We start from the raw sequence: 58,382 nt of genomic DNA, 5'->3' as shown, positions 1-58,382 counted from the left end.
AGTTGCATAAGGGAAGGAAAGAAAAGATGACTGGCGTTAGAGCCGGATGCAAGCGTTATATTTCAGGAGCAGGAAGAAATGGCAGAACTTTTGCCCTGGGAGCTCTTACAGACCTCCAGTCCAATCGCTGCATCGCCCCTGCTCACCTTTAGGTGGGTCCCCCTTTACCGGTCCTGGTTGGAGGGGAGGGCCTTTCCCAGTACCGCATGGCCAGAGACAGGTGTGCGGGCGGGCTGGCGGGGCGGGACCAACCCGGGAGGCCACACCCTGAAACTACCTGCGCGGAAAGGAAGAATGAGAGCGAGAGCCGCGGCCGCCAGCTGGGCGCGCTGGGCCTGCCCCGGAACTCGGCCCGCCCCTTGCCCCGCGCCCCGCGTCCCCTGCACCCCTCGCGCCCCCGGGGCCATGGGAGCCAGCTGCCCGCCGGGACCACACCTTTGAGACCCACGATCGGGTCACCGAGACCATGAGGAACGATCGGACCCGCACGGCCGGAGGGGGCCCGCAGGACTTCGGCGCGGGACTCAAGTACAGCTCGCGGCTGGAGGTGGGCGAGGGGCTGCGGGCCGCTGGGCGGGCGCGGGCGCGGGGGACGCGGTCCGTGCGCGCTCGGGCTCGGCTCCGCGCTGGCCCGTGGCCCGTCGGTGGCCCGGGGCCGGGCGCACAGGTGAACTTTCCTGTTTGGCGGGTGCCTGGCCTCTGGCGGCCAGAGCTTCGGTGCCAGGTCCCGCCTCCAGCCCGCGCGGTTTCTTCCCTGGCTGAGAAGAGGGCTTCGGTGGGGGCGCGCCATTACTTCGGGTGGTTACTGTTCAGAGAGGGGCCATTTGGGCGGCGGAGAGGAGGTGGCCGGTGATGGGGACCTATCTGTCCTTTGTCTCTTCTTCCTCCTCAAAAAGGAACCTTTGGCGGGCCAACGGAGAGCAGAGCCTTGACTACACCGAGCGTGGGGCCAAGGGTCTCCAGGGTGGGTTTTGCCTGGACTTATCCAAGGCAGTGATGGTCCTTGGCAAGGTGACTGGGCAGGGGTGTGGGAGCCTGTGTCCTGAGCCTTTTTGGAAGACATGAAGCAAGAAGCTTTTCCTTGGCGGAAGAACCAGGAGAGATCTCTTGCAAGATCTCAAAAGCGTTATTACACTTTACTGGACGGAGTGGGGGAGGGTGTGTTAGTCACTTAGTGAAGGACACACCTGCATGGGCAGTGCCCAGATGGGACAAGCAGTTAAGCTCTACCCTCTGTCCAGCGAGACTGCAGGTTCCTCAACGACAGTCAAGGGGAGGGTTCCTGGAGTCTGGCTCTCGGTCTGGTCTGATTTTCAAGCAGTCTCTACTTAAGGAACTTGCGGAAGCCCAGATTCTGGGGCAGTGGTGGGCGCCCCTGCCGCACACAGTCGCAGAGCCTAGGCGCCGCTTTCTTTCCACTCCCAAATGCTGGAGCTACTGGCTGCGTTTCTTTATGTCCTGCTGCTATCCACCCTTCTCTTTCTGTAATTGGGGTGTTTGTGAGTTCCTTATAATTGCCTGCTTGAAGTACTTGCTCCTGCCTCCTCAGCAGACACTGGTGTTTGTTTTTTGTGTGTCTGTTTTTCTTCCCTCCATCGAGTTTGCCCTTTCTGGAATTCCAGCTGACACTGGCACGTGGGTCCTCGGAGCCCAGTTTTCTGTCAGGGTCACCTCTGTCATGGGAGCCAGGCTGGGGCACACCACTATCTGGCTCCTGGGCTCCTGCTAACTCTCTTACCCTTCCCTTTCTTTCCTCCTTGGTCCACTCCTCTTTTCTCCTCTTCTGTGACACACGCTCATTCTCCACAGCATTGGTTGCTCCCTTCCACTTCACTTCAGCCCATGTGTGGCACACTCTCTCTGGCCAACTGCTGTGAACCAATTCTTTATGAGTCCTTGGCCTGGCACTGCTGAAGGGGGATCTGAGAGACAACATGATGTGGTAGATTCCTGTCAGTCTTGGGGTCTTGCAAAGAAATGGGCACAAAGTTTGACATGGAGCAGTGTGCCCACAGCTTACTTCAGGGATGTCTTTGTATATTCCTCTCACCCCAGGCCAGAGTGATGCTCCCTGGCATCGCCCAGCAGGGTCGTGCTTGGCCCCAGGAGGACCATTGCTTTGCACTTCTTTCCTCACTGTTTCCGTTCCTGCACTCCTGTGGGGGCACTTGAGAACTGGGAAGCCTGCCTCACTGTGCGGCTACATGCCTGCCGTGTATTCGGTGGTGACTATGAAGCACTTTGACATATATGCTCAGTCATAATTTCCTTAGGCAAGATTCAGTGTCCCTTTGCCATAGTGAGGCATGATGGGAATTCACATGCTGTGGGTTAAAATTGGGTGTCTGAGAGCTAGGGTGTACAACCCTGACTAGTTAGAGTCACCTGTTAATTGGTCAAATATTAACCCATTCATTCTCTCATTTGCAAAACAGGTATTGACTAAGTACTCCCTGACTGAGCACGTGCTGGTACTAGGAAATCACAGTGAGAAAGATCTGAGTCACAGTACCTATCTTCAAGGCCCCCCTGTGTAGTATGGGATACATGGAGTTACATTTGGTGGTGTGAATTTGGAATTCTAGAGTAGCCTAGTTTGGGCACTTAGGGCATCTGTTTAACCATGGCAAGAAGTGCCAGGGCAGGCAAATTGAACTGACCACGGTCGTGTCAGCTGATCTGTTACCCAATCTGTGAGCCTCAGTTTTTCAGTTATAAAAAGGGAGCATCTGGAGATTCATAGCTTCATTTAGGAGTCTGGTAAACAGTCTGAGGAAACACCACCACCTGACTGCTGCATCTGAGCCATAAGATTAGCCAGTGGGGATCATCACTCGCTGGGTATGCTCATGGACTGTAGGAGGAGGAGGCCCCCCGCCCCCCACATCTGCCTCTGATTCTCAGAATGCTGTGGTCTTCCACTTTCCTTGAAATCTCTTCCTTCTCTGGTCTGTGGTTCTGTTCACAGTGTGCTCTGGGAACAGTAAGGACAACGAGACAGGGTTCCAAGGGAGCTTGGCTCTCAAAGATGTGGCTCCTGGTGTTGTGCTCAGGACTGCTGAAGCATCCAGAGCACTAACAGTCATTGCTAGTACTTAGAGCACAGCTCTGTATACCCTCCTAGAGGTCAGCGCAGTAAGTACTCCCCACATGTGAGGAGAATTGCTTCCATCCTACAGCCACACACTGCTTCACAGTAGAAATAGGTTCTGAGAACGTTGCTATTAGGTGATCTAGTCAATGTGGGAACATATCAGAGTATACTTCCACAGACATGGTGTAGCCCATCACATTTGGGCTGTGGTATATACTGTTGTGTGTGGGGCTCCTTGTTGACTAAAGTGTTTTGTTGTGCATGACTATTGACTATATTATATAACCTGTGTACATCCTCCTGTGTACTTTTAAGTTATCTCTGGAATACTTATATCTAATGCAATGTAAATGTTTTGGATTGTTTAGGGAATAATGATAAAACATCTTGTATCTGTTTACAGTTTTTTTTGTTTGTTTTGGCATTTTAAGGTAGGGTCTCACTGTAGTGCAGGCTTACCTAAAATTCACTTGGTAGTCCTAGGCTGGCTTTGAACTCATGGCGATCCTTCTACCTCTGCTTCCCAAGTGCTGGGATTAAAAACAGGTACCACCATACTCAGCCACAGATAGAATTTAAGGTGCTTGCCTGCAAAGCCTAAGTACCCCAGTTTGATTCCCCAGTTCCCACATAAGCCAGATGCATAAGGTGATGCATGCATTTTGGGTTCATTTGCAGTGGCTGGAGACCCTGGTGTGGCTATTCCCTCTTAGTCTATCTGCCTCTTTCTGTCTCTCAAATAAATAAAAATAGGCCTGGAGAGATGGCTTAGTGGTTAAGCACTTGCCTGTGAAGCCTAAGGACCCTGGTTCAAGGCTTTATTCTCTAGGACCTATGTAAGCCAGATGCACAAGGGGGCACATGCGTCTGGAGTTTGTTTGCAGTGGCTGGAGGCCCTGGCGCACCCATTCTCTCTCTTTCTCTTTCTCTTTCTCTTTCTCTTTCTCTTTCTCTTTCTCTTTCTCTTTCTCTTTCTCTTTCTCTTTCTCTTTCTCTTTCTCTTTCTCTTTCTCTTTCTCTTTCTCTTTCTCTCCCTCTCTCTCTCTCTCTCTCTCTCTCTCTCTCTCTCTCTCTCTCTCTCTCTCTCTCTCCCTCCCTCTCCCTCTCCCTCTCCCTCTCCCTTTTCCTCTCTCTCTCTCTCTCTCTCTCTCTCTGCCTTTTCCCTTCTCTGTCTGTCTTTCTCTAATAAATAAATGAAAATAAACAAAATTTTAAAAATAGGGCTGGAGAGATGGCTTAGCGGTTAAGTGCTTGCCTGTGAAGCCTAAGGATCCTGGTTCGAGGCTCTATTCTCCAGGACCCACATCAGCCAGATGCACAAGGGGGCACACGCGTCTGGAGTTCATTTGCAGAGGCTGGAAGCCCTGGCTCGCCCATTCTCTCTCTCTCTCTCTCTCTGTCTGTCACTCTCAAATAAATAAAGAAAAAAAAATAAATAAAAATAAAAAATAAGCCGGGCGTGGTAGTGCACGCCTTTAATTCCAGCACTATCTTACCTCTGCTCATGCCACTGTTTCCCCTGCCATCATGGAGCTTCCCCTCAAGTCTGTAAGTCAAAGTAAACTTTTTTTTTCCCCCACAAGCTGCTCTTGGTTGGGTGTTTTCTGCCAGCAATGCAAACCTGACTGCCATAGGGACCATTGCAGAATAGGTGGCAAAAAGAATGTAAGACAAGTCAGGTGTGGTGGCACTTGCCTTTAATCCCAGCACTTGGGAGGCAGAGGTAGGAGGATCTCCTTGAGTTCGACGCCACCCTGAGACTACATAATGAATTCCAGGTCAGCCTGGACTAGAGTGAAACCCTACCTTGAAAAACCAAAATAAAATAAAATAAGCCAGGTGTAGTGGCACTGTGGGAGGCAGATGTAGGAGGGTTGATGTGAGTTCGAGGCCAGCCTGTGGCTAGATAGTGAATTCCAGGTCAGTCTGGCATAGTGTGAGGCCCTACCTCAAAAACATAACAAAATTAAATTAAATTAAATTAAAATATATTTATTTATTTGAAAGAGATTGAGAAAGAATATGGGTGTTCCAGGTTCTCTTGAAGCTGCAAAGGAGCTTCAGACACATGTGCCACTTTGTGCATCTTTAGAAACAAACCCTGGGCTACCAGGATTTGCAAGCAATTGCCTTTAAGAACTCAGCCATCTCTCTAGCCCCAGATGCAGGTTTTTAAATTTTTTATTTTTTTAATTTTTACTTATTTATTTGAGAGAGAGAAAAGAGGTAGATGAGAGAGAGAGAGAACGAGAATGGGCATGCCAGGGCCTCTAGCCACTGCAAACAAACTTCAGATGCATATGCCACCTTATGTATTTGGCTTATGTGGGTTCTGGGGAATCAAAATGGGGTACTTAGGCTTTGCAGACAAGCACCTTAACCACTAAACCATATCTCCAGCCCTTTTTTTTTTTTTCTTTTTAAAGGTTTAGCGGCTCTTTTTTTTTTTTTTTTTTTTTTTTTTAGATTTAGATAAGAAAGTGCAGAGAGCTCTTGCCATGTGGAGGGCAGGAGGGGGGGTCTGAGATAGGGGAGCTTACCAGACCCTGGCAGTTCAAGAGATAGCCCTTTATTTATTTAGTTAGTATTTTGAAATAGGGTCTCACTCCAACCCAGGCTGGCCTGGAACTCACAGTGCTCCTCCTACCTCTGCCTCCCAAGCGCTGGTACTAAAAGCTTATACCACCATGCCTGGCTGCAGTTTTTATAATTCTTTACTCCTATTTGTTACTATTTTTGCAGGACTGAAGATCAAATGTAAGACCTCCTGCATCCTAGGCAACTGCTGTGCCGCTGAGCAGTACCTCAGTCCATTTTATCCACTTTATAAAAAAAAAAAACAAAACACATTATTTATTTGAGAGGCAGAGAGAGAAAGGAGAAACAGAGAATGGATATGCCAGGGCCTCCTGCTGCTGCAAACGAACTTCACTTAGTCCATCTGGCCTTACACGGGTACTGGGAAATTGAACCTGTGCTACTAGGCCTTACAAGCACGCACCTTTAACCACTGAATCATCTCTCCAGCCTTGTTAACTACTTTTCTAGAAGCAAGTTCCTACTAAAAATTCTGTTCTATTTGCTTATACTTCTTAATTCAACTATTCTATGTGGGCTTTCTGATATATCAGGATTTTCTCCAGAATTTTAATGATTGTTATCTAAGTATCCAATACCTCAGATCCCTTGTCTCTGTGTGCTCCTCACTGAGCATGCTGATGTGGTGGTGGTCATGATGGTGATAGAGAGAAGGTGGAGAAGAGCATAAGAATCAGTTCTGTCCTTCACTAAATATGCATGCCTTAGTCTACTATCTCTCCCCCGCCCTTTTTTGGTTTTGTAATCATAAAGGCTTTTGTTTTAAGAGAATGTATATAATTAATAGCAAATTGTTTCAATACCTGTACAGGGATACTTTCACCCATTTTTTAAATTCCAGTTAGTTATCTGAGCTGGCCAAATTTTCTCTGCATATATATTATCCTAGCTCACACTGACCTGGAATTCATTATGTAGTGTCAGGGTGGCCTTGAACTCACAGCGTTCCTCCTACCTCTGCCTTCCAAGTGCTGGACTTAAAGGCATGTGCCACTATGCCCGGCTTAGTCTATCTCACTCCCCACGCATCAACATGGAATAAAAAATGGTTAGTTTACAGATGAAAACTGTGAGGTTCAAAGGCCTTGTATAAACTGCCGAAAGGCCCTAAGAGTTAGAGCATGACTCTAAACCTTGATCTGTGTGACTTCAAAGCTGACAAGCTTAACCACAATGCCCTTTTAAATTTGTATTCCAAAGATGGTTGTGATTGACGCATATCCCCAGCAAATCCCAGAACACATCATTAGAGAATTGTGAGCACATAAAAAAAGAAATAGTGATCACCAGGCGCCAACACAAGTGCACCCAAGTCACCTGCCTGCAAACTGGTCTGGTTTTCCTTTTGATGAGCTGACTTAGCTCGAGACCAGGAGCACAGCAGGAGAAATGACAGCAGCAGATCTGTCCACAAAATATACTTATTGGGCATATAATTCAAAATCATGGTGCACATTTTAAACTGACCCCACCCACTCAAGCTGACAGATCAGATTGTTTCCATTTCTTATGCTCCATTCCACCCTCCCCTCTATGTGTGCATTGTCTAGTGTGTTGTACACGAGCCATTTGTCTTCTGGAGAGAACATACTGGCCTCTTGTCTGCTGGGCACCATAGAGGACCTGGGGCTGGGGGTGCTGAGATCTGGAAGGTCTGTCAGTGACTGACGGTCTGTGTTTTAGTGGATCTCTGTGGGTGGTAGCGCCATGGCTGCCCTCACTTCCTCTCATTTTGGTGGCATTTTCTGTATTTATTTTATTTTATTTTCTTGAGACAGGGTCTCACTCTTTAGATCAGGCTGTTCTGAACTATTCTCACTATATAACCCAGGCTTGGCTTTCCACCTTATGGAGATCCATCTTCCTCAGCCTCCCAAGTGCAACCACGCCTGGCCATTTCTTTAGTGACAGTTCAGATGGGGACTTGGAACATTTGCCTGTTGGCTTTGTGGATGGCACTGAGCTGGTAGGGAAAGGCTGATACCTCGGGAGCTCCAATTATGAGTCAGAAGGAGCTGGACAGCCGGCTTGATAGGCTGCTGCACCAGAACGTGTCCAGCCAGGTTCCGAGGAAAAGCTGCCCCCACACACCATGCTCAGAGGCGGCAACAGAAACCAGCTGCTCCAGTGCTCACGGTGAGGAACTCAGCCGAGCGCAGCCGGGACTTTCAGCGATTTGACCAAAGGCCAGGTGTGTCATGTGGCTACTCCAAACTAAAGTAAGTGTTTTTCTTTTTCCCCCACTAGATGTTTATTTGCATATACTCTTAAAAATTATTAATGAAGCTGGGTGTGGTGGTGCACGCCTTTAATACCAGCACTCAGGAAGCAGAGGTAGGAGGATCACCATGAGTTCGAGGCCACCCTGAGACTATAGAGTGAATTCCAGGCCAGCCTGGGCTAGAGCAAGACCCTACCTCAAAAGAAACAAAAAATATTAATAAAAGGCTAATGTATATACGCAGAGAAACTTTGGCCAGCCCAGATAACCAGCTAGAATTTTAAAATTGGGTGAAAGTACCCATGTAGAGGTATTGAAATAATTTGCTATTGTTTACACACGCCCTCTTAAAAAAAAAGGCTTTATGATTACAAAAGTGAGGGGGAATTGTTTGACAAGTTAGATGGAGAAAGATGCAGATTAGAGGTTCACCTGTGGCTCCAGGAGGTGATGGAAGCTGGAAGATGGAAGATGGAAGTGGGGTTTAGAGGGCAGTCTTTTGGTCACCTCAAAGAGGAATTTGTGGTGATAGCCTCTTTCATTTTTTGTTTTCTTGTGGACTTGCCATGGACTGAGTGGTTTTGCCATATGCTACTACCATGAGGTCCCAGTACAAGCCTAAACCAATGGGACCAAAACTGTGAGTCACAGTAAAACTTTCCTCTATATAAGTTGATTATCCAACAGAAAGCTGACTAACACAAAGAGTTGGATATTCATTGGCCCCCAGGTTTTTTATGCAGATACTATTGTCTATATAGATAGTAACTTATCTGGATACACACATTCTTCCCCAAATGGAATCATAATGTAATTCCATTCTGCTGGCAAAGATATGATTGTCATAAATTACTTGAACCATTACGTATTTTTTTTGTTAATTTTTTTCCATTTATTTTTATTTATTTATTTATTTATTTATTGTTTTTTTTTTTTGATATTTTGAGGTAGGGTCTCACTCTAGCTCAGGCTGACCTGGAATTCACTATATAGTCTCAGGGTAGCCTCGAACTCATGGCAGTCCTCTTACCTCTGCCTCCCAAGTGCTGGGATTAAAGGCATGCACCACCATGCCTGGCTTTCACCACTTTTTGTTTCTGGCTTATGTGTTATCTTGGGAGTTGAACCCAGGCTAGCAGGCTTTACAAGTGCTTTTAACCTCTGAGCCATCTTCCTAGCCTCCAGATATTACAAACATTACATCCACCTTAATTCCTGCTGGGGTTGTAGAGCCCCTCTTCCCTCCTGCATCATGTTGAGAAACTGGGAATAGTTTTGTCCTGGTGAGGTCTCTGAAGGAGACACCTGATGGATTGCAAAGAGTCAGGAGTAGCCTTATGCATTTGACTCTCCATATCTGTTCTGTGCCTGTGGGTCCAACCAACCACAGATTGAAAATATTTGGAAAAAATAGGTATGGTGGCACACGCCTTTAACCCCAGCACTTGGGGGGCAGAGGTAGGAGGATCGCTGTGAGTTCGAGGCCACCCTGAGACTACATAGTGAATTCCAGGTCAGCCTGGGCTAGAGTGAGACCCTACTTTGAAAAACCAAAAAACAAACAAACAAAAAAAACCCAGGACTTTGCATGGGTACTATGTAAAATATATGTTTATATAAAACTACTCCATTTCATGTAAATTACCTGACTTGAGTACCCACAGGTTTTGGCATCCAGAAGCATTCTGAACCAGTTTTCTATGGATATGGATGCATTACTATACTTCTTGTCTTTTGTTTCAGTGGGTCTTAGATTTTTCCACGTTTATTACCTTCTCTTTGAAAAAACATTGTACTGCTACCTAAGCTTCACCAAGTGGCTATGCCAAGCTGCTTGATTACTTGTGTGTGCTACTTGAGTGCGCTATTGGAGGAGTAATGGAAAGGCAGCAATCAGGATGAAGTTGTAACTGACTGGTGGCCCTGTGGAAGCCACTGGGTCAGGCCTTTTATGGGTCATGCTTTTGAGTTTAGATCATGTTCACCAGAATGTGAGTAATGGCGAAGTTGAGCCAGATGACCCAGGGTTTAAGAAACAATTCTGTTAGAGTGATCAGAGGAATTGAGCATGGTTAGCCAGAGAAAATTGCAAGAGGGCTAATGAGCACCAACAGGTATTTCCAGCATTGTCCTTGAGCAGGAGAAATTAGACTGGTTCTGTTGCAGTGCTCATTAGTGCAGGGGCCACTGCAAAGCCCATCACATGTGGAGGAAGAACTTGCTGATCTGGGTGCTTGATGAGAACACTCTGTCCTCTTGAAAGGATGGAAGGGAGATGCTCACTCCAATCTGTCCAGCTCTAAGAATGAGGCTCCAGTGGTTTGGTCTTGTCTTAGGACATTTACCACCTGAGATTCTGGTCTGCAATTGTGGACCCAGAGGCAGGGGCCTGCTTTCCTGCTTGTGAATTTAGGAAGCCACAGAACCGGCATTTCAGAATCTAGTTAATTCTTGTAGGTGGTTTTTTTTGTTGTTGTTATTTGTGAAGATCCTTAGGTCACCCACGGCAGAAAGAAAAAATTATGATGTTCCTAAATCATTAGAAAACAATGTGATTGTTCTATTGATAAATGCAATGCTTCAAGTGATTCCCTAGGGAGCTTACTGTAAGGAAAAACAGATTCTAAATTCAACCTATTATATGATATGTTTATATACTGTTATTTTTTTCATTTATTAGTTTTTGTATGAGTGTGTGGTGTGTGCACACATCTTTTTTTTTTCTTCGAGGCAGAGTTTCACTCTAGCCTAGGCTGACCTGGAATTTACTATGTAGTCTCAGGGTGGCCTTGAACTCATGGCGATCCTCCTACCTCTGCCTCCCAAGTTCTGGCTATTAAAGGTGTATGCCACCACAGCCAGTGCCACTGTAGATTTTGAGCCTGTGGCTTGCTTGTTTTCTTTCCAAGCGCAGAAGGGTAGTATTGGGAACAAAATGAAAAACAACAAACATTTCAGTTGATTGACCTAGGAAGATAGAAATGACTAGTCCAGGCCTGGAGAGATGGGTTAGCTGGGATCTGAACTCGGGTCCTCACACTTGCTCTGCAGACACTTTATCTACTGAGCCATCTTAGCCTCTTAGCAAAGGTTTTGAAACTATTCAGTATTAGAGCTGGAACACATTAGTGGTGGTATGGTGGAGGCAGGAGGGATGAGGGTGGAGGGAAATAGGAGGAAGGTTACAAAAGGCAATGGAAGGACTCTTGGTGGAACTGTTCACAATCCTGACCATGAACAGTGGATACACAGACCAACACCAGTAATTGACCTCCTGGAAACTTATATACACACTAGCACAACTCAGATGAGAAGTCTTTTTTTCCTCAATTTTTTTTTTTTTTTTTTTTGGTTTTTCGAGGTAGGGTCTCACTCTGGCCCAGACTGACCTGGAATTCACTATGGAGTCTCAGGGTGGCCTTGAACTCATGGCGATCCTCCTACCTCTGCCTCCCGAGTGCTGGGATTAAAGGCGTGCGCCACCACGCCCGGCTCTCCTCAATTTTTATTAACATTTTCCATGATTATAAAAAGCATCCCACGGTAATACCCTCCATCCCCACTCTCCCCTTTGAAATTCCATTCTCCATCATATCCCCTCCCCATCTCAATCAGTCTCTCTTTTGTTTTGATGTCATGGTCTTTTCCTCCTCTTATGATGGTCTTGTGTAGGTAGTGTCAGGCACTATGAGGTCATGGATATCCAGGCCATTTTATGTCTGGAGGGAGCACGTTGTAAGGAGTCCTACCCTTCCTTTGGCTCTTACATTCTTTCCGCCACTTCTTCTGCATTAGACCCTGAGTCTTGTAAGGTGTGATCGAGATGTTACTCAGTACTCCAGTCACTTCTTTCCAGCACTATGATACCTTCTGAGTCCAGATGAGAAATCTTAATAAGATGTGTGGTTGTATCAGCATGATGGTATGCTAACACAGCTTTATGAGGTACTACCTTTGGAAAGTGGGCAAAGTATTCTTTCTTACTGTTATTTATTTGAGAGAGAGAGAGAGATATACAGAAATGGGCAGGTAGAAAGACAGAGGGAGAGAGAGAATGGGTGCACCAGGACCTCTAGCTACTGCAAACGAACTCCATATGTGTGTGCCCTCTTGTGCATTTGGTTTATGTTGGTCCTGGGGAGTCAAACCGGGATCCTTTGACTTTGCAGGCAAGCACCTTAATCAGCTAAGCCATTTCTCCAGCTCCCTTCCTTTTTTAAAAAATATATTTATAAGCCAGGTGTGGTGGCACACATCTTTAATCCCAGCACTCAGGAGGCAGAGGTAGGAGGATTGACATGAGATCAAGGCCACCCTGAAACTACATAGTGAATTCCAGGTCAGCCTGAGCTAGAGTGAGACCCTACCTCGGAAAAAAAAAAAAAATATATATATATATATATATATATATATGTGTGTGTGTGTGTGTGTATGTGTATACGTACATACATACATACACATATATATATCGTGGTTTGGTTTTTCTCCTACATAAAATTATAACTTTGTGTTCATTCTTTTGTATAGGTACATACAATATATGGTTGTGTTCTTTTTCTTCGTCTCTATTTTTTTTCCAGGTAGGGTCTTACTTTAACCCTGACTGATTTGGAACTCTCTGTAGCCCCAGGCAATCCACCTAACTCACCCTCTTGAGTGCTGGGTTTAAAGGTAGGCACCAAGCTGGGTGTGGTAGTATAAATCTTTAATCCCAGCACTCAGGAGGAGGTGGAGGTAGGAAGATCACTGAGTTTGAGGCTAGCCTGGGACTGCAGAGTGAGGTCAGCCTGGGCTAGAGCAAAACCCTATTTCAAAGAGTCAAAAAAAAAAAAAAGAAAAAAAAAGAAAAGAAAAGAAAAGGGTAGGTACCACCACACTTGGCTTTTTTTTCTTTTTATTATTTTGACATTTTTTTTTAAAAACCTTTATATAGCACACATAAGAAGCCAAGTTTACTTAATGGCAACAAGTCAGTATATCTTAATCAGTGACAGGAAGTGAAAGTGCCTTTATCCAAAAGAGGGAAAAGAAAAAACATACCATTACTTTTCACACTTGAATAGTTGCACTGATGAACACTACACTCTTGAAAGATAGTCTCAAAAAAAAAAAAGCATATCACATTTTGTCTTTTAAAATGCTCCAAAGCAGGCTGATAATTTCCATGATCAGCTATCTTCTAATACTTTGTACCTAGGTAACCAATCATGGGTAACGAGTTCTGTAAGGTTACCAACCCTAGACTGAGCTTCGAGGACAGGGATTTGCATTCATATCTCATGCCTGACCTTCAGCACAGCGCCTGATCACAGACATGCATGCTGATTGAACAGTTATTTTGACATTTTTTATACATGTATATAATGTGTTTTGATAGGATCACCCTCCACTAGCTTTGCTTGTCTGCATTCCCCTTCTGCTGAATCCCTTCTTCCCAACTAGTCCCACTTCTACCTTGATGCTGCTTAGAATTATTTCTTGCAAGTATGTGAGAATCTATAATTATCTTAATAAAATTTCAATAGAAAATACACTAGCCCATGAAATGAGAATATGGGTTTGGTGAAAAGTCAAGAAAATGTATGAAAAGAAGTTAGGAGATGCTAGCCATCCTTTTCATTTCTCCATTTTAGTTTTGGGAGGATGTGCCAGGTTGTGCTGCTGTGTGTGCTGGGTAGGTGGGATGGTTAGACTGAGAAGAGGGTCTTTGGCAAATAAAAGAGGACATATGTGTATGCATAGTGGCTCAGAAAGCTGGAGATAGAGCTCTCTGGCTGGAATTAGCAAAACGGGTTGTTTTTGGTGTGGGCTTGCTGAACCATGGGCTAAGAGGGGAAGAGACCAGACAGGCCATGTCCAAATTTGAATTGTGGTTAGGAAGGGCTGACACAGGAACCTTGGAGTACTGCTGCAGAGTCCCCCTGGTGTGGACAGAACATTCTTTTTCCATCCTGGATGAAGAGGGCACCTTGGGTCACAGGCCTAGAAACCACCTGGGTCCCTAGTACCTGTAGGATAATGCCAGCCTACCCTGGGAAGTTGCTTACATTGGAATATGCAGAGAAGTCAACTCTTCAAGCATCCAGTCAGTAATTAATCAATCAATTGTCAGACTTGGGGGTTTGGTTTTAATCTCCAGTACATACTCATCTCCCCTTAAAAAAACTGGAAGAGGGCTGGAAGGATGGCTCAGTAGTTAAGGCACTTGCTTGCAAATTCCAATGATCTAGGGTTCGATTCCACAGTACCCATGTAAAGCCAGATGCACAAAGGGGTCCCTGTGTCTAGAGTTTATTTGCAAGAGCAAGAGGCCCTGGTGTACCCGTTCTTTCTCTCCTTGCAAATAAATAAAAATATTTTTAAAAATTGCCAGAATCAAGTGCTAAGTCTGGGCAAGAGTGATGATTGCTCCATGGGGAAGGAGGCAGGAGGAGGCCTGCTTTGTGCTTTGGCTCCGGCGGAGGCATTGGGCTGGCTGTGACTCAGCCTTGGACCCAGGATGCCTGGACTTCTGTTCCATCCTGGTCTCTGAGGTCCTCATGGCCTTGTGTTGTGAGGGTTTTTGTCTATTGTGATGCTTGTACTCTCGCTGTTCCCACCAGATTGGAGGGAGGGTTGGGGTGGGCTAGCTTTGGACAAATGGATGGATGGTGGGTGGGGAAGTCAAAATCAAAGGGACACGGTAGGGAGGGCCCTGTCATTAGCAGGAATCAGCTAATTATGTTCTATAACTCCTCCATTTGGAAAGCCATAAAAAGTCATTAACCCAGTTTTAAGAGAGAGAGACTGAGGCCTGTGACAAGTATTTGCCCCAAGGGCTGAGGGGGCTTAGCTGGTGTGTATGTGGGGGGTGCTCATCTAGGTCAGACCAGCACCCCATAAACAAGGTATTTGTGTCTGGCAGCTCTTCATGCAGTGTGTTCTTTGTCTCCTGGGAGAGGGCAGGGAAGCACTACTGTGTGGTTCCTGTCAGGCTGTGTGTGCTCCTTGCTGGCAAAGCTTTGTGTGTTGACAGTGTGCCCATAGGCCCCTGGGAACTTTCCCTTATGATCTGATAGGTGTAGAAACCCTGGAGTTCACCGTCCTTCAGTGAGGGCTCCTGGCCTTTAGACAGCTTTCGATAGACTACAGATTGCACATCTGCAAAAAATTGTGCTTCCTCCTTGGGCTTCACAGCCCCACCCATTTACCAGCAGCTTTGTCTGGTATGGCAGCTGGGTTTTAGTGACAGTCAGAAAGTAAAGGTGAGAGAGCTGGGTGGCAAAATGGGAAAAGGGTTTGGAGAGGTCCCCACCCCCAGTGTTCTTGGGGAGGAGGAGCAGGAAATGTATGTCTCTGAGGAACCTGGTGACAGCCTTAGGGAACTCTGGGAAGATGTAACTATTGGAGGATTTTCAAGGCAGGAAGTAAAGCCCAACCCCACGTCACCCAGTCACCCACCAGCCCCTTGTGTCCCAGGTGATGGCCTAGAATAGACTGGCGGGGGCCACCTCTGCTGGTCATGGGTGGGAAGTGGATGAGCCCGCTGCCCGGAGCTGTAACGGGTAGGGGAAGTTTCTGCATTCTCAGCTTCTTGAGAGTGACCTTGTGCCTATAAAAAACCTTCCGGGCCCAGGCCCTTCCCCTGCCTAATATACCAGAGCTGGCCACCTGGGAGAGGGGCTTGGGAATCTGGAGACTGAACAAGCACTGTTGGTTTTTACTTCCCCACCAGACAAGTCTGGGTAGCGTTAGTGTGCTTAACAGGAACCGAACTAGAGCTTCCCATGGGCTACTCAGAGTGTGGCTTTTCAGCTGATGAGGTGCTATGGCTGGTGAAAAAGCAAAGGTCCTTTGTGTTAGAGCCTTGGTTAGGTCCTGTACTATGGTGGTGGCAGGTGGGGTGAAGTCTCCGCCCTCAGGAGCCAGTGGGTGGGCTAGCTGCTCCCTGTGCACAGTGACATCCGTTTACCTCTGGCTCCAGGCTTTGCTGGAGACAACTCATCTAAGCAGGGCCCTCCTGGCAGGGACCATGCCTTTACACAGGTAAGCCCTAGGAAGATTATAGGTCCAGTCCGGACTCCTGTGAAGCCCAGAATATGCCAGTAGAGGGTCATATGAATATCCAGGTTTCCCAGTGCATAAAAAGTTCAACCCCCCCCCCATATTGTGTTCTTTTGAGTATGATATAGCATTATGTCCTTGAACAGGTAGACATCTTCAAAGTGTTGCAGAATGCCTTCTCCGTCTGTACTTTCTTGCTTGAATAATCACTGGGGTATTTCACAGTTCTCATGTCCATGCTGGTAGTGGTGACATCATGGAATTGAAAGGTATCCTACCTGGTGGGTAGATATGCTGAGTCACTGATCGTGCAAGTAAAGAGCATCTGCTACACACCAGTGACACTCGGTGATGGCTCATGCATACAACCACCCTTGTCCTAGTCTCAGGGCTGAGCCACACACCTGTGTCCCAAGCTGCTGATATCACTTCTGCCCCTTGACCTTGATCTCTTACAGCAGAATTAGGTTTCTACTTATCTTATAACTACCCTTTGTGGTCCCTCCCTGGAAGCCCAAGTGATGTCAGGTTCCCATGGTCACTCCCTGCCTTCCCAGCAAGTCACATCCAATTTAGTTATGTGGCGAATGCATTTAGAAAAATGAGTCTGGAGTAAAAGTTTATTTTTTACTCCCATCTGCTTTGGTGGGCAGCTTGTGTGGATTTTGAACAGTATGATGGAAAATTGACAGGTGGTGAAAGAATTCACCCGAGTCAGACTACAGTAGAAAAAGGCAGGTTTATCGAGCATACTGTAAGGAAGCAGTAAGTTAACGACAGTTACAGATAATCCTCTACATTAGACAGCAAGCTTTCTGGTTAGGGTTCCCACCATGCAAATGAGGGCAGTTCTAATTGGCTGGCTTTACATGACAACAGCTCTGAGGTACCATGTCTTGGTTGGTTTGAATGGCCATGTTGTCATGTCAGTCCTAACTCCCTCCTTCATGGGCTTTTTTGTTGCGTGTGTTCCCTTTTTTTTGTGGTGTATGTGTGAGTGTAAGATGTATGTGTGTGATTGGGGTGGGCATATAGATGCCACAACACATGTGTAAGGGGTCAGAGGACAAATTTCAAATTGGTCTTCACCTTCCATGAATCTCATTTGAGGAAGGGTCCTTATTCATAGCTCTGTTTGCCTGGCTAGCTGGTCCATGAGCTTCCAGGAAATTCTCCTGTCTGCCTCGCATCTTGCTGTAGGCATGCTGGGCTTACAGTAGCCCATCACAGAATCTGGCTTAAAAATATTTTACTTATTTATTTATGTAATTTATTAGAGAATGGGCATATCCGGTCTCTTGCTGCTGCAAGCAAACTCCAGACATGTGTGCCTGGCTTGATGTAGGTAATTGAACCTGTGCCAGTACGCTTTACAAAGCAAGTGCCTTTAACCACTGAGCCATCTTCCCAGCCTCAGATTCTGTCTTTTACATGGGGTCTGGGCATCTGAACACAGGTATTCAATTCTTGTGCTACAAGTGCCTTACGCACTATCTACTCTCCAGCTCTAGTTTTGTTTCCTTTAAAAAAAAAAACAAAAAAAAAAAAAAACAAGGCCTGGAGGGATGGCTTAGCCATTGAGGCATTTGCCTGCAAAGCCAAAGAACGCAGGTCCGATACCCCAGGACCCACAGTAGCCAGATGCACAAGAGGGTGCACGCATCTGGAGTTCGTTTGCAGTGGCTGGAGGCCCTGGCGCGCCCATTCTCTTATCTTCCTCTTTCTTTGTCAAATAAATAAATAAAAATAAATTAATAAGTATTAAAACAAAACAAAACTTTTGATTTATTAGATAGATAGGGAAACAGAGAGAGAAAGAGAGAGAGAGAGAAACAGAGGGAGAGAAAGTATGGGAATGCCAGGGTCTCTTGCCTCTGTACATGAACCCCAAATGCATGCTCCTGTTTTTGAATCTCACTTATGTGGGTACTGGGGAATAGAACCCCGGGCCAGGAAGTTTTGCAAGCAAGCACCTTTAACTGATGAGCCATCTCGCCACCCCCTATTACCTTTTATGGTGTTATTAGTGATGCTTTCTGGACCAGGTTTGAAGTATAGAAATTTCCTGATAGGGACCTCTTCTCATTTTGGTCTCTCAATTGTGATCTTCCCTCCATAGTTAGTAGTGTTTTTTTAAAATGTTTTATTATTTATTTATTTATTTGAATGGGAGAGAGAGAGAAAAAGAGAGAGAGAGAATGAACCAGGGCCTCTAGCCACTGCAAATGAACTCTAGATGCATGCACCACCTTGTACATCTGGCTTATGTGGGTACTGGGGAATTGAACTTGGGTCCTTAGACTTCACAGACAAGTGCCTTAACTATTAGGGCATCTCTCCAGCCCCATGTTTTTGGTGTTTATAAATGTTGAGTCATTTAGTAGTTGCTTTTCTCTAACAAGGACTATGCTTTGAGCTACCAATGACAAATCATTGCTTTGGATTTGCTGATCTTGGACCCAGAGGTGCCATCAATGTGGAAACCAGGAAAGAGAGTCTCTCAGTGGGAGGGCCCTTTAGTTAATTTGAACAGTTTTGTTGGTTCAGCATTTAGCTTTCAGCCATGGTTAGTTTCTACCTACTGAGAGTAGGGTGACTGCAAGGCTGTACCTTTTTCTTCTTTTTTTTTTTAATTTTTATTAACATTTTCCATGATTATAAAATATATCCCATGGTAATTCCCTCCCACCTTTTCTTCTTTACACACACACACACACACACACACACACACACACACACACACGATCCTCTTGTCCCTGCAGCTTTCTTCAGTGGGGTTATGGTAGTCACTGTGGGACAAGGCTGGTTCTTTTTCTTTTCTTTCTTTCTTTTTTTTTGAGGCAGGGTCTTGCTCTGGCCCAAGCTGACCTGGATTCACTCTGTGGTCTCAGGGTGGCCTTGAACTCTCTGCAGTGCTTCTACCACTGCCTCCTGAGTGCTGGGATTAAAGGCGTGCACCACCATACCCGGAAGGCTGTTTCTTATCCCAGCAAATAAAATATACCTTTGATTCCTCCTTATATCAAGTTTTTATTGTTATTTTTCTTTTATGGATGTGGAGGTCTGTGGTTGACTTTGGGTATCTTTCTCAATCACTCTCCACCTTTTATTAAGACAGGGCTATTCACTGAACCCAGGGCTCACAGATTCCGCTAGGCTAACTAGTCACTGAGCCCTAGGAATCAGGCACACACCACTCCTCTGGGCTTTTACTTGGCTGCCGGGATCCCTACTCAGGCCCTCATGCTTGTATGGCAACCACTAAACCAACTGAGCTGTTGCTCATTTGGCAAGTATTGGTCACAGGAGCAGACGCAGCACTTGTACGAGTGAGCCTAAATAACTGAAAATGAGTCTGTTCCTGGGTGTCTGCTTGCTACATTTGTTTTTCCTCCTGGCTTTCTGGACCCTGCTCCCAGGAAGTTGAGTGGGAATGGCAGTAATCTGGTGTCATCTGCCTCACCAGGCTCTCTCCTGTTCCAGGGTCTGTACTGGGTACACATTCCAAGCCCTTCATTCCAAATATCCTTCTAGAAGTCATTCCATGCTCTTTTGTCCCAGAGGCCTAGAGCAGCGGTGTGTTTCTGGCTACACTGCCAACGTCCAGCTGGAGCCAGTGGGTACCGGCCTCTGTGGTGAACGCGTACCTGCTTTCCCAGCGCTGTTTGGCATCTGCTGCTGATGTGTTTACTTTAAAGGAAGAGAACCAGAGGCGGAAGCAGGCACAGGTGTACCTTCTCTTTTGTGCACTCTGACTGTAGAAATGATGTGTGCAGTGAAAACAGAGTGGACAGGGCTACCTTTACCATCCTCTCCTCCCTGCCTGCACCCTACAGTGGGCTCCAGGGCCAAGCACACATATACCCGACACCCTGCCTTGGCTTTTTCCCCAACTTTGCTATATCAGCTAACTACCTGTGACCTTGGGCAGGATCCTCCCTTTTGCTCAGCCTCAGTTTCCTTATCAATAAAATGGTGGGGTTAGGTAAAATGATCTCTTGCACACCCAAAATAAAACGGAGCTGAGCACTAGGGTTGTAAAAGGGAGTGGGCAAGTTACTGATTAAGCAGTTATTTCTGGGTTGAGTAGAGCCCTAGAATTATACTTGCTTCCTATGTTCTGGAAAGTGGCCACACTGGGAGGCAGAAAACCACATCAGCCTTGAATCTGCTGCCACGTGCAGTATGTCTTTGCAGAAGCGTCATTCCTCTCTGCCTTCACTGTAAGTTGGGGTGGTAGTGTGATAGTCTTGAATGATTCCTAGTGTTATTGTGAGGGTCAAGGGAAAACATAGTTGGGAGATAACTCTGCAAAATAAAAGTACATATCAATACAATAAAGTACTATTTAATAATTTTTTTTTTTTTGAGAGACAGAGAAAGAGAGTGAGTTTGGGCACACCGAGGCCTCCTGCCATTGCAAATGAACTCCAGATGCATGAGCCACTTTGCACATCTGGCTTTACATGGGTACTGGGGAATCCAACCTGGGCTGTCAGGCTTTGCAAGCAAGTGCCTTTAACCGTTGAGCCATATCTCCAGTCCTCATAACAGTTTAGTTAAACACAGTCCGTTCAGATTGTGAAGCTGACATCTTTGTGGTTTTCATTCCTAAATGTGATGGGATAACAAAAGCCTAAAGAAAACTTGTAGTCTGAAAAAAAATCACAAACTAAAACAAAACTGTCACAGCTTTAAAAAAAGAGCAAGAAGGTAGTGCATTTAGATAGTAAGCAAGAATCATTCAAATGGGTGCCCTTCAAGCAATAAAAACATTCTCCTCTTTCTAGGTTTTCTTTTTCACCATACCAGGTCCTCTAGCTACTGCAAACAAACTCCAGACACATACACCACCATGTGTATCTGGCTTACAGGGTTCTAGGGAATCAAAACTAGGTCCTTAGGCTTCGCAGGCAAGTGCCTTAACTGATAAGCCATCTCTCTAGCCCTCTGTTTTCTTTTTTGAGGTAGGGTCTCACTGTAGCCCAGGCTGACCTAGAACTCGCTCTGTCACCCAGACTGGCCTTGAACTTATAGAAATCCTCTTACCTCAGCCTCCCCAGTGCTGAGGTTAAAGACATGAACCACCAAACATGGTTAACATCATTCTTAAACATGAAATATAGGACTTCTGAAATTATAAAAAAAAATCATTGCTTTTATAATTAGCCTTGAAGTCATGTCATGTGAGTCAGCAGATTTTGTTCTTTTTCCAGGACATTTCCATTTCCATGTGAGTTTCAGTCAGCCAATTAGTGATTATAAAAAGCCTGCTAAAATTTTTGGTCAAGATTGCATTGAATCATGTATAAATTTGAGGATACTTAATAGTATTGGATCTTCCAAGTCCATGCCCTTGATTCATTCATTACTCAATTTATGTCTTCTAAAATTTCTCTCCCACAGTGTTTGGTCAGTGTTCATCTTCCAGCAAGTTTGCTCCTCAGAAGACCTGCTTGGCGCTATCATAAGTAGTAATTCTTTTCATTGCCAAAATACAGAAATACAATTGATTTCTGTATATTGATCTTGAGTTCTGCAACCTTACTAAACTCACTATTTCAATAACTTTTTTTTTTGATATACAAAGCTACAAAAATGCTGACTATAGATGGTAACATAAAGATTGACAAACAGATTAATGGAACAGATTAAATATAGGCCTACAATGATATGAATAGCTGTTATTTGACAAGGCTGCAAAGGTAATTCAGTGGAGCATGGGCAGTATTGTTAACATGTCATAGAACTATGTATGACTAGAAAGAATACTTACCATGCCATTCCATCAGCATAACGTTCTAGAAGAAGCAATATAATCTTTAGTGAGCAACAAATGGGTAAGTGACTGCTTGGGAATAGGAAAGGGAATCAAGGTCAAACAAGAGGGAGGGCCCAGGAGGAAACCTTTGAAGATGGTGGCATATTCATTATTTTGACTGTGATGGTCATTTCATGGATACATAGGTTTTTGCTTGTATTAGTTAGCTTTGTATTGCTGTGATTAAAATATTTGGCAGAAATAATTTAAGGGAGGAAAGGTGTATATTGACTCAGGAATGTTTAACTTTCTTAATTTAAAAAAATATTTATTTTTGAGAGAGAGAATATGGGTGTGCCAGGGCCTCTAGCCACTTCAAACAAACTCCATATGCTGTGCCACCTTGTACATCTGGCTTATATGGGTACTGGGGAATCAAATTTGGGTCCTTAGGCTTCACAGGCAAGTGCCTTAGCACTAAAACATCTCCCTAGCCCTTAATCGTTATTTATGACAGAGAGAAAGAGTGGGAGGGAATGGGTGTGCTAGGCCTCCTGCCCCTGCAAACAGACTTCAGATGCATGAACCACACCACTTAGTGCATCTTGGCTCAGGATTTTCCCTCCCTCCCTTCCTCTGCAAGCAGACAGAGATACAGAGAAGAGAGAGAGAGAGAGAGAGAGAGAGAGAGAGAGAGAGAGAGAGAGAGAGAGAGAGAGAGAGAGAGAGAAAGAGAAAGAATAGGCATGGCAGGGCTCCCAGCCCCTGCAAACGAACTCCAGATGAACATTCCACTGTCTTTATGTGGGTACTGGGGAATTGAACTTGTTAGGCTTTGCAGGCAAACACCTTAACTGCTAAGGCATCTCTCCAGCCCTTGGTTCAGGATTTTTAGTGTGTTTCTGTCCATCATGATAGGGAATGTTTTGTGAAACAGTTTATGGTGGTAGGACTTTGAGGCAGATGCTGTTCATGTCATGGTGAACCAGGAAGCAGAAAGCAAAACGAAAACCAGGGTCCAGGCTATAATTTTCAAAGGCCCACCCCTAATGACCCACTTTCACTAACTAGGACCCACCTATCAGTGGTTCTTTGGCCTTTCTATACTGGAAAACAAGTGTTGAAAGCCCATGGGAACATTTCAGATTCAAACTATAACAGTGCATGATTCTGTATACTTTAGATATGCACAGTTTATGTTGTGTCAGTTAAACCTCAGTTAATCAATTTTTAAAAATTCAAAGGAAGGTCTACAAGAGTAAGTTTAAAACATTTCCAGAAAAGAACTAAATGGTGGGACTGGAGAGGTGACTCAGTGTTAAGAGAAATCCCAATGCCAAGTGTTAGGACCTGAGGGAGCTCAAGACTGCCCAAGCTTGATGCCTTCACCGGCACCCACATAAGCAGCTGGGCATGGCCACTCATGCCTGTAACCCAAGTCCTGTAAGGACCAGAAACAGGAAGTGATGGAGGGGGAACACCAGTGTTCTCCTGTGGCTTCTGCACACATGCTCATGGGGTGCCACATCTGCACATACATGTGTATATACCACACACATCATACTACATACATATAACTACACATATGCAAAAACACTAAATGGTGACAAAAGTATAATGGAGTGTGTGAGAGGATGGAGCATGTACTCTTTATTTTTAGTGTTCTAGGATTTCATCATAATATTTTAGTTATTTATACTATCTAAAAAATATACATTTTTAAAATTTTTATTTATTTATTTGACAGAGAGAAAGAGAATGGGCACGCCAGGGCCTCCAGCCACTATAAATGAACTCCCGAGGTATGTGCTACCTTGTGCATCTGGCTAACGTGGGTCTTGGGGAATAGAACCTGGGTCCTTTGGCTTTGCAGGCAAATGCCTTAACCACTTCAGCCCTATTTATACTTTTTCATTTATCTTTCTCTGTAGTTCAAGAATTGGGCTGTGGAATTATGTGTTTGTTTGTAAGGACTCATGAGTGCTAGGCAAGCACTTTGTCACTAAACCACATCTCCAGCCCTTGAAAGCTTAGGTCTTATAGATAAGATGGGGAAATGTGTAGTTTAAAATCTTTAAAACCTCACTTCCACCCAAGCACAAAGACATCTACCCCTGCAGACCCCACAGTAGATGGGAAGAATAATAGTTGGGAGAAAGCTAAGTGCAGTGGCACATGCCTTTCATCCCAGCACTTGGAAGGCAGTGGTAGGAGGATCACTATGAGTCTGAGGCCACCCTGAGACTACATAGTGAATTCCAAGTCAGCCTGGGCTAGAGTGAGACCTACCTCAGAACCCCCCTCCTCTCCCCTCCCCCCATAAAAAAAAGTTGGGAGAAACTGAATGAGAACATCTACCCTTGAGGACACTAGGTCCGAGGAATGAAGGCTGTAGTAAAGAGTAGAATGAAGGGCAATGAATTTTATTCTTCTACCTGTTCTAGAATGCTAATGGCTGAATTTAAATCATTTCAGCCAGAAGATTGGTCAAAGCATATCACAGAAAGATCTAAATAGCCCAACTGTTGGGAGAGCCCAATAAAAGGAGAAATGGCTTAGCAGTTAAGCGCTTGCCTGTGAAGCCTAAGGACCCTGGTTCAAGGCTTGATTCCCCAGGACCCATGTTAGCCAGATGCACAAGGGGACGCATGCATCTGGAGTTTGTTCACAGTGGCTGGAGGCCCTGGCACGCCCATTCTCTTTCTCTCTCTCTCTCTGTCTGCCTCTTTCTCTCTCTGTCTGTTGCTCTCAAATAAATAAAGAAATAAACAAAAAAATTTAAAAAAAGAAAATGAAACATAATAATTAACAATATTTCTACAGTCTAATAATAAAAATAATGAAAAGCCAAGTGTTGCAGTCAGGTTCGCATTGCTGGTAGAAATCAGCCAACCAAAAGCAGCTTGTGGGAACAAGAGATTTATTTTGGCTTACAGACTCGAGGGGAAGCTCCACAATGGCTGGGAAAACGATGGCATGAGCAGAGAGTGGGCATCACCCCCTGGCCAACATAGGAATACCATAGCAGCAAGAAAGTGTGCCAAACACTGGCAAGGGGACACTGGCTATAATACCCATAAGCCCACTCCCAACAAAACACTCCCTATAGGTGGCGTTAATTCCCAAATCTCCATCAGCTGGGAACCTAATCTGTTAACACCTAAATTAATGGGGGACACCTGAATCAAACCACCACACTGAGCATATTAGCTCACTTCTTTAATCCTAGCACTTTGGAGGCTGAGGCATAAAGATTGCTGTGCATTCCAGGTCAGCCTGTGCCGAAACCTTGCCTCAAAAAAACTAAACAAATAGGGCTGAAGAGATGGTTCAGTGGTTAAGACACTTGCCTACAAAGCCGAATGAGCCCGATTTAGTTCTCTAGTACCACATAAAGCAGATACACAAGGTGGTGCATGCATGTGGAGTTTGTTTATAGCGGCTAGATGCCCTGGTATGTGCTCCCTCCTCCTTCTCTCTCTCTCTCTCTGCTTGCAAATACATAAAAATATTTTAAAAACCCAAACAAATAAAAAAATGAAAGCATTTATGGCTGTACTTTTGGTTTGTTTATTTATTTAGAGATAGGGTTGGTTACATAGCTCAGGCTAGCTATTTGCTATGTAACCCAGGCCAGCTTCAAACTAGTGATCTCTTGCTTCTGCCTGATGAGTGCTGGGATTACATAGTGCTACCACCCTCAGCAGGATATAATTTTGTTTTTTATTTTTTTAAACTCGATGCTACCACTTTTCAACTTTTGGGAAAATAAGGGAGAGAAAAGGAAGGACTGATGTTAAAATCCTCATTATCTGGCTGGAGAGATTGCTTAGTGGTTAAAGCACTTGCCTATAAAGGCAAAGGACCCAGGTTTGAATTCTCATGACCCATGTAGGCCAGATGCACAAAGTGGCGCATGAGTCAAGTTCATTTGCAGCTGCTAGAGGCCCTGACATGCTTATTCTTCTGCCTTTTTCTCTTTCTCTCAAATGAATAAATAATTTAAAAAGCTGTTGAAAATTCCCCATTATTTAAGTAGGAAATCAGTTGATATGTGAAACAGGTGAATCTAAATAGTGGTACTGGCATGTGGTGTAGAAATTCTGGAACAAACAGCATGAATGCTTGCTTAGCAGCTGCCCCTGGGGTATGCTTCTGTGTGTGCTATTAGCTAAAGACAGTAACATATGCAATTAGGAGACTAAACTCAGAGACATAAGGATTCCAACATGGCAGGAGGCGATGGGGGTCTGTCATAGTAGCGTTGATAGTGTAGAAATGACAAATAAAGAAATATCTGTTCAAACATATAATACAATGTGAGGAAACCACCAGAAGAAGAGGAAAGCATGAGGAATTTGGAGTGGGGCTGTTGCTTTCTTTGCAGGCCTCCCTGGCGTGGCTGAGTCAGGCAGTTCTGCATGGGAGGAGCGCGGGGCCCTCAAGTGCTAGCATGTGAGATAGAAGTTCGTCACAGAGCCAGGGACACTCACCCTGGCCCCTTTCCATACTGTGCCCTCTTCATCCTTCAGCTCCCCAGTGGGGAAGCTGCCATCTGTCTGTGGCAAGGTTTGCATTTGTGCTCTGAGTATGGGCCTGGCTGTCCCTCCTGGCCTTGTGGTCCTGGGCAGGGACCCTACAGGGAAAAGCAGCGGTTCGTTTCTAGAGGCACTACAGAGCCATCAGGACTTGCTGCCCTTTTCTTCTTGGCTGGTTCATCCATGGCCAGGGCAGTTTCAGTGCTGCCCATGTGCTCCTGGCCTGGGTGACCAAGGGGATTGAATCTAACAGGATTGTGTGTGGTGCCGGTGGAGCTGGTCTTAGAAGTTTCTCCAGAGGCCAGTCACGCTCAGCACTCCACAGGCAGAGGCAGTATCAGCATGGTTCTGGCCAGGCCTGCTCTCCCCACACCTGGACATCACTCTGGGTCAAAAGTCGGACCCTCAGTGCTGGGCTAGGCAGGCCTGCTACTCCTTTTCATTGTCCTGTGGTTGTGGCCATCTGGCTGCTGGCATATGGATGGAAGTATCTTCCTATCCTCCTGTTGGGTGGCACTTTGTGTCTGGGAGTAGACACTCAGGCACAAAGTCCTTGTGCTGTTAGGTGCCCTGCCCAGCCCTGGATCCCTCAAGCTGGACCTACTAAGTGTCGCTGTCCATTCAGAGCTGGCCAGAAGGCTGTTGTGGGGGAGTTTCTGAGTCCTGCTGTGTCTTTCTGTCTTCAGAACATGAATGGCTTTGAGGAGGGTGTGGAGTTCCTGCCAGCGAACAATGCCAAGAAGGTGGAGAAGCGGGGCCCCAGGCGCTGGGTGGTGCTGGTGGCCTTGCTGGTCGTCTTCCTCCTGCTTTCACTCGTGGCTGGCTTTCTGGTGTGGCACTTCCAGTGTGAGTACAGTGGGAGTTGGCTCTGGGAAAGGTGACACATGGTGGTGGCTGTCCTTCCTCCTTTGGTGGACAACCTGTGATGGACCAAGAAAGAAACTGAGGAAGGGAACGAGAGTGGGTGGAGGGCAAGGTGTGGGAAGGGGTCTTGGCACTGTCTTGCTGGGTCTTTTTAAGCCATAATGGGGAGTGATGAAGGGCAGGGCAGAGCTGGCCCCTCCTGGCATTCTCCTTTCAGCTGAGGGCAGTAGGGCAGAGCAGGTGGAGACACATCACTGTCCCTGACCACCTCCTGACCTCTAGCAGACCGGAATATGCGGGTGCAGAAGGTCTTCAATGGCTACCTGAGGATCACAAATGAGAACTTTCTGGATGCCTATGAGAACTCAAACTCCACGGAGTTTATAAGCCTGGCCAGCAAGGTCAAGGAAGCGGTGAGTCCAGTCGCTGGATGAAGGGGTCCCTGGCCTGTCTGCCTGACACTCCCAGCCCTACTAGGTTCCTGGGCTGAGGTGGGGTTGACCTAGCAGGGGTCTTAGGAGGGAAACCCCTGGGCTTCTTTCCAACTCGTTTCTCTTGTATTTTGAGCAGCCTGGGTTTGGGGGAAGAGGTTTTGCTCTTTGGCTTTTTGTGAGCTTTATCCCCTCCTTCAGCTGAAGCTGTTATACAGCGGAGTCCCTGTCCTGGGGCCCTACCATAAGACGTCAGCTGTAACTGCCTTCAGGTAGGTGCGGTGCGGGGCATAGTTTGGGTGGCATGGGCCTTGGACTGTCTGGGAGTGGGATCTGTGTCCTTTGTGCAAGTGACTTAGTGATTTTCTTTTGTGTGTGTGTGTGTGTGTGTGTGTGTGTGTGTGTGTAGTATGTGTGGTGTGGTGTATGGTGGTGGTCTGTACGGTGTATATACTAGTGTGTGCAGATGCATGTCCCTTGCATGTGCATGCAGAGGGGAGGAGAATATCAAGTTTCTCTCCCTTGTTGTTCATCCGCTTGTTTCTTTCTCTATTCCCCACAGGACTGGGATTACGGGCATGGGTGGTCACACCCAGATGTTTATGTGGGTGCTGAGGAATTAAACCCAGGGCCCTCATTCCTGTACTGGGCAGGACTCTGCCACTGAGCCAGTTCTCTAGCCTCAGCATAGTGATTTTCTAAAGTGTTATTTGAAGAAATTTGGATGCCTGGGAAAACTTCCATGCAAACACACTTCTTTTTAATTTTTGGCTTTTTGAGTTAGGGTCTCACTCTAGCCCAGGATGACCTGAAACTCATTATATAGTCCCAGATTGGCCTCAAACTCACTTTGATCCTCCTATCTCTGCCCCTTGAGTGCTGGGATTAAAGGTATGAGCCACCATGCCTGGCATAAACACACTTAATTATAATTTTTTTTTTTTTTTCGAGGTAGGGTTTCACTCTAGCTCAGGCTGACCTGGAATTCACTATGTAGTCTCAGGGTAGCCTCAAACTCACAGTGATTCTCCTACCTGTGCTGGGATTAACGGTATGCGCCACCACGCCCGGCTCTTATTTTAATTTTTTTTTTTAAAATATTTATTAGAGACAGAGAGAGGGCAGGGGGAGAGAAAGAGAAAGTGAGAATGGGCACGCCAGGGCCTCTAGCCACTGCAAGTGAACTCCAGATGCTTGCGCCACCATGTACATATGGCTTACATAGGACCTGGAGAATTGAATTTGGGTCCTTAGGCGTCACAGGCATGCACCATACTGCTAAGCCATCTCTCCAGCCCTAATTTTTTGGTTTTTTGAGGTAGGGTCTTGCTCTAGCCCAGGCTGAGCTGGAATTCACTATGTAGTCTCAGGTTGTCCTTGAACTCATGGCGATCCTCCTACCTCTGCCTCGTGAGTGCTCAGATTAAAGGTGCTCACCACCACACCCAGTTCTCTTGTATTTTTTTTTTTTTTTTTTGAGGTAGGGTCTCACTCTAGCCCAGGCTGACCTGGAATTCACTATGTAGTCTCAGGGTGGCCTCAAACTCACGGCAATCCTCCTACCTCTGCCTCCTGAGTGCTGGGATTAAAGGCGTGCGCCACCACGCCCGGCCATCTCTTGTATTTTTGATGTCATCATTTTTCCTCCTTCTATTATGCAGGTCTTGTGTAGGTAACATTAGCCACTGTGAGGTCATGAATGTTCTTGCCAGTTTGCAAACCCCTCTTTTCTTTTTAATAGATTTTATGCCCAAAGTGTTTGCTTGTTTTTGTTTTCTTCGATGAAGGGGATGAAATTCATGGGCTCGCATAAGCTAGGCAAGTGCTGTACCACTGAGCTGTTCTCCAACAGTTCCGCCCCCTCTTTTAAGACAAAGTGTCCGTATATTGCTCAGGCTGGCCTCAAATTTGTGAGCTCAAGTGACCCTCCTACCTCATCCTCTCAAGTAATTGAGACTATAGGCAGAGTCACTATTTCTGGTTCCCAAAGTAAGTGTGTGTGTGCGTGTGTGTGTATTGTGGCACTGTGAATTGACTGCAGGGCCATATTGATACTAAGCAAGCTACGCCTGAGTTAACATCCATTGCCCTTTCTTTAACTTTATTTTGAAGCATGTTCTCTATAAGTTGCCCAGGCTTTCCTCAAACTTACAACCCCCTGGCTCAGCCTCTCAAGTATCTGGGGTTGCAGGTGTGTGCTACTGCACCGTGCTCTAAGGTGCTTTTGTTTTTCTTGACCTAGTGGCTCTTCCTTCTGTAATGTTGGGGGGCAGTGGCGTTTTCTTCCCCTGACTGGGTCAGACTAGGAGGATGCTATTGGCACTCTGTGAGCCCAACTAAATGTCCAAATTTCAAGCCTATTGCTTCTTCCCTCACTCCCAAAGTTGAGTTGGCCTGAGAATGTTTGTTTATGGGTGATGCCAAGAAAACGGGAAGGGAGGAGGCAAGGTGGGTAGGCACCACAGAGAGCCTGGGATGGAGCCTTTGTGTGCACAGAGGTCTCCCACTGTGGCCTGAGCTGCCCTGTGTGTCTTGGTGATGTAGGAGAAAGTCAGTGAATGTCCGTCCCAAGGGCCTCTGACTCAGGCTGGCCTCTCTCTCCAGCGAGGGCAGCGTCATCGCCTACTACTGGTCAGAGTTTAGCGTTCCACAGTCCCTGGTGGAGGAGGTGGAGCGGGCCATGGCGAAGGAGCGAGTGATCACGTTGCCTCCAAAAGCGCGGGCACAGCGCTCTTTTGTATTGACCTCAGTGGTGGCCTTTCGTGAGTCTGGGGCAGGCCAAGGCTGGGCATGAGGGGTGGGGCTGGGGGGACGAGTGCTCCTACATGCAGGGCATGGGGGGGGGGACTCTGCTTGCTGGCTAGCACTTCCCTTTGGGTAATAAGGAAGCAGAAGGCAGGAAGTAGAATGAAATGTTCTCTTACTCATTCTTTAGCCACTGACCCCAGAATGCTGCAGAGGACTCAGGACAGTAAGTGTCACATCTGATTCCTAGGTGGAGAGAAGGGGGATGTGGCCTTTCTCCTCCTTGCCTCCTCCCGGGCTCAGGGCAGCTTGGGATGGATATCTTGGGGGTGGGGCTAGGCCTGATGCTTGGCCCAGTAGAGTCAGCTCTGTGTTGTGTCTCCTCTACAGATAGCTGCAGTTTTGCCCTTCATGCCCGTGCTGGGGAGCTGACACGCTTCGCCACCCCTGGTTTCCCTGACAGTCCCTACCCAGCTTATGCCCGCTGCCAGTGGGTTCTGCGGGGGGACGCCGACTCCATACTGAGCCTCACCTTCCGCAGTTTTGACCTTGCATCCTGTGATGAGCATGACAGTGACCTGGTCACGGTGTATGACACCCTGAGCCCCATGGAGCCCCACACTGTGGTGCGGTAAGTGTCTTGGAGAGCAATGGAGCTCCTGAAGGTCCTGACCCGGAGGAGTCTGGCAGCTACTGCTCCTGCTGGGATGGGCCACCTAAACCAGTTGTGGTGTAGGTTTGGGAATACGGTTCGTGACTTTTGGCCACAGATCATTGTGCAACATGCAGGCTGCAAAGGGCATGCTTTAGCATAAGCTCCAGTGAGTGGCTCAGGGGAGAGTCCTCAGCTTTGGCAGTGGTGAGGTGGTGTGGTCACAGGGGCAAATCTTGCATGGGCACTTTCTTGAGAATGTGGGGCCTGCTGTGGGAAAAGATAGGTTTTCTTTTTTCTTTCTTTCTTTTTTTGTTTTTTGTTTTTCGAGGTAGGGTTTCACTCTAGCCCAGGCTGACTTGGAATTCACTATGTAGTCTCAGGGTGGCCTCAGACTCACAGCGATCCTACCTCTGCCTCCCGAATACTGGGGTTAAAGTCCTGAAACAGTGTTCCTGTTAACCCCCTCCTACAAGGGGTGTCAGGATAGAGTTCCTATACTTGTCAGAGGTACTGTTGTGGGAAATGGTTGGAGTCTCTTTGCTGTAGTGGGCCAGACTCTTTGTAGCAATGGGCTAAAATCAAGACCCAAACCAAGACAACTATTGTTTGATAGAGTTTAACAGCAAGGACCTCTTGGCAAAGCACCTTTCCCATCTGTTAAATATATAACAAAGAAATACACAATTCAAAAATAAAAACTTCAACCTGGGTATGCTCCAGCACTCACTTTGGAGGTAAGAGGCAGGAGAATTGACTGGATTATGTTCCAGGCCAGCCTGGGCTACCAATATGAGCCCTTGTCTCAAAAAGAAAAAGGCTGGAGAGATGGCTTAACCATTAAGCACTTGCCTGTGAAGCCTAAGGAACCCAGTTTGAGGCTCGATTCCCCAGGACCCACGTTAGCCAGATGCACAAGGGGCGCACGCATCTGGAGTTCATTTGCAGTGGATGAAGGCCCTGGACCCATTCTCTCTCTCTCTCTCTCTCTCTCTCTGCCTCTTTCTCTCTCTGTCTGACACTCTCAAATAAATAAAAATGAACAAAAAAAAAAAAAAAAAAAAAAAGGAAAAGGAGATGGATGTGGTGATACATGCCTTTAATCCCAGCACTCAGGAAGCAGAGGAAGGAGAATCACTGTGATTTCAAGCCCAGTCTGAGACTACAGAGTGAGTTCCAGGTCAGCCTGGGGTAAAACAGGACCCTACCTCAAAAAAAACCAAAAAAATGTAAAAGGAAATCCAGAAGGAAAAATGTAGAACTAATCAATAAGCAAGTAGAGAATAAATAACTCACTCTTCACTACATTGCTAGACTTTTATTTATTTATTTGTTTTTATGAGAGAGAATTGGTACACCAGGGTCTCCAGCCACTGCAATAGAACTCCAGACGCTTGCACCATCTTGTGTGCATGTGTGACCTTGAGCACTTGTGTCACCTTGTGCCCCTGGCTATGTGGGACCTGGAGATTTGAACATGAGTCTTTAAGCTCAGCAGGAAGCACCTTAACCACTAAGCCATCACGCCAGCCCCATGGCGATCCTCCTAACTCTGCCTCCCAAGTGCTGGGATTAAAGGCGTGTGCCACCATGCTCAGCTAGATTAAATTTTTTTAAATTATTTATTTATGAGAGTGAGAGAGAGAATGAGCAGGGTCATACCTGTTGTCACTGCAAATGAACTTCAGACAGATGTGCCACTTTGTGCATCTGGCTTTATGTGTGTACTGGGGAATCAAACTCAGGCTGTCAGGTTTTGTAAGCAAGTGCCTTTAACCACTGAGCCATCTATCTATCCCCCATTGCTAGATTTTTGATGTTTACTCCTTCAAGAATTAAAAAAATTCATATTTGTTTATTTATTAGAGAGAAAGAGAGAGAGAGAGAGAGAGAGAGATTATCTGGGCACACCAGGGCCTCTAGCTACCGCAAACAACTTGCATCTGGTTTATGTGAGTTCTGGGGAATTGAACCTGGGTCCTTAGGCTTTGCAGGCAAGTATCTTGACTACTAAGCCATCTTTCCAGACCCCTCCAGGATTTTTTTTTTTTTTTTGTGCACATATGAGTCTTTAGAAAGAGGATTTTAAGCCAGGCTTGGTGGTGCATGCCTTTAATCCCAGCACTCAGGAGGCAGAGGTAGGAGGACTGCTGTGAGTTCAGGCCCACCCTAAGGTTACATAGTGAATTCCAGATCATAGCAAGACCCTACCTCAAAAAGAGAGAGGATTTTATTATACATTCAGTTTTGCTACCTCATCTTTTTAGTTCAGTTACCCTGACTCTAAGCCTCATTTTCCTTGGTTGTCTTGGACTCCTGCCCTGCTACTTATTAGCCATGGCAGCTTGACAAGTTACTAACCCTCTTTGTGTTTCATTGCACTTACCTGTGCAATGGTGGTACTTGTGCATGTGTATGCTTTGTTGAGTGGTCATAAAGAATATGAGTCAGTGGATAAAAATGTACAGTCTGGGACTGCAGTTCCATGGTAGAACACCTGCTTGGCATGAGTGAGGCTTAGCTCACCAGCTACACCACTAATAAACAAACAAATGACAGACAAAAACAGCCACTGAGAACCATGTCTAATATACATATATTTTTTTCCTTGCTGAGTTTGCTCATGATTTTTATTTATTTGTTATGTTTATGTATTTACTTGAAAGAAAGAGAAAAAAATGAATGGGTGCACTAGGGCCACTAGCCACTGCAAACAAACTCTAAATGCATGCACCACCATGTGCATCTGGCTTAAATGGGTTCTGAGGAATCAAACCTGGGCCTTCAGGTTTTACAGGCAAGCTCTTTAACCGTTAAGCCATTTCTCCAGCCCTGTTCATAATTTTTAAATAAATTATAAAAGATATTTTACTTTTATTTATTTATTTGAAAGAGAGAGGGGCAGATACAGAGGGAGTAAATGGGTATGCCAAGGCCTCCAACTGCTGTAGACAAAACTCCAGATGCATGTGCCACCTTGTGCCTCTGGTTTACATGGGTCCTGGGAAATTGGACCTGAGTCCTTTAGCTTTGCAGGCAAGTACCTCAACCACTAAGCCATCTCTCTAGCCCTAAATATATGAGTATATTCAAGGTAGGGTCTCTCTCCAGCCCAGGCTGACCTGAATTCACTTGGTAATCTCAGGGTAGCCTTGAACTCATGGTGATCCTCCTACCTCTGCCTCCCAAGTGCTGGGATTAAAGGTGTGCGTCACCATGTCTGGCTTCCTAAAAATATTTAATTAAAAAAATTATTTATTTGAGAGAAAGAGAAAGAAGCACACACACAGAGAGAATGGGCACACCATGGCCTCTAGCCACTGCAAAGGAACTCCAGATGCGTGTGCCACCATGTGCATCTGGCTTATGTGAGACCTGGGGAATTGAACCTGGTTCCTTAGGTTTTGCAGGCATGTACCTTAACCTCTAAGCCATCTCTCTAGCCCTGTTTTTTTTTTTTTTTTTGTTGTTTGTTTGTTTTTGTTTTTTTGAGGTAGGGTCTTCCTTTAGCCCTGACTGACCTGGAATTCACTCTGTAGTCTCAGGGTGGCCTTGAACTCATAGCGATCCTCCTACCTCTGCCCCCTAAATGCTGGGACACCATGCCTGGCTCTTGTTATCATTTTGATGAGTCTTGCATCTCCCTTATATTCACCACCACCTGGTACCTGAGTGGCCTAGTGTACCTTTCTTCTGGCTGGCATATTCTTTTTTGTCTTCAAAGTATGGTTTCACTCTAGCCTAGGCTGACCTGGAATTCAATCTATAACTCCTACCTAAGCCTCCCAACTGCTGAGATTAAAGGTGTGTACCACCATGCCCAGCTGCCTATATTCTTAATAAGACAGCATTAAGGATAAGTTCTAACTTAAATTTTTTTTCTATTTGGTTTTTTGAGGCAGGGTCTCACTCTAGCCCAGGCTGACCTGGAATTCACTATGTTATCTCAGGGTGGCCTCAAACTCATGGCAATCCTCCTACCTCTGCCTCCCAAGTGCTGGGATTAAAGGTGTGCACCACCATGCCTGGCTTCAAAAAATATTTTTATTTATTTGCTTATTCACTTGAGAAAGATGAAGAGAAAGAGAGAGAGAAAGAAAATGAGCTCACCAGGGCCTCTAGCTACTGCAGACAAACTCCAGACACATGTGCCACCATGTACATCTGGCTTATGTGGGTGCTGGGGAATCAAACCTGGGTTCTTAGGCTTCATAGGCAAGTGCCTTCTGCAGCTCAGTTCTAGCTTTTTGTCTGGCAGTAGCCGTCAGGTGAGACAAAATGATTGCATGCAAGTCCATCCAGGAGCTGTGGAGGAAGAGGCAGTCTGACATGCTGTGCTTTCTTCTGGGGGTCTGCTGCTGGGCTCCACAGGATTCCCAGTCCAGCCTGGCTGCATAAAGCATTCGGATGGATACAAGGCCAAACAAGGTTATGTCATATACAGGGTTCTTTTGCACTGTGGTGGTCACAAGTACCCAATTGCTAAGTGTACAGTTTGTGGCAAGCTTGTCAATCATGGTGTTTACTAGCCAATGCTTTCCTGAAGCCTCCAGTCTATTGCTGAGGAGAGACCTGGACACCACTGTGTAGTTCTGATAGTCCTGAATTTTTACTACTGGACTGATGAAGAGTTCACATGCAAATTCTTTGAGGTTATCCTCATTGATCTATTTCATAAAGCTATCATTCAAATCCTGACACCCATTGAGTGGATCACCAAACCCTGCCACAGCACAGGGAAGTCTATGGACTGGCATCTGCAGACCATAAGATTCCCAGCCTTGGGAGGAGCCACAAATTCTACCACACTGTTGGTGGATCTCACTGTGCAGCTTGGAGGAGGCACAAGACACTCTAGCTACACTGTTGCTGCAAATATAAGTACTGATTTTAAAATTCGGACCTAGTTAACAATTTAAGACATCAAAAAAGAAAAGTTCTAGATGGCATGGTAGAGCACACCTTTAATCCCAGCACTTGGGAAGCATAGGTAGGAGGATTGCTGTGAGTTCAAGGCCACCCTAAGACTAAGTAATGAATTGCAGGTCAGCCTGGGCTAGAGTGAAACCATACCTTGAAAAACAAAACAAAACAAACACAATTCCTCTCAGGCATGGTAGCTCATGCCTGTAATCCCAAGCACTCAGAAGGCTAAGGCAGAAGGATCAAGAATTTGAGGCCAGCCTTGAAGCTATAGAAACAAGACTTGATTCTAAAGGCAAACAGAGTTTCACTTTGTAGCCCAAGCTAGCCACAAACTCAAAATCCTCCTCCTCAGTCTTTTGAGTGTTGCTACTACAGGCATGTAACACCGTGACTGGCTTTTCTTAGGGTCTTTTGACCCTACCCTTGACCTATTGTGCATAAGTCCAGAGTAGGGGCCCTTAAGGCCCTTTACCTGGGAGCCAGGTCTGGTATGAAAAATCTGAAGTCTGTCTCAAACTCTGCCCCTCTTCCCTACAGGTTGTGTGGTGCCTACCCTCCCTCCTACAACCTGACCTTCCTCTCCTCCCAGAATGTTTTCCTCGTCACGCTGATAACCAACACTGACAGGCGACATCCAGGCTTTGAGGCCACCTTCGTCCAGTTGCCCAAGATGAGCAGTAAGGATGGGTAGTAGTGGATCGCCTGAGCACAGGAGGGTGGTGGTTCAATCCTGGGACTGGCAAACTAACACTCCTTGGTAACAGGCGGTTTGCCAACCATCTGGGTCAGGGATCACCCTGACCCAGCTTCTAAGCACCTCAGTGAAGTATCCCATGCCCAGACAGGCAGCTTGAGGCTTTAGGCTGCTCTCCTTAGATCTCTTCCCACAGCTCCTAGCTGAGCAGGCCCCCAATTTTCATGTTTTCTCTGTCTTCTCTCTTAGGCTGTGGAGGCTCTTTGCATCAAGCCCAAGGGACATTTAGCAGCCCCTACTATCCAGGCCACTACCCGCCCAACATGGACTGCACATGGAACATCAAGGTAGAGCTCTGTGTGTGTGTGTGTGTGTGTGTGTGTGAGAGAGAGAGAGAGAGAGAGAGAGAGGGAGAGGGAGGGAGGTATCCCCAAGATGATGGCACCTGAGGAATGACAGAAGAGGGAATATGTCTCCTAGCAACTTGAAGAGACATGTATGTGAACCCTGCAGGACTAGGGTCTTCTACTGCAATGTGAGCCATACCCAGAGTTATGTCCTAGCTCCTTGATTGATGCTGACTAAGATGACTGTCTGTGTCTGCTTCTGGGTAAAATGAGGGTGACTGTGCCTAAGGATTGTCACTGTGCACATGAGACAGGGCAAGCACTTGTTGGATAGCAACAGGGTAAGAACATTGTGCCTGTAGGTGTCTCTTGCCTACAATTCCTAATTGGGGGTGTGACCCTATTCTTTCTTTCCTTAAAAGTGTTGGGACAGCCAGGCATGGTGGTGCACACCTTTAATCCCAGCACTTGGGAGGCAGAGGTAGGAGGATCACCATGAGTTGGAAGCCACCCTGAGACCACATAGTGAATTCCAGGTCAGCCTGGGCGAGAGTGAGACCCTACCTTGAAAACAAAACAACACAAAAAAAAATGTTGGGATAGTGTTTCAGCTTTTAGTAATAGAATATAGCTGTAATCCCAGAGCTGGGGAGGTAGACAGGTGGACCCATAGGGCTAGCTAGTCTAGCTGAATTGGTGAGCTCTAGGTTCAGTGAGAGGCCCTGTTTCAAAATACAAGGTTAAAAGCCAGGTGTAGTATCTTATAGCCATAATCCCAGCACCTAGGAATTGCTGTAAGTTCAAGGCCAGCCTGGACTACAGAGTGGGTTCCAGGTCAGTTTGAGCTAAAGTGAGACCCTGCCTAAAAATAAAATAATGTGGGGAGTGACTGAGGATATCTGATATCTACCTCTGGTCCTATATGCATGCACATACACATATGCATGAGCAATCACCCCCCCTCTTAAAAGGAACCCCTTTGTTATATATGTGGGTAAAGCACAGTGCATGTAAGGTTTGTCATCGTGCTCCTTGCTGCTGCACTGCTCCCTCATGTGACATCCTCGGGTTTAATCAGGGAAAGAAGCAGAGTCCTCAAAGCATGTCTTTCTCAGGTGCCCAACAACCAGTATGTGAAGGTGCGCTTCAAGCTCTTCTACCTGGTGGAGCCCAGCGTGCCACTGGGCAGCTGCTCTAAGGACTACGTGGAGATCAATGGGGAGAAGTGAGTCCCTGGGGGTGCAGCCACTCACCTCAGTGCTGGAGGTTGGGGAGGGCTGAGTCCTGATTACCCCAAGTGTCCTGGCTGCCAGTTGTCTCTTCCTCAGCCTCACACCTCTCCTCCAGGTACTGTGGACAGCGGGCTCAGTTTGTCGTCACCAGCAACAGCAGTCAGATCACAGTCCGTTTCCATTCTGATCACTCCTACACAGACACTGGGTTCCTAGCTGAATACCTGTCCTACGACTCCAGTGACCGTGAGTGAATAGCATTGCCAGGACTAGGTGGAGGGATTGGGTGCCATACATGCTCTCTGTTCTCTTACCATCATTGTTTTACTGAATGTAAGATGCATATGACTTTACCAGATTTAGGAGAAAAGATGTAACTTTAAACATATTTATTTATGGGCTGGAGAGATGGTGTTACAGTCCGGTTTGCATTGCTGGTAGAAATCACCCAATCAAGAGCAGCTTCTGGGAAAAAGAGATTTATTTTGGCTTACAGGCTCGAGGGGAAGCTCCACGATGGCAGGGGAAAATGAAGGCATGAGCAGAGGGTGGACATCACCCCCTGGCCAACATAAGGTGGGACACAGCAACAGAAGGGTGTGCCCAACACTGGCATGGGGAACCTGGCTATAAAGCCCTTAAGCCTGCCCCCAACAATACATTCCCTCCAGGAGGCATTAATTCCCAAATATCCATCAGCTGGGAACCTAGCATTCAGAGCACCTAAGTTTATGGGGGACACCTGAATCAAACCACCACAGATGGCTTTGCAGTTAAATGCTTGCCTGTGAAGCCTAAGGACCCTGGTTCGAGGCTCAATTCCCTAGGACCCACATAAGCCAGATGCACAATATGGCACATGCATCTGGAGTTCATTTGCAGTGGCTGGAGGCCCTTGCGCACCCATTCTCTATCTGCCTCTGTCTCTGTCTGTCATTCTCAAATAAATAAAAAAAAATTTATTTATTAGAGGGGGAGAGGATGGGTATGCAAGGGTCTCTTGCCACTGCAAATTAATACCAGACACATGCACCACTTTGTGTATCTGGCTTTATGTGGGTCCTAGGGAATCAAACCCAGGCTGTCAGGCTTTGCAAACAAGTGCCTTTAACCACTGAGCAAGCTTTCCAGCCCTTGAACCTATAATTTTTAATTTCAAATCTACATCATAGAATAACCTTTTTTATAGTTAAGATCCAAATTTAATTTAAAATTAAACTGCATAGTTTAACTGGATGAACAGGTATCTCTGATTCAGGGACATACAGGCAGTACGTAGAGAGCTGTGGAGAGACTAAGAATGCAGCCAGCCTCTCCTCCACGCCTGGAGTTCCCGTCTGTCCCCATCAGTGCTCAGTTCCCTCACCCAGTAGCTGCTGGTGTAGGAGCCTTGTTTATCAGCTTTGGGCCCTAGCACCTACCTGTTTGTAGGCTGAGGCCTCATTGTTGCTGTGAGCAGAGGAGGGAGCCATGAATTAATTTCAGGTCTCCTTGCTGTCCACAGCGTGCCCAGGGATGTTCATGTGCAAGACGGGCCGGTGCGTTCGCAAGGACCTGCGCTGTGATGGCTGGGCAGACTGCACGGACTATAGTGATGAGCGCCAGTGCCGTGAGTTCTGTTGTTCTCCCGCCCCTTCCCTCCCCTGGCCTGCCTGCCCTCTCCTTGTCTCAGGGCCCCACCATTTATCCGCTGTTCTGGATCTGTCTTGTATGTTCCATGGTCTGGTCAGCTGACCCTCATGACAGAAAGGCAAGACATTAAGTAATAAGATGAGACTTTGTTCTTACCTCCCCCACCCTTCCAGTCCCTTCCCTTCCTTCTGCCATTGGCAATCTTGGGAGGCAGTGTTTGAGAAACACAGCTATCACCTTCTGCAGATAGTGGCACAGGGCCACTTGCTGTTCTTTAGCCAGGACTGGTCCCCCTCCCAGCTGTGACTGCCCAGGCATCCAGGGTAGCAGTGACTGGAGGGGCTGCCCCAGTGATTCCTCCCTCCCTACTGCAGGATGCAGTGCCACCATTCCTCCCTCCCTACTGCAGGATGCAGTGCCACCATTCCTCCCTCCCTACTGCAGGATGCAGTGCCACCATTCCTCCCTCCCTACTGCAGGATGCAGTGCCACCATTCCTCCCTCCCTACTGCAGGATGCAGTGCCACCATTCCTCCCTCCCTACTGCAGGATGCAGTGCCACCATTCCTCCTCTCCCTACTGCAGGATGCAATGCCACCTACCAGTTCACCTGCAGGAACAAGTTCTGCAAGCCCCTCTTCTGGGTCTGCGACAGTGTGAATGACTGCGGGGACAACAGTGATGAAGAAGGATGTAGTGAGTGCTCTGTGCCAGTGGCTACTGCGGTTTCCCAATACCTGCTCAACCCAAGCAGGCTGGGCATGTTGGGCATAGCTAAGGACATGCTTTCTTAGGTTGTCCAGCTGGGACTTTCAAGTGCTCCAATGGGAAGTGCCTGCCACAGAGCCAGAAGTGTGATGGGAAGGACAACTGTGGCGATGGGTCCGATGAGGCCTCCTGTGACCGTGGTAAGGCCGCGTGCCAGCTCATTTTTCTGTGGGGGTGGGGCTCTCTTCCCACTGGAACTGCACGGTAAGGTGGCAGCCAGCAGCAGCTACAAGCAGTACACCCAGAGCTAATAAACACAAGCTGCCCGTATACTAAGAGTGATGACACCGAGGGTCTGGGGACTGTCTTCCAGAGGGTGGAGAGCTTGTAGTAGGGCTGAGAGGACAATGGGCATGGCTGTGATGGGCAGGGCAAGCCTGTGGGGAGTGGTCATGGTATGCCATCCAGGGTTTTTGACCCTAGCTGCCAGCTGCTGCTGAGAAGTTGATTCTCTCTTTGGTGTCCTTCTTGAACAGTAAATGTTGTCACTTGCACCAAACATACCTACCGCTGCCACAATGGACTCTGTGTGAGCAAGGGCAACCCCGAGTGTGACGGGAAGAAGGACTGTAGCGACGGCTCCGATGAGAAGGACTGTGGTAAGCAGGGCAGCTGTGCGTGGTTGAGTAGGGAATCCTACTGACATGGAACTCCCACCAGGACCTCACTCACCCTGCTCTGTGTCCCGTGAGAAGGCGCATCTCTCTGGAGGACAGGGTGACTTTGTCGTGTTGCCACAAAGATACTGCTATATAAGTAGGTGTGGTCCTGGAGAGAGAGAGAGAGGCTCAGGCAGTGAGCATGTCAGGCTCTGTGGGCCTAGCTGGCATACTGGCCAAGGTGCTGGCCTGGTGTCTTTCTATACATAGTTATGGGTAGGTGGCTTGGAAGAGAGAAGGCCCAGCTGCCCTTAGTGCTTTGCCCTCACCCATCTATGCCTTAACCTGCAGCCTGTGTGGCCCAGCATGGTGCCTTCATGCCTTCCATCCTCTCTTCCCTCCCAGCAATAGCAAGGAAGTCTAGGCAAATGGCTTCCACATCATGTCTGAGTAAACTAGCAGGCACTGAACTCAAGGAGCATGGGCGGTAGATTTAGGACAGGGGAGAGGAAGGGCGAGGTGAAGTCAGAGGTCTGTGAGTTCCAGGAGCCTTCTGCTCTGCTACTGCTGTACAGGCCAGAGGCAGATTCCTGTGCTGGGTCTCCCTGCACCCGCTGTGTGCTCCCTTGATGTTGGATGACCCCACCTTGAGTCTCATCCTTTGGATCTCTGTCCCCTCTCTAGACTGTGGGCTGCGGTCATTTACAAAACAGGCTCGGGTGGTTGGTGGCACAAATGCAGACGAGGGAGAGTGGCCCTGGCAGGTGAGTCTCCATGCCCTCGGCCAGGGCCACTTGTGTGGTGCCTCTCTCATCTCTCGAAGCTGGCTGGTGTCTGCAGCTCACTGCTTTACAGATGACAAAAATTTCAGGTAGGTGGCTGGGTTTTTAGTGAGACCTGCTATGTATGTGAGTCATTCCAGGGTGGGTTTGCACCAGGACCGGGAGGTGGTGGGGCGGGCAGGTATCCTGCATGGGGCTTACTACTGTCCTAACAAACACTTGCTTTCATTAGGTGGTCACTTCAGCCATGTCCGAAGTAGGTAGGTCTGTTTACATCCACTTTTCAGAAACGTAGGCTTGGGGTTGGATGGCTCAGTGGCAGAGGCAGACTCCGTCCCAGGTATGGCCTCCAAAACCCATTTGGATAGTCTTAGCATTAACAATGAGCCTGGCTTCCAGGAGACCTTGGCACACATTATTCACACTTCCTAGGCATTGATGATATGATACTGGGAGTTCTTGTTCTTAGAGTTTGAAGAGCTAAGGTTGCTTATGTACTTGGGACACATGACTGCTTTGCACACAGTAGGGTGCAGGCCCCTAAGAAAAGGTCACATTGGTATCCCAGGATTAGGTGGGCAGGTGCCAGAATCTGAGAGAACAGGTGGGGCTGCTGCTCTTTGTGTCTTAGCTGCTGGCTTCCCAGACTCTCTGGCCACTGGGCCCAGGAAGGACTATAAGGGGACCACTGGCTCTGAAGAAGCAAGCACAGGGGAATCTCCAAGGAGATGCTCATCCTTGGAGAGACCATGTGATTTTCCTGCCTGCCAGCCGTGTGCTCTTCCATGGTAGGTAGTTTAAGGGCATGTGACCCAAGCTACTGTGACTACCATTTTCCAGAGAGGACAGTTGGAGCCTCCTGAGAAAGCAGGCAAGGGCTCAGAAGTTGATGTCATGCAGGGCATTCAAGCGTGCCTGACGCGAGTGATGGAGATAGTAGCAGTGGAGGGCATGCAGCTGGCTCACTTGCCCTGGGCTCTCTGGGCTATTGATTTGCAGCCCTGCCCAGTCTGAGACACCCCTGGCTCTTTCGTCACAGTTATGTCTATCCTGAGCAGGAGGAAGTTTCTTTCAGGAAAATGAGAGCTTACTTAAAATTTTTTTAAAGTATGGAATCTTTTTTATAATCATGGAAAATGTTTAATAAAATTGAGGAGAAAAAGAAAAAAATTTAAAGTAAAAAATTTTTTTTTTTTTCGAGGTAGGGTCTCACTCTGGCTCAGGCTGACCTGGAATTCACTATGTAGTCTCAGGGTGGCCTCGAACTCTCGGCGATCCTACCTCTGCCTCCCAAGTGCTGGAATTAAAGGCATGCGCCACCATGCCCGGCTCTTTCTTTTGTTTTTTGAGGTAGGGTCTTACTCTAGCCTAGGCTGACCTGGAATTCGCTATGTAGACTCAGGGTGTCCTTGAACTCACGGTGATCCTCCTACCTCTGTCTTTCGAGTGCACCACCATGCCCAGCTGTAAATTTTTTTAATTGAATTTTATTTTATTTATGAGAGAGAGAGAATGGGCATGCCAGAGCCTTTAGCCACTGCAAATGAACTTCAGATGCATGTGTCACCTTGTGCATCTGGCTAACATGGGTCCTGGGGAATTGATCCTGGGACCTTTGGCTTTATAGGCAAGTACCTTAACTGCTAAGCCATTCCTCCAGCCCTAAAATAATGATGGCTTCATTTGGGAAGCCATCAAAGGTAATATGGGATTCTGTGTTCCCTGCCCCATGGCCTGTCAATGCTGAGTTATCCACACTAAGAAACTCACATTGGTCTTCGTGTTAAACAACTCCAGACTTGGGCTGGAGAGATGGCCTGTGAAACCTAAGGACCCCGATTTGAGGCTCAATTTCCCAGGACCCATGTTAGCCAGATGTGCAAGGGGGCACATGCGTCTGGAGTTCGTTTGCAGTGGCTGGAGGCCCTGTCGTTCCCATTCTCTCTCTCTATCTCTGCCTCTTTCTCTTTCTGTCTGTTGCTCTTAAATTAAATAAATAAATAAATAAATAAACCTCCAGGCTGGAGAGATGGCTTAGCGATTAAGGCGTTTGCCTGCAAAGGCACAGGATCTCTGTTTGATTCTCCAGGACCCATGTAAACACATGCACAAGGAGGTGCAAGCATCTGGAGAGTTCATTTGCAGTGGTTGGAGCCCCTGGCGTGCCCATTCCCCCCACTGCCTCTTTTTGTCTCTCAAATAAATAAATAAATAATTTAAAAAATGATAGCCCACATTAAAAAATAAAAAAAAACTCTAGAGTTGACTGGGATCTTCCAGGTTAGCACTTTTGTTGCTTCCAGGCTTCTCTTGCCTAGGGTAGTTTGTCTTTCCCTTGACAGTTCCAAGGGGCATGTGCTTGTCAAATGTCTTCCCATTGGGTCTGATGGTATTTTTCTCATGATTTGGCTGGGATGAAGGGTGTGGAGAGTTGTTACATCATATCTCAGGTGGGTGATGCCAGTGTGACTTGTACTGGGGATACTGCTGATGTCTTCTGGGTGGGTGGAGCTTGCCTGATGTCTCTACTGTGGGTAAATGCAACCCCTCTCTGCTGATCTGAGGGTGTGGGTTCATTTAGAATTGTTCTATAAGCCAAGGTGTCCTTTTGTGTAGTCATTTATTGGCATGCATATTGACAACTTGCGTATTTATTTCTGTGTTTAGGTTGTAATCCAGAACACCTGTATTTACTTTGTTGCTCAGATTGCTTTTGAAGCGACAGTGAGGCTCTTTGAGAATGGCTTCTGTGTCCTTTTGACATGTCTCCATCTTTTCAATTTTTTTTTTTTTTTTTTTTTTTTGTTGTTTTTGAGGTAGGGTCTCACTGTAGTCCAGGCTGACCTGGAATTCACTGTGTAGTCTTAGGGTGGCTTTAAACTCACAGCAGTCTTCCTACCTCTGTCTCCGGAGTGCTGAGCTTAAAGGTGTGAGCCACCATGCCTGGCTTCAAGGAGGGCATTTATTAGGGGTTGATATTCAGAATATAGAAATTAAGACTTGGACACTCCGTGTGCTCATGGTCACTGTGGTGCCACTGTTTGTATGTGCAGAGAGGGTCCAGTCACGGGTGGTGAGGCACTAACAAGTCATCCAAAGTCCTAGTTCACTGCTACCTTATTATCTGCTTTATTTCTTTTGCTTCCCACCTGCTATTGATCTTCCATTTCACCCCTGCCAGCTAGGGCTGTAGAGACCATGCTTAGTGTGGGCAAAGCCCTGAGTTCCATCCCTAAGGCGCGCACACACACACACACACACACACACACACACACACACACACAGAGAGAGAGAGAGAGAGAGAGAGAGAGAGAGAGAGAGAGAGAGAGAGGGAAAGAGAGAGGAATGAATACATTCAATATACATTGTTACTACTAGCACCTGGGAGACAAGTATAAATACAATTTGATTCCTGTACTTCACAAATGTCCCATGATGGGAACAGAATATGCTACACACATATACACATGGTGCAGGTGTACACATGTAGTGAGGGCTATGCTGGAGCCAAGTACAGACCCCCCAGTGTGTGGAGTTTTACTTAAGACCCTGGAGGGTGACTGCTGGGAATGCCTTTAAGAGCAGAGGCAGAGTTGGGTGTGGTGGCACACGCCTTTAATCCCAGCATTTGGGAGGCAGAGGTAGGAGGATCGCCATAAGTTCGAGGCTACCCTGAGAGTACATAGTGAATTCCAGGTCAGCCTGGGTTAGAGTGAGACCCTACCTCGAAAAACAAAATGCAAAAAGCAGAGGCAGCTGAGCCAAGTGGTAAAATGTGTGGGTGCTTATCTGCTGAGCCAGGTAGCTGAGACTTTCCAGACAAAGGGAGTGTTGTGTACAAGGTGTTAGAGGGTAGTTTCTCTGGATACTTCTGAGTCATCAGGTATTCACAGGATGTCAAGGAGAGAGACCACAGTGCTGTGGTTCATAGCACAGGCTGCCTTTGACTTCATCACTGATTATGCAGTCTCTTTCTGTCCTTGTCTTAGAATAGGTAGCCCTACTTTTTTTTTTTATTATTATTGGTTTTCTATTCTGCAAGTACAGGCAGTTTGGTACCATTATTAGGCTCATCCATGACTTAACCCCTCCCCATTGGCCCCTCCTTGTTGAGGCATATGGGTCGTGCATTGTGGAGTTAGCCCACAGTTATTGGTACAATAAATGTCTTTGCATATCATGACCCAACATGTGGCTCTGACATTCTTTCTGTCCCCTCTTCCGCAAAATTTCCCTGAGCCATGTTAGGTTCATTTTTGGTCTGCTTCAGTGATGAGGTGTTGGGGGCCTCTGGGGCTCTGGCTCTCTGATTTGGTAGGCGTTGATTTTTCTCTGTGTTGGTCTCCTTCCCCCTTGTTCTGGTATCCGGTTCATCAGGAAAACAGCACCTTTGCTTGTTTCACCAATTTTCCTTAGTTTCAGTAAGGGCCCTTTTGAGGTATGATGGGGTGGCTCTCTCCTTAGGATCTGCATCTATATGAAAAAGAGAAGCAGATTCTCCAATGGAGAGTAAGTCAGCACCAGGTCAAATGAGATAACCCTTACTTTTTTTTTTATAGAGAGTTTAATAGGTGTAGGCCCTCTTGTAGGTAGCCCTACTTTGTAGCGCTCTTCAATGGCCAACAACTATTCATGTATCAGTGTTCTGCCCGAGTTAGTGAACACTGGACAATGGCGGTCCAGTGCCATTGGTGGTCACTGGGAAATTTTAATGGCTCCATTTCCTCAGCTGGAGTGGCTCCTGGCTTTTTAAGTGCCACTTTGATTAGGTGTATTTATTGCTTTAAGACCCTGGTAGGGGTCCTAGATGGCAGTGGTGGGGAACACATGGCAGAGCGAAACAACTCACCTTGCTGGGAAGTAAGATAAGGAGAGACTGAGGTCCTGTTAGGGGCCCACCCCAATGACTTGATCTTATCCTAGGTCATACCTCTTTAAAGTTTTCACTTCTCTCAGTAGCACCATTTTAGAGACCAAACCTCTAGCATACAGGTCTTTGGGGGATGTTCCGGATCTAAACAATCACACTATGTTTGGTGACATCATCAAATACTGTTCTAGCTGAATTATGTTTGCTTTAGGGAAAATACCACAGTGCAAGGTTTAGAGAGAGGCTTCGGGAGAGAATGGGCTTGGGTTACCAAGTGGATGGGGTCTGGTTTGGAGAGAAGAGGTGGGAACCTCTAGATGAAACAAAGAGCTGACAAGAGGGTGTTTGTGTTGGGTTCTGGGACAATGAGGAATGGAAATGACAGGCCTCTCTCCCTCATCCCATCCTTTTGCCTGCCTGCTCAGTTTTACTGAAACATCCTTCTTTTGCCCTATCTCCTTACTCCTCAGCACTTTGGGCTGCATAGCCAGCCTGGTCTCCCCAAATTTGAACCTGCCACCCTCCTGCTTAAACATTTGCCATGGTGTGCAGGGTGGAAGAACATCTGTGCAGTATGGCACTGCCCATATGGTCATATAATCCCACCACAGCCTAGCCCACCTTACCAGTCTCAGTCTCCCCTGTTTCTCATGCCGGCCCTATGTCTAGTTCTGCTTCCTAAGGTTTTTTTTTTTTTTTTTTCCTTGAGGTAGGGTGTTAGTCTAATCCAGGCTTACCTGGAATTCACTATGTAGTCTCAGGGTGGCCTTAAACTCACAAGGATCCTCCTACCTCTGCCTCCTAAGTGCTGGGATTAAAGGCGTGCGCCACCACGCCCCTTTGACTTTGTACTTCAAATATACTCTGCTTTTCTTGACCTTCAGACTTAGTTGATTTCTGAACTTGCTTCATTTCCCCCCTCACACCTCCTACTCTGTACTCCTTACAGCTTTGCCCACTGTCCTCTGTGAGACACTGTTGATATGAGGTTGTAGATTATAGGTTTCATGTCCCTTACCCCAATTATGCTATAAACTTTGAATTGGGACTAGTGGCATTCTTGGAACACCATAGCTGTCTAATAGTAATAATGATAGTAATATTTAAAAGTTAATTCATGAGTATGTCAGTGTGTATGTGTGTGGGCATGCTATGTTCTCCTGCCACTGCAAATGAACTCCAGGTGCATGCATCACTTTTGGATTTACATGGGTGCTGGGGAATCAAACTGAGCTGGCAAACTTTGCAAGCCAGTGCCTTGAGCCATCCTTTCAGTCCTGATGTCTAATAAGTATTGAGTGAATGCATGAACAGATACATAGCTGGAATGAGAATGAGTATGAAGGCACCTTAGAAAAGGAAAGGCTGGGGTTGGGGAGATGGCTTAGCAATTAAGGCACTTGCCTGTGAAGCCTAAGGATCCAGGTTTGATTTCCCAGTGCAAGGTGGTTCATGCATCTGGAGTTCATTTGCAGTGGCTAGAGAACTTGCTGTGCCCATTCTATCTGCCTGTTTTTTTTTTTTTTTTCTGTCTCTCTCAAATAAATGAATATAATATTAAAAAGAAAAGGGGCTGGCTATGGTGGTATATGCCTTTAACCCCAGCACTTGGGAGGCAGAGGTAGGAGAATCATTGTGAGTTTGAGGCCACCCTGAGGCTAAATAGTGAATTCCAGGTCAGCCTGGACTAGAGGGAGACTCTACCTTAAAAAAACAAAATAACAACAAAAAATGCCAAGTAGGAACAGTTGGTTGTAGATGTGAGGCCTCATCTGCTTGGTCTTGGGAGTCAGGGTGGGCTTCACCAAAGCAGTGTTTAGGAAGCTGTTTTCTAGATAGCTATTCAGAGCAGAGTGCTTATGTCTGGGTGTGAGGTTCTACGTGAGGTGACAGCATGAATAGCAATGAGGTGATGTGTACCAGGTACTTGCTTGTTGCAGTGAACATTTACCTGGTCACAAGGCACTTCTAGAAGGGAAGGGTTTGCTTGGGCTTCCAGTTTCAAGAGGAAGTTTCATCATTGCCAGGAAGGCAGACAAGATCAGGAGCGGGAAGCCAGTGTGAGCTGAGAGTGAACTGAAGTGAGGCTGGGCTACCAAACCTTAAGGCTCTGTTGAGCTACCTCCTCCAGCAAGGCTCCACCTCCTGAAGCTTCACAGCCTTCACAGGCAGCGCTACCTACTGGGGACCAACTACTTATACATACGTTTATGGGTGACATTTTTACATTCAAACCACTATATGATGGCCACTGATTAATGATGATCAACAAATTGAGAAAGGAGGCTCTGAGCCAGGGTGCCATGACCATCCAGCTCAGCAGCCACTTGGTTTCTGAGGAGGTCAGAGCAAATGAATTGGGACTTTATGCTTTGCTCCACCATATACATTTTCTATTTTTTTTCCTTTGGTTTTTCAAGGTAGGGTCTTGCTCTAGCCTAAAGAATTCACTGTGTAGCCTGTCTTTGAACTCACAATGATCCTATCTCTCCTCCCAAGTGCTGCCTTAAAGGTGTGCACCACAACACCTGACTCAATTTTTTTTCTTTTTTTTGAAACAAGGTCTCACTCTAGCTCAGGAACTCTGTAGCCTAGGGTAGCTTTGAATTGACGGTGATCCTCCTACCTCAGTCTCCTCTGAGTGCTGGGATTAAAGGCATTAGTCACCACCTCCAGCACCTACATTTATTTTAAATATATACTTTTCCAATATTTATATATTTGCAAGCAGAGAGAGAGCGAGAAGAGAGAATGGGCACGCCAGAGCCTCCAGCCACTGCAAACATACTCCAGATACTCTTTGTGCATCCGGCTTTATGTGGGTACTGGGGAATCACACCCGGGTTGTTAGGCCTTGCAGGTCAGGCAAGCTCCATAACCACTGAGCAATTTCTCTGCCCCTCCCCTTTTCTTCTTTCACTTGCAGGACTTTTGAATGTTTGAAACCAAATATATATATTTGGCTCACAGGACACATTATTCTAGCTGGGCGTGGTGGCGCATGCCTTTAATCCCAGCACTGGGGAGGCAGAGGTAGGAGGATTACTGTGAGTTTGAGGCTAGCCTGAGACTACATAGTGAATTCCAGGTCAGCCTGGGCCAGAGCAAAACCCTACCTCGGAAAAAAAAAGAAAAAAATCTGAGGCTTTTGGGCCATTTTTGGAAAATGGCTCATTACTTGCAAAGACTGCCGACCTAGGTTCAGTTCCCCAGCATCCATGTCAAGCTGCTGGCAGGCCGGGCATGTGGACATTAATAAAATTAAAAACTTTTTTAGGTTTAAAAAATGCATTGGCTAGGCACGGTGGCACATGCCTTTAATCCCAGCACTTCAGAGGCAGAGGTAGGAGGATTGCCATGAATTCGTGGCCACCCTGAGACTACATAGTGAATTCTAGGTCAGCCTTGGGCTAGGGTAAGCCCCTACCGAAAAACAAAACCAAGAACACCTACATGTCTCCTCAGCCTTGTGACCATCCTTCCTGCTCTGTCCCTTCCCAGGTACTCAGACCCCAAAATGTGGACGGCCTTTCTGGGCCTGCTGGACCAAAGCAAGCGCAGTGCCTCCGGGGTACAGGAGCACCAGATCAAGCGGGTCATCCCCCACCCCTCCTTCAACGACTTCACCTTTGACTATGACATCGCACTGCTGGAGCTGGAGAAGCCCGCCCAGTACAGCACTGTGGTGCGGCCTGTCTGCCTGCCAGACACATCCCATGTTTTCCCTGCCGGCAAGGCCATCTGGGTCACAGGCTGGGGACACACCCAGGAGGGAGGTGAGCTTCCAGCTGGGCCAGGACCCACCAAGAGCCCCAGTTTCAAGGTGTCCAGCTGTTTACAGAGTTTGTGCTAGCTTCGAGACTGGTGGGTTACCCTAACTTCTCTCTGCCTAGCAGGACAAGGCTGTCTGGGGTGGACAGGCTGGCTTCTGCCACTTTAGTTGAATGCCCCTGGGCACATTGTTTAACCTCTTAACTTGTTTCTGTCATCTGCAAAATGAAGAACTGGTGTCCAGTGAGTGAGAATGTGGGTGTGATGGCTTGGTCAGGCTCTTGAGCTGGGCCTTGAACATGCAATGGGAATGGACAACCTGTCCCTTCTGCCCTGACTCATGGGAGGCTAGCAAACCCTAGACTGAAATAAACCCCATTGCAATATTGTTATAGCACATTGGTGAAAGTCTGGAGCATGCAGAGGTAGACCTCTAGGCATCGCCCTGCCAGAGCCCTTGGCAATACTTCTGGTCTTTCCTCCCAGCCTCTACTTGGTGTATATTTAACCAGCCAGAGAACAGGTTTCCATGGGTAGCCTACTTCTCTATGGCTGGCACTATTCCTTCCAGATCATGTGGCATCAGCTACTTTCCCATTTCTCTCTCAGCTATGGCCATTTGGGGTGTTCCCAAGTTTTGCTGGCAAACTGAATGGGGTGAAGGTGGGGCAGGAGAGCAGTTCCAGTGAGCTTTTCCCCATGCAGCATGGCTCCCTTTGGAGCTTCCTGCCTGAGTATGCCCTGGCCTGCCCTATACCCAGGAACTGGGGCCCTGATCCTGCAGAAGGGTGAGATCCGTGTCATCAACCAGACGACCTGTGAGGGCCTGATGCCACAGCAGATCACCCCGCGGATGATGTGTGTGGGCTTCCTCAGCGGGGGAGTGGACGCCTGCCAGGTAAGACAGGAGGGTCTGAAGAGGGGCTGTGGATGAGTGGAGTCTGGGAGTGGGGAGAGGAAAGGCTTCCGGGAGAGGGAGAGTCCAGTTGTGCTAATGAGATGTTTGTTTCTGTCCAGGGTGACTCTGGTGGCCCCTTGTCCAGTGTGGAGGCAGATGGGCGAATTTTCCAGGCCGGCGTCGTGAGCTGGGGCGAAGGATGTGCTCAGAGGAACAAGCCAGGCGTGTACACAAGGCTTCCTGTATTTCGGGACTGGATCAAAGATCAGACTGGGGTGTAGAGGCAACGACTGCCCACCAGTCACCCTAGCACGCACACCTGGAGGCTGAGGACCACTGACTGCATTCCTGCCTTGATTCTCCCTCTCTCAGACCACAGATTATGAACTGAATCCCAGGACTTTGAATTCCTCCCTCAGCTTCCAAAGTGGGCCAGGGAGGTAGGGCTGGGGACTGAGATGCCAAGTGGTCCAGCTGTCAAGGGGTTGGTGGTAACCTCTTCCTCTAACCCCAAGCTGGAGGAAGGTTCTTTCCTGAAAACTTGCTTTCTCTATTTCTAAAGAGCAGCTATCATGGAGCTCCTGGGTGGAGGAGGAAGGGCTGCAGGCTTGTAGGGTAACATTCTTCAGGAAACCTCATCTCCAACCCTGGAAAACAGAGGCATCTCACACTGGAATTGTTTTGCCAGCTCATAGGGCAGGCTTCATTGTGTGTGTTTTGTGTGTATGAGTAAAACATTTTGTTTCTTTTTAGGCAAGCTGTTACTTTCCTTCCTTCTAGTTCTATTTACAAAGCTTTTACTTAATTCTCCTTGGCGTAGACACTGCTGTCAGGTAGAATGGTGGGTGGGCAGTTTCTGCCTTCAGCTGTAGCAGATGCTCAAATAGCAAGGCTTTGGTGCCCTGACCAGAAGGGTCTGTGGGTCAGAAGGGAATCTAGGGGAGAGAGGCATCATGTGGGGAGAGGGCACTGCAGCTGCCCAGGTCCAACCTGCCAAGGAGTTTGTCAGAGGGATGGTAGAAGGCATGGCTTTGCATTAGTGAGGAATTAGTCACACGAGTGGTGGGTATGTACAAGTGTGCATACACAGAGGCTGCAAGTAAATAGGCTGTCCAGTATGGGCTGGGTAGATGGGTCAAGGCCTTGGAGGAACGACTCACTGCTGATGGGTGCCCATACCATCATATGTAATCATTTTTACTGCCTTTTATTTTATTGCAAGCAGAGAGACAGAAAAAGAGACAGAGAGAATGGGTGTGCCAGGGCTTCCAGCTGCTGCAAATGAGCTCCAGATACATGCATCTGTTTTGTGCATTTGGCTTTAGAGCAATCTCTCCAGCCCTTTTATTGAAAGAGTGAGTATAGGCATGCCAGGGCCTCTTGCTGCTGCAAACAAACTCCATACTGATGTGCCACTTTGTGCATCTGACTTTACATGGGTACCAGGGAATTGAACCCCGGGCTGGCAAACTTTGCAAGCAAGCACCTTTAGCTGGCGAGTCATCTCTCCAGCCCTCTTGTTTGTTTTTTTGAGGTAGGGTGTTGCTCTGGTCCAGGCTGACCTGGGATTCACTATGTAGTCTCAGGGTGGCGCTGAACTCACAACGACCCTTCTACTTCTGCCTCCTGAGTGCTGGGATTAAAGGCATGTGCCACCATGCCTGGTTCTCCAGCCCTCTTTTTTATTTAATTAAATTATTTATTTATTTTTTTAATAGGGTTTCACTCTAGGCCAGGCTGACTGGAATTCACTGTGTAATCTCAGGGTGACCTTGAACTCATGGTGATCCTCCTACCTCTGCCTCCCAAATGCTGGGATTGAAAGCCATCATGCCCAGTTCCTCTTTTTATTTTAAATAAACTCATCAGTGAGGCTTACTGCTAAATAGTTCAGATATAGACATGTCACAGGTACTATTAAAGAGCCAGAGGTAACAAGAGCCCTGCTGCCAAAATCGTGGAGGACTTAGCTGCACAGGTGACTCTGGGCCAATGCCTGCTTTCCCTTCACTGGGGAAGGAAACTATTTTGCATACATTTGTGTTTTAAGTTCAAGAACCCAGTCCTGGCCATGGAACAGAAAACTTCAATGTAATTAGTGCATTCTGCTATGGCTGTAGCCAAACCCACTATGCAGGGCATGGGATAAGTAATGCATTCTTAGACTACTTACTGTGATTGCAACCCAGAGTGAAAGTGTTGAGAACCAGAGAGCCCCTGGCCGCAGCCCAGGCAGAGAGGCAGGTCTGCTCTTCATGTGCCTATGCAGCCCAGGGCCCCACACCCTCAGGACCCTGCACTTGGTTGCATGCTCTGCTGTGCATTTTGCCTATGGATTGTATAGGTGGCCCTGCAGCCTGTGCATCCAACCATTCTTGGCAGCCTGAGGTAGATGCAGGCTATGGGGCTAGCAGGCTGTAAGAAGTAGTCCTCATAGGTGAGGCATGGAGCCTCCCAGCTGCTGCCCCATGGCACAGATGAATGCCTTGAACTTCTGCGCTGCAGAGCACTCAGATGTAGCATGGTCTGAGTGAGGCTGAGGGCGTCCCTGTGCAGAGATAACCTGTGTGCGGCAGCCAACCGACCCACCCACTCACTACATACCATGGAGTCTTCCCTGGCTGACTGAACCTGGAAACAACATATTTTCTGGCACACCTAAACGGCCTTGCATAAATCCAATTATTTTAGTCACTAATCTAAACTATTGAAAGAACCGGGTATGGTGGTGCCTACCGTTAGTCCCAGCCCTCAGGGTCACCTTAAGTTCAAGGCCAATCTGGAGCTTTAGTGAGTTCCAGGTCAGCCTGGGCTACCATGAGATCCAACCTTGAAAATAAAACACACATTGTAAACTGGATGATAGCTAGGGAAATGCCTTAGTGGTTAAAAGGACTTGCCTGCAAATCCTGCAGGCCTGGTATTGATTTCCCAGTTCCCACGTAGTCTAACAAGTGGTGCATGTGTCTGCAGTTAAGTTGTAGCGGCTAGAGCCAATGGCTCACCCATTCTCTCATAGATACAAATATAGAAAAAAAACTAAAAATGTAAACTCACTGAGTGAGCATAGGTCTTGTGTTTTACATCCACAAGGATTCTTACTACTACTCTACAAGAGTCATAGTTTTAGGTCTCAAATCCTGGGCCCAAGTTTAGAGCTCCCAGAGCCAGTCCGGGAAGCTGTCATTCGTGCTTCCGGCCACGTGGTGGCACTGTTGCACTGTTGCAAGAGAGAAAGCCCTTGGTATAGTGGAATGGGCTACAAACCTGATTGGGTAGGGTTGCCTTCCAGTTTCTAGCCACTCTTTTTTTCCCCCTTTAATTAAATTAATTTATTTGAGACAGCGAGTGCGAGAGTGAGAGAGGTAGAAAATGGGCGCGCCAGGGCCTGCAGCCACTGCAAACAAACTCCAGACACAGGCGGCACCTTGTGCATCTGGCTTATGTGGGTCCCCGGGAAACTGAACTGAGGTCCTTTGGCTTTGCAGTCAAACACTTTTTAACTGCTAAGCCATCTCTCCAGCCCTCTAGTCACTCTTTAAAAATATTTTATTTATTTATGAAAGCAAGAGAGAGGCAGATAGAGGAAGAATGGGTGAGCTGGGGCCTCCAGCAACTGATGCATGCATCATCTATGTGGGGGCTGGGGAATAGAACCTGGGTCCTTATGCTTCTCAGACAAACACCTTAACCAGTAAGCCATCTCTGCAGCCCTGTACTTACCCTTTTGAGTATAGTATGACTGATGCCAATCTCAGAGTGAGCATCCAAGAAATGTGCGGAACAAAGCCTTTCTAGAGTCATCACCCTGGTTCCACCCAACCTCAGTAGGCAGGATCTGCTGGTTCTTAGCAGTTGAACCTGGAGGAGGACCCGTTCCCAGTCCCAGTTCCCAGTCATGCTAAAAAAGATGGTTCTAGAGCACTCAAGGCACTGTGCTACCTAGAGACATGTCACTCCAATTCTAGTATTGTACTACTAACCTTCCATAAAGGAAACTTTGCACACGTACGTGTGTGTGTGTGTGTGTGTGTGTATGTGTGTGTGTGTGTGTATGTGTGTGTGTATATATATATATATACAGGCCAAAGGTTGACATTCCTCACTCTCTTCACCTTACTGAGATAGTCTCTCACTAAATCTGGAGCTGATTTGGCTAGTCTAGCTAGCCAGTGAGCCCCAGGATCTTCCTGCTTCTACTTCCTGAGAGCTAGGAGTACAGGTGCCATCATGTGGGGCACTCCTGACAGCCCCTTACTCCCAAGCAAATTTTAATCCATAGAGCAAAAGGTGGGTCAGTCATACTGTTAGTACAAAAGACAGTCTTTAAATGCTTTAATTTGGAGGGTACTCTTTTTTTTTTTTTGTTACTAGAGGAAACTGTCTCAGGGGGAGGTGAGACATGTGGACCAGCTCAAGGCATGAGTGTCCTTTCTTTTGAAAATAAGACAAACCTCCAAAGAGACCATGTGCATCTGAGGTCTTTTGCCAGGAGGCCTGTTTTCCAAGCTTGGGTGGCATGGGGGGGGGTCACTTTTTGGGTCTCTGTCATCTACCCAGTGATTGTCAGTAGCTCAAGTGCTACCTCAATGTGCCTGTTAAGGATGGGGGAATGGGGAAGAAGGAGTTGGGAGTCATATACTTCAGGCCAGGCCACTGGGCTGGGGCACCTCTGGGAGTTTGGGAAGCTGTCAAACCCACTGAGAACTATGAGCCCAAATCCTAGAGCAGGAAAAGGGTTCTCACCTCATTTTAGAACCTGGAATTGCCTATGTTGGGTTGCTCAGTGGGCACCGGTAGGCTTGGAGCCTATTGAACACAGACCCCACCCTCATAATCAGCTTTGCACCTCACCTCCCATTTTTCTGGTAACACAAGAAAAGGAAACATCATAACTGCCCCTCCTTAAGATTAAAATACCACATGAAATTGAGGGGAGATTTCTAAGCTCTGATGAAGTCTAGTAAGAGAAAGATACATCTCTTGGTCAGAAGAATAGAATCTGAGTTCTACTTCTGGCCTTGGGTGGAGACATGACATTCTAAACTACCCAAAACATAAGATTATGAATTATTATTGTCCCCTCCCTTAAGAACCAAAATGGGTTTGTCAACCACCTGGCCAAGAGACTGCCCCTCAGGAGAGCTGGCACACCAGAGGACATGTGAAGGAGGGAGAAAACTTACTACCTTAAGATAACACTGCAGCAGCCTCTCCCTCCTTGTACTTGCTTACATATCTTTACTACTAAGCCTGCTTCTAAGGCCAAAAAAAAAGTTTCCTTTTCTATACTCTTCTTTTTCTAAAAAATGGTTTTCCGAGGTAGGGTCTCACTTTAGCCCAGGCTGACCTGGAATTTGCTATGCAGTCTCAGGGTGGCTTTGTCTATTTCTTCTTTGGATACCAGCCAAAATCCTAGGAATGCTTGCCCTGATATTCTAGATCTTCCCACTGTTTCTCTAAAGGCCCCTTCCCTTTCCATCCCAAACTTGCAGACTTCCATTGCTGAGCTGGCCTGCTTTCTTGGAACCTAAGTAAAATGCCATACTTGGTGACAAACACCGTAAATCCCAGAACTGGGGAGGGGGAGGCAAGCGGAGCAGAGGTAGGAGGATCCCTGAGTTGGAGGCCAGCATAAGTCTAAAGAGAGGTCCAGGACAGCCTGGGACCCTGAGACACTACAGAAACAAAAGAAAACAAACAAAAACCCCCACGTCTTTCATCCTCTTATCCATCTCCCCCTTATTCAAAGCTGCCAATATTGTTTCCTTGCCCTATTGTTTTTCTTTCAAACAAAATGGCCTTTAATTTTTTTCATTTATTTGAAAGAGAGAGAAGTATAGCGCATCAGGGTCTGTAGCCACTGCAAATGAACTCCAGATGCATGTGCCATCTTGTGCATCTGGCTTTATGTGGGTCCTGGAGAATCAAACTCTGGTCCTTAGGCTTTGCAGGCAAGCACTTTAACAGCTGAGCCATCTCTCCAGCCTCCAAAATGGTCTGTGAGCTTCCTTCTGTTTTAAAACCTTTACCAATGAGACTATGACTCTGCAAAAGGGAGCTCCACTTTCCTGGTAACACAAAGGAGATGGTCCAAGCTGCTCATGCACAGGGTGTGACAATGGCACCAACAGGTCTAGGGGGTGATACAAGCACCTGCAACTCACAGTCAGCAACAGCCCTGGCTTGGCCTCGTTCTAGGATTGCCCCTGGAAGCTGGTGGCAGAGATGGAGGGGGAGAGAGGTGACAGGAAAGGCTGTGGCAAGTAGTCCACCTGCACACATGACACTCTCTCCTGTCCTCATGCCCCATACTGCTCCAGGTCATAAAATTACTGTTGGATCTGTAGGCCTACAATGAGGGGACTAGTTAATAAAGACATCCCAACTCAGGATTTTAATGAGCCTTGTGTCCTCCGGCTGCCCCCTTCTCTATTCTTTGATTCCATCATCCCACGCCTGCAGCATGTTCACTCCCCTTTCCATTTACCTCCCTCCTTTCCTTAAAAAGCCAGCATTTCCAGGCGTAGGTGGGCCATGCTCCATTGTCTATCTGTTCCACTGTCTCAGCATCTTCCAGCAGCAGGGCTGGGTTTTCCTGGGATGTGAGCTCAACTTTCCCTTCCCTTTGGCTTATGTGCTTCCCCTACGCATCACTTTCGCCTCCACTTGGGGAGGTTATCACTACTTCCCCTGCCACACCCGTGATCCAGAATAGCCTATTCTCCACACCACCCTCTTCTGCCCCATATGGTCCTGTTTAACTCAACAGGGGAATTCTTTCATCCTGGCTAAGCTGGAGCTCTGAGAACATGCTGTGAAAGAGTGGGTTGACAAGAGGGAGCAGGTACTCCAGGGAGGGAAGTCTCTCTCAGAAGTGCATTCAGAGGACAGTTCCCAAAGTACAGGCACCTGT

The 58,382-nt window shown here is 47.0% G+C and overlaps 1 protein-coding gene and 1 pseudogene across 1 annotated transcript; both read left to right on the top strand.

Annotated features, from left to right (window-relative positions):
• Nucleotides 1-377: 377 nt before the first annotated feature.
• St14 (ST14 transmembrane serine protease matriptase) lies at nt 378-52,218 on the top strand. Its single transcript, XM_045144847.1, has 19 exons — nt 378-547; nt 26,942-27,101; nt 27,405-27,532; nt 27,752-27,822; nt 30,155-30,312; nt 30,486-30,521; nt 30,686-30,926; nt 36,411-36,550; nt 36,817-36,914; nt 38,030-38,139; nt 38,262-38,392; nt 39,651-39,755; nt 40,364-40,474; nt 40,573-40,686; nt 41,023-41,145; nt 41,830-42,016; nt 50,299-50,573; nt 51,330-51,466; nt 51,586-52,218. The coding sequence occupies exons 1-19, from the start codon at nt 467-469 to the stop codon at nt 51,745-51,747; spliced, it is 2,568 nt and encodes an 855-aa protein (XP_045000782.1). The 5' UTR covers nt 378-466; the 3' UTR covers nt 51,748-52,218.
• LOC123459307 lies at nt 35,226-35,835 on the top strand (annotated as a pseudogene).
• Nucleotides 52,219-58,382: the final 6,164 nt, after the last annotated feature.

Source organism: Jaculus jaculus, chromosome 3 (genome assembly GCF_020740685.1).
Source record: "Jaculus jaculus isolate mJacJac1 chromosome 3, mJacJac1.mat.Y.cur, whole genome shotgun sequence".
Lineage (NCBI taxonomy): Eukaryota > Metazoa > Chordata > Mammalia > Rodentia > Dipodidae > Jaculus > Jaculus jaculus.
The sequence above is the reverse complement of the archived record's forward strand: the minus strand, read 5'-3'. Positions and strand labels throughout refer to the sequence as shown.

Coding starts and splice junctions, on each gene's coding strand:
- St14 (XM_045144847.1), top strand. CDS start 467: ATGAGGAACGATCGGACCCGCACGGCCGGAGGGGGCCCGCAGGACTTC. Junction 27,823..30,154: donor TCAGCTGTAACTGCCTTCAG/GTAGGTGCGGTG, acceptor CTCTCTCTCCAG/CGAGGGCAGCGTCATCGCCT. Junction 51,467..51,585: donor GGGGAGTGGACGCCTGCCAG/GTAAGACAGGAG, acceptor GTTTCTGTCCAG/GGTGACTCTGGTGGCCCCTT.